The 60,948-nt window shown below is 40.7% G+C and overlaps 2 protein-coding genes across 2 annotated transcripts; one reads left to right on the forward strand and one right to left on the reverse strand.

Moving 5' to 3' along the window:
* Positions 1-7,644: 7,644 nt before the first annotated feature.
* LIN52 (lin-52 DREAM MuvB core complex component) lies at positions 7,645-47,948 on the reverse strand. Its single transcript, XM_064713732.1, has 6 exons — positions 47,823-47,948; positions 47,669-47,743; positions 47,454-47,491; positions 46,924-46,990; positions 45,859-45,942; positions 7,645-10,619 (listed from the first exon to the last, which is right to left on the reverse strand). Exons 1-6 carry the CDS (start codon positions 47,839-47,841, stop codon positions 10,564-10,566), a joined length of 339 nt encoding a protein of 112 aa, XP_064569802.1. The 5' UTR covers positions 47,842-47,948; the 3' UTR covers positions 7,645-10,563.
* A 180-nt stretch (positions 47,949-48,128) lies between these two features.
* On the forward strand, positions 48,129-58,428 carry ALDH6A1 (aldehyde dehydrogenase 6 family member A1). Its single transcript, XM_064713731.1, has 12 exons — positions 48,129-48,224; positions 48,395-48,460; positions 50,549-50,623; positions 51,967-52,128; positions 52,698-52,776; positions 53,325-53,627; positions 54,333-54,454; positions 54,582-54,771; positions 55,381-55,562; positions 55,972-56,151; positions 56,342-56,440; positions 56,904-58,428. The coding sequence occupies exons 1-12, from the start codon at positions 48,165-48,167 to the stop codon at positions 57,006-57,008; spliced, it is 1,623 nt and encodes a 540-aa protein (XP_064569801.1). The 5' UTR covers positions 48,129-48,164; the 3' UTR covers positions 57,009-58,428.
* The last annotated feature ends 2,520 nt before the right edge of the window (positions 58,429-60,948 follow it).

Here is a 60,948-nt window from a genome sequence, read left to right on the forward strand (position 1 = left end):
ATCAGATCCACAGATCATCAGAGCAATAGCAAGATTTTCAACATGGTAAAATTGGGAAATTTACATTTTTCCTGCCTTGATTTGTCAGCAAACATTTGGACTAATCAAGTATAGAATTACATGAAATCTGCAAAGTAGCACTTACACCCTCTGTGCCCGAGTGTAAAAGGCTCAGCAAAGTCAGAGTAAGTGTTCTACATCAGTGAAGATGTTATGATTATTTGTAGGGTCTCTATAATAATGCTCATGGCTTTCTCCTAAATATGCGGATACACCATGCACACTGTGGCAGTTAACAGTGCTGTGAGAAACCTTCATTTCTATTTTTAAATTCTCAAATCTTTAATACTGCATAAAGTCACTCAAAATTAAATTCATAGAATAGTTCTTACAGGTCTTGAAAAAAAACACTAAAATGTCTGGTATTGCACTGTAATTTATTGTTATTTAAATTTCTTATTCCTGTTGGTTGCTTAGGCATTTGCATTTTTTTTTATTTATTTACTTTAAAACTCACATCTATTTAATGAAACAACAAAGCTGATGGGAAGCAGTGGAAGGGCCACTTGACTGTGGCTAAGAAGTTACAGAGTTTAAAATGTGCTGGATAACCTCTAACAAGACTCTTTACATCCTGACATCTCCTTTTCTTTTCCCATCCTTTTACTGTTTCATCTTCTTAGAACCTCTCGAGGACAGAAACATTCACCTAATGATGTGTTTCCATGATGCACAGCACAATAGAGTTTTGATACTTGCTGAGGTCACCATGAATTGAAGGACTTTGGTGGTGCACTTGAGAACTCAAACTGCTGAAGAGATGTCCTCCAAGCACCACCTGGCCAGTGAGGGTTACATGAATGCCATGAGGTCTCGGTGAAGGCCACAAGAAGCCATTGCACCCTTTCCCTCCAGCTGCATATTTTCACCTCTCTTCACAATGTTCTCGAGTACTGCTAATCTGTATGATAGATGTTCTTTATCAGAATGCCATCCTCACGAGGACATAAAACCAACAACTTTTTTATGGTCAGTGGATTCTTATTTGCATTTGGAAGTCAGAAATTTGACATGATATTATCCATACAGCAAGATGGCAGGCCAGTCAGATAGAGATGTTACAAGCAGGGATATGGATATCAATAGTTCCTTGGGCAAAGCAACAGAGATAAATTGGCAAAACCAGCAGTGTGTCTTTTCTCCTGGTGTCTGCCAGTAAAGCCCAATCTCTTGAGGAAGGCCTGACATGGGAAGTGTCACAACCTTTACACAAGGAGGCCACTCAACTCCTGAGCTTCCAGAGCACAAAAATCGAGATGGGTGTGATGGTCTTAATTTTCTGTCAGTGACTTGTGACTCCCCCTTAGACCAAGACTGAAGTGGCCACATGGTGTAACAGGCTGTTGTTTTTCCTTTTCAGAAACTGTTCTGCTGTGACACTGAAAAGCAGGGCAGACGTGGGTTTCACTGAGCATTCAGGAGAGAGCCTCAGCTCAGGTAGAGTGCTTGTGCTCAGACCTTTGCCTCTTCCTATTCATGAGGCAGCATAAAAGCTGCCAGCTCACTGCGGTAAGGCAGGAGCAATAAAGCTTTTCTCCTTTCCTCTCTGTGTTTTAGTAAGAGGATTATACATCTCCTCCTTCTAGAATAAACCTCTTTGCAGAGAAGATACTTCTCAAGCCCTCTTTGGAGATCAGACTTCTAAGATCAAGACTCCTAAGATTCAAGCCATCACAGCAGCCAGCAGGAAATGAACCCCAGTTAAAAGGGAAAGGCTTTTACAGCTCTGCAGGACTACAGGGCTTGGGCACAGGGAACATGCTGCTATGGCAAAAGGATCCTTGTTTGGTCCACAGCTATTGGAGAGAGAATTTTAAAAAAATGAGGCACAAGCACAAGGCAGAGATCAAGCTCTATCCAAGATGACAGGAGACTGTTGCTGGAGACTTGGAAGGACACAAACCCTCCTGCTGCAACAGCTTCACCACCAGGGAAAAATAAACTATGAAACTAAAGAGGGAACCTCTTGCAATTTTAACCCTTGATAAAGGATGTCTGAAAACAGTACCCAAACATGCCTGAGTGCATGCAATTAATACGTTGTTAAAAGAGAGAAAGAAAATCAAAACATTTAAGACATGGTTGTATGTTTTACCACATTTAGCCTAAGGATACAAAGGACCTTTAGAATGATCATAACATCCAAATCAGACTTAATCACTAATATATGCCCATAACTTTGGAAACATCAACCAGCAATTAACTTTGCAAGTTACTCTGTTTACAAAACACCTATGTATTAAAATGAAAGTCTGTGTGATGAGTTAATAAAACTACTTACTTTTGTTGAGCCTCCTCAGCACACTCTATTCTTCCCTTTCCTTCTGAGGCCATCTCAGCTGCTGTGACACTACAGACCTGCTCTGGCTCCTGCTTTGTCCCCTGTCTCTCTCTACTCTCTCTGTAGTAAGTCACTATCTACTGTCACTCTCTTTACTCTCACTGTATTAGTTTCAGGCTAATAACACAAAAGCACACATTTTGGTTTTAGCATTTTCTATGCTCCTTTGGTCATCATCTTCACCTACATTAACTTTTGTGCATCGTTTCGATGTTGCCTAAATGGCTTTTGGAGCAGAACAATCATCCTGATATGTATGTACATCTTGCTTTTCACCTCAGACCAGAAGCATCCCATCTTCAACACGGAGAGGGATAGTCTGATTCACCTCCATGTCACCTCTCATCATTCCAACTTTCCCCTTCCTGGCCATATTGAGAGCTGTGATGATTGTAACAACTCTCAGGAGATTTCTTTCTTGATGGCACCTGGAAGTCCTGGCAATTCCTCAGCTGTCTCCTTGCTACCCACTTTCCAGGGGCAGAAGCTGAAGCATTGTGCTCTATGTGAAGGGTAACTGGGGAGAGGGGACTGCTGGAGCTTCACCTGCTGCTATTGCAGCACCATGTCGTTTCCACCTCTCTGATGGCCATTTTACAGTTCTGCACTTTTGGATGGCTGATGGATGCATCATACATAAGTCCCTTTCTGCTCATACACACAGAGTTTGCCTGGCTTGCCCAGTGAGATGGTTGGTTTTGGAAGCACCAGGTGCAGCTGCTGGGACTGCTGGTTGGAGAAACATTTGCCTCCTGAGCCCGTTAATTAGCACAGTAACGGTAACTGTGCTCCATTAGCCAACCCATGTGGTCAAGTCCCCTCTCCGTCCACCAACCTTGCCCTTAATGAGAGCTGGAAGAGGGACACTCACAAAACACTGCCTCAGAATAATATTCGGCTTTGTGCACGCCGGTAACAAGAGCTGACAGGATCACTACGTCCATTTCTCTTCTAATTAGCACACTTCCAGCTCGGCCTGAGCCAGCAGCCAGAGAAAAGCGATCGGACAACCGTACCGAATCACAAACACAAAGAGGCCCATTCCCCGTAATTAGGTGAGACAATCCCTCAGTCTTTTCTCGGCTGGAGCTTGCCGGTAAGACTCTCGCTGTTTTGGTAAGTCCCAGCAACACAAGTTACACGTCTCCCCAGGACACTAATAAGCCCCTAATTGTCTTCCGCTTCACACGGCTCGTACCATAGGTCTGACTTGGGGGAATTCTTCTAACGAGCGGCAGCCAGCGCTCCCTGCGCTGCAGACGGACAGGGAGCCGCCTCCCGGGCACCGGCAGGAGAAGGGGGACGGCGAGAAACAGCCAGAAAAGCATCCAGGCGCTGGGGCCCAGCTACGTGGCACGGGGCCAGCAGCTGGGCATCAGCCATGGTGCTGGGGACATGGGCCTTCTCCATCCTTCTCCATATCCAATGTCCACCTGCATGGCGGAAACCTGAATTGAACTCTCTAGACTGTCCTATCCTCTGTCATCTCCAGGGGTACACAGGTACCATTGCACTTCCATGCAGAAATGCACCATCAAACCCAAACGTCTGACTGCAAAGATTTGCCTCAAGTCTGCACTGAGGCTTGCTGCGAGCTGCCCTTAGAGAAATGCTGCAGCTGGCGTGGGCTCTTCTCCAGTGAGGGAGGCCAATGCCATGGGTCTGCCCCAGAGCTCATGCTGGGAAGGAGCATGTGAGTAAACAAGATCCTCTCAGCTCTCATGTAAAGGAACATGTGCTGGGTCTCACAGGACAGGTTTCTAAAGATTCTAACAAAATTATTAAAAGCATGAGTTGGGAGGTGGGTAGGAGACCCCAGCTCAAGCGCTCTTATTAAAACAAGGCAAAGAAAGACATATAGTCCCTCTAATTTTCAACCTGACACTTTCTTCAGAAACTGTCATCATCCAAATATTTTTCAGCAAAAACATTTTCCCTAATTTTTGATTACAAGCTCATATTGAGCAAAATATCACAGCTGATCCTGTAAAGATACTCACAGCCTGCAGATCCACTTGCCTCCTGTGCAGCTGATTACAAACTGATCCCTTCTGCAAATCAGGGCTCACCCCGATTCCTCCTACAACGAGCCTCAGCAGATGCAATTTGTTCTATTTTCACATGTGCTATTTGGCTTCAGTGCGCAAAGCTGAGGGAAAACCTAAGACAGGGTGACAAGCTGATCCATGCAGAGTACAAGAGAATGACAGGTGCCATTGCTTTCTCTGAAAGGCAATTTGGAATAATCAATATACATATATATGTGTATATATATATATATATAAATAAATTAACTACAACTAAAAAGTTACTGTACTATAGAGAGAGGAAACAAACTGAAGGCCACAAAACCAGGCAGCCTGAGCACCTGTGCCCATTTGGGTTGCTCTGCTAGTCTCATCCCTCATTCTCATGTAGCTGCTGAGCTCTATTCCTGCCTTTTCATACATAGCCTCCTGCATTTTGGGCTATTGTGGTAAGAGGAAGATGGCAAATTTCTGCTGCTTCAAATTTAGCTTAAAATTCTGTGATCATGAAGAAAACAGAGCCTGTTATTTTTGAGAGGGAAATCCTCCCTGACATATAAGTGTCTGCAAGTGCAAAATTTAATTACCCTATATTATTACGCCTACTCATCAGCTATGGGCCACAGAGCCAGCCTTTCAAGTGATACAGAACCAAGTCAAGTACTTTGTCCTCACAGAGATCTGGTCAATAAATAAGGTGCAAGGTCATTCTTATTACCCATTTTTTCTACTAGCAATTAAGTAAAGGCTTTCAAGCTCAGCCCTCTTCCTCTTTTCTGTTCCTTACTGAGGTGTCTATAACAGAGACAGGCAGGGAGCATTCCGGCTTCACTGGTCACTGATCTGTATTATAGGAATCAGCAGGCAGGGCAGAGGTCAACCACACAAACCCAACAAGAAAACGCCTATTCTGTACACTCATCAGCTGCCTGGAGTCAGTCATCCTCCTCAAAGAGACACGTCGGAAAAGGTCAAGTCTAAAAACCAGCACTTTCAGTGGATGATGAAGTCAAGATGCAAAGGGATGCTGCCATGCTGAAAATCTAGCAAAATCTAAATAAAACTGGCATTGTTGCACATATTCTATGCAGAATATGGACTACATTCTATAACTGGATCAGTCTGGATCTCTGGCCACTTAACCTTTTAACTATCTTTATGTGGACTTTGTGACTGGCCACAATGATTTGAGTTCAGAATATTGCATTTCACATCCTCCTGAGAGAAACTCAAAGCACTGGTGTAAAGATTGGCTTGCAGAAATAACGTGTTTCTAGAATAGGTTTGATTCCAAGAAGTAAAGCATTATGTAAAAAAGGATCCAGTCTTTTTCATTTCCTTATCTTTGATTTTCTTTGTCTCTCTTTTTAGACTTTTTTTTTCTCTTTTCTTGCCTTCTAAAAATACCAAGGTGCATCTCTTATCAGGGCAATGTATATTTGGCATCATACATGCAATACCTTTTGAATGTATCTGACACCCTGGCTGATGTATGTGTTGTGATGTACATGTAGGAGTGGGTGTAGGTTTTGGTATTTCTGTAGTGGGAAGGTTTTGCCATAACAGAAATGTGTTTACAACATTTGCATTTGTTCTTCGAATAATTTTTATCCAGCTCAGAGTTGCTGTTCCATGAGAAGTTTCTGTCCAACTACAATTTTCCTGGGTTGAAGATACAGAGACAACCTGCTAGAAAATTGTCTTTCAATGAATTATCACCTTCTACTAAAGATCATTTAATGACTTTTTCAAAAGTGTCAGTACAGACTGGTATACGAAGATGGGGATACAACACTAAGAAGTGAAGATTATTTTCATGCTCTGTGAAGTTTGTAGGCCATGTTCAGATAGCTCACTCAAAGAAATGACACATTTTCCCACTACAAGTACCCTTGTTGCCTGAGGTTCTTATTTAGGAGAAACTCAAACGTGAAGATGCTTGAAGTGCTACACCTGAGATTGTATCTGGTGGTTTTGAATGATGCTGGTTCTAGGGGAGCATATGCAGTGCTGTGGACTTTCTGCAACAGTAATTTGCAAGCTGTCTTTTTCTTTGGATTATATATATCTAAGTATTTATATTAGTTTAGAAGTACTATAGAAATGTTTATGAGAAGTTACTGAACTTTTGGGAGGGCAGGATTTCAGGCCATGTGACAATGATGAAATGTACCTTTTTCACATGCTGCATAGGCTGATGATGGAATTGCCAGGTGTCAATTCATCAGCACGGAATGGCGGGCATCACTGTCACCGTGATTTGGAAAAATCATTGTTTGCCCAGCACTAGTTACTGCAGGTGACATGGATGAGATCAGCTGCAAATCTGGCTGATGATCCTGTTCTTAGAGATACCCAAAACAAGATTTAGGCCCAGATGCTGTGAAAGAAAACAGCAGAGTAACAAAGTATGAGCTGCAATTAGGCCACACACACTTCACGGTATGCTTGCACTACGACTACTCTGCAATTTTGATTATGCCAGCTCAGGCTGTAGTAGAAGACAAACCACTGAACATTGTGAACACAAGGAAAGTGAACACAACCACAGAAAAAAAACCATAGTAGAACCTGAAAAATCACGAGTAGTGCACAGACAGAGAGGAAGAAAAAATCCAAACAACTATTGCCAACAATAAAATAAGTGAAAGTTTCAAAACGGAATTATCAGCAGATTTAGAACAACTTCCCTCCCCCCAGCTTTTTTTGTTTGGCTTTTTTTTTTTTTAATTCTTAACCTTTCTTTGTATAACTGAATTATGGAACTCATTATCCTGTGGCATTTTTCAGGTCAGAAGTACAGAAAAATTAGGACTAAGACAAATTTATGGAGGGTGGGGTCTACTGTGGACCAGATTCAACTAAAACAGATTGCTGGAGACTGTGTAAGTTACCCTAATACAAAATCACTGTGTAAGCCTTTTGTTTATATCCTTCCCTATCCTTCTACAACTGCTTATAAGCAAAGAGAAGATTACAGATAAGACTGGCTTGTGATTTGACTTGTAACAGCACCTTGCATTTTTACGTAACATAAAAATCAGTAAAACTAGAATAAGGTTCAAATGTTATCTCCAAGCAATTTTCACTAATCTGTCATTCCTAGGTATCTTTTTGAGGGAAATATTAATCAAAGTTGAGAACTGTGAGTTACAGGACTGTTACAAGATTGTTGATTTTGCAATGGCAAAACACAGAGTTTAATGGAATATCACGTTATTCAATTGCCAGTGCACACAGACTTTTATTTTCATAATGATTAACATAACAAACAAGAATTTCTTCTCAGATGGATTAGATAGCAAAGCATTTGATAATCCAAGAGCAAAGTGAACAGCCTTTATAACTGAATGTGTGTAACACTGGCATTTAAAAGGAACCAAATAAGTATTGAGCTGACTTCCAAGAAACTCAGAGTAACATCTAATACACCAATACATGAAAACATTTTATAAAACAATGCATCAGCTTGATTAATATTACCAAATCTTGATTTTCTTACACTCTTCATTCCCATCAGTAACAAAAAGTCACTCAGATTTTCTTGTACAGATAGATAACTGCATGGATGTCAGGAAGGATAGCACTGAAGGAAAAAATTGGGTTCAAAAGGGTACAAAACCCCTTAGTAGCATTTGTATATTGACAAATATTTATTTACTGATGGGAATGGAACATCCACAGGCCAAACCCTGAGGTGGTGTCATGCAGATAAGAAGAGCCTGAGGAGTAGTATTGCCTAAGTGGCCAAGGAAAAGCTTTTGCATCTCAGAGGGCTATTTTGGAAACCCAAAAAAGCCTCGAAGATTTGCATATTATTAAACCAAAAAGCAATAACAGACAGAAAAAACTTCTCTGGCTAACACACAAAAATACATATCAATATTGTCAATAAAAAATAAAGGTGAATCATTGATTCACCTTTACAGATGATAAGTACAAAATCAAAAAATATCACAATTCTAAAGCATATGTTAATGGCAGCCCTATAGAAGTTGATTACTGGGTATAACAAAATGAGATTTTTTCATCTTGTTGTTTATTTTTTTTTAAAACATATGTATGTTACTAAAAACCACCTAGAGTTTGAAATTTCTTACTGCACATATCAGAAAATACACATATACTTCCAGGACAGGCTTTCATATATTTTCCTTTATCCTCCTTTCAGATCTCAATTCCTTAATGTGTTGGACCAAGAAACCTCTACAAAATACTGGTGATACAGATGAAGTATCCCATTATGTCATATATGTGTACATATATTACATATATAGTATACAAACCTAAATTTGCATTCCAAATCTATAATTCAATGCTTAAAGCTACATCAACATCAGTTTGCACCATAGGGTTTTCTTCTGTTCCTGAACTACCACTTTCAGCTTCTCTTTTCATTCATCTGTCTTAATTCTCATGTTCTCAAGGGATGGAGTTCCTGTTAAGCTCAGCCCTGCATAAACTGTGAAGGACAGAAATAACTCTGTAAGTCTTAAATCAGGCTCCTGATATTTCTAAATTTGTGCAGTGTCTTTCCAGGATGTAGAATTTAACTACTTAAACTTAGTTAACCAGAGCTGTTCAAAATAAGCCTAGTTCTGATGGACATTAACCAAAAACCACAGACTGCAAACCAAAGGGTCACCAGCAATTCAGTAAAACTCAGAAGTCTATTTTATCAAAAAAATCTCCCCCTCTTTATTGCACACCCAAAAAGAGTCTCCTCTCTCTGCAAAGCCAGAAAAATGCAGCGCTGTAAGGACAGCCTGTTACATGTAATATTTCCAAACAATTTCTCCTCTCATATGTGACTACAGCCTGAGAAATGACACATTTTGAAAAGCCTGCATGGTAAAAATAACATTATGTTATGTTACGTTTCAACATTATGTTGTATCCTAAAAGGGAACATATTTACTAATGCTTAAAATGTTTTTTTCTAGGAAAAGGGAAGAGGATGAAATGAAAACAAAATTTCTCTTAAATAAAACAAAAAGTCTGAACATGCTCTATACCTCTTCCAAGGGCTGAATATGTAGAAGTGCATGAACAGAAGAAAAAGGCATTAAACTGTAATCACAGTGTTCTGAAAGGGAGCAGCTCACAGAAGTCTCTATCTTAAAAATTCTGGGTTTGTAAGAGAAGAAAATTTTGAGTTGCTGGTTATTAAGCAATTAAAAATACCACAAAACATTATTTTCAGAAACGTTGAGATTTTGTATAGACCGACCATCTTCACAATGTGGCTAACAGTCCTGATGCCACTTCTTGGAGTGATAACTTAAAACATTACCATCTTTCAACTTTAGAACTCTTTTCAGTTTCTAGCCCTGCAAGAAGCAAAGAATTGCAGAGGACTGACAAAGCTGTTTCTTTGTGCACTGGTCAAAGCTTCAGCGAGGATACCTTCCTGGAGACACAGTAACATTTCTCACTCCCCGTGGTCTGTTAGTTTCAATTTCACTCAGAGAACCACTCAGAGGTGAAATGAAGCTCCAGGCACACCAGAGGTCTGGAGCTCTTCCTCGGGGTACCAGAGGTGCTTCTCTGAAGGCAGTGGGCAACTGGAATCTAATGCAGAGAATGCACTTGGCTTCTACACTAAAAGCATGTGCTCCTGCTGAGCCAGTGCTCCTGGTGAATCCACACCCCAAACTACGCTCAAATCCTTCGGCACAGGCGTCACACACAGGAAATCAATCTCAGACCAAAGACACGCCAAAGGGTCAAGGCCTCATGGTGGACACTGGCCAGGGTCAGATCTGCTGTGTACCTCGAACAGGCTGCCCCTGAGAGCAGCTGAGGAAGGACACTGGCTGTTCACTTTGAACTGCTGACTGAAACAGGTAACTGTGTCACAGCACGTCAGGGCCAAGTCCTCCTGCTGGACATCCAGATGAAGTCTGGATGGGCACATGAAGTCTGAATTCCAATGCAACCAACTGCAGTCCCTGTGACCTGTGCATATTGTACATTTCCCCCATAAAGAGATGAGCTGTGGAAGCAAAAAGAGATGCTTGCTTCTGAAGGTGTAGGGCAAGAGCTTTGTTCTTCTTAGACTTTCTGAGCTTCATCTGGATCTGCAGTACATGAAATGACTTAGTTGGGGTATTTTCATCCAAATGTTAGATGTAGCTACTTTTTGGGTTTCTCCAGGATGTTCAGGAATTTCCCTCGAGTCATTTCTCTGGCTGAAATCACAAGGGAGGAAAAAGAAATCAGTATTTTTTCAAAAGCCAAGAAACTCAAACAATTGTATAATCTGTATAATTGTATAACATAATCTAACCATAGGACAAGAAATTAATTTAGATTTGTGCTTGTACCAAAACAAAGAATTATTTTATTTATCTATTAAAGAGGAAAATAAATAAAACCGCATTTCAGCTTGAATTCCTGACATGCTACAAATGCAGGCAGGGTCTGGAATCTCCTAAACTCAGCAATAATTCCCACAGGCTGTCTCATTACATACAATCTATGCTTTCTATTCCTACTGCATAATGCTCTTGCAGCACCTCCTTTTCCCTGTACTATCCATCTCTGAATGGTGAAATCCAAATCTCCATCACTCTATCTCAGCACAATTGTTCCTGTATGTTATAATCTGTCAGAGATTATGGAACTCTCTCTGTTTCAGGATTATTGGTCCCTGGATGATGTGATCTTCAACAGAAATTAGGCAGCATTTTCTCTCTCTCAGCAGTGTCAGCCCCTGGATGCTGTAATATAATGAGGTTTATATTCCTTCAATGTACTTCATATATGGATAGGGTAATAAAGTAAAGTTTATAGAGCTTTGGTCTTCTCTTTCTCTCTGCGTTGTCAGTCCTTCCATGTTTAATACAGCAAGGCAAGGCTTATGTGTCTCTCTCTCTCTCTCAGTACCATCAATCTCTGGTAGCTGTATTACAGCAGGGTTTACACAGCCACTTTTCTGCATGAGACATTTCTGACTTGAGAACCCACAAGCTCAGAAGCTGGCAGAGCAGTCTCATACTGTTCTTGTCTTGCAATAACAATACAATGCATCAAAGACAGCACCATTAGCAACTGAGGCCTGGAGAAAGACAATCTTCCCACTGGTGCCCCTCCATTTCTTTTCAATAGAGGTGTAAGTTTTGTGCTGGACTGGCAGGCATCAAAACATGGAGGGTTTTATTCACAGGAATGCTGAAAGCATGCATGTTTCCCACACCTAGTCTCAAAGACAGTCTAGAAGGAGAAAGGAATTAATTTTCTGTTTTATCCATTCAACTCTTGACTTCTCTACTGAGACAAACATCAGAAATTAAGATTAGCATAAAAACTGGAGGTGGGTTTGTTGATGTTGGGTTTTCTTTTGACATTATTGATGGTCTGTCAGAACAGAACTAAAATGTAATTAAAATGTTCAGCTTACAATACTCAGTGTGCTCTCGGATAAAGACATTTTGTTATTGTTTACATAAAAGTTAGAATTTGTGTCTTAAGTCCTCTTCTTTAAATTACTACATTCTAACTTGTTTACACAGAATTTTATCACAAGGCATTGTCATCAGCAAAATTCCTGTAAAACAATGAATTGTATTTAAGAGTATATAACCTGTTACATACTGATACTTGCAGGCTGCAAAGTCCACTGTGCTGAGTGGAACATGCTTCAGACTGGCTGCAGGTTCAAGCAGATCACTGCACTGTTTTCTTGCCTCATGCCTCCAGCTGTGAGTTACATCACCTGGGATCCTGCTTCCGATGCACAGCACGAGCTACCACAAAAGTACTCATTTGTACCTCTAGCTCCCCAACCCCAAGATAACCTGTATGTCTTAAGTGCTGCTGAAGTGACCCAGAGGTAGAAGGTGCTGCAGAAGAACAGAGAGGATTGGTATTTTGTCAGGAACTAAGTTGTTATGCCCAAAGAACATGATTAAATAAAATGGAAAGATTTTTAAAATTTCAGTTTGGAATAGATTCTTAGTTCTTTGACACCTCCCTGCCTTGCTCCAACAATAGTGCAGGGTTTTAAAACACTCTTAACGAGAAAAGTACGTAAGCTGAACTGCAGTTGATAAAGTGGAAAGTTTTCCAGAGTGCAAGTCCCATAGAGGAGATATACGAATGCATGACAATTCTGTTCCCCCAAAGAGGGCTGCACCCTATAAATCAGGCAGAGAGCACAGACTCCTTCTGTGCGCTGAGTGAAATTACTGTGGGTTGGAGGTTGCTCCAGAGCACGTGCCTGCCTGTTCACTTGTCATCGGAGATGTTAACATTTCTGATTAATTCACAGACCTCTCATTTTATTCTTCATTCCTTTATCCTTGCTATCCTGTTCTGCTGCAGCTTAAAGATTCTTACCGACCTGCTACAATAATCACCGCCCGCTTCTCCCCCCAACCTGGTGAAATTGTTTAGTGATGCCAACCGCGCTTTTAATTTGCAAGACATCAGACACAGAGGTAATTTATACCAACATCTGTTCATTTCTGACTTCTGAAACAAACTCGCACATGCTGCTACAAAATCCCATTAGGAGCAGGAGACAGCCTTCTGCTATTCTGTATTCCTCATCTCCTCACAGACTCAGCATTGCAGCAGGGCTTTATTTTTAAAGATATGATGCCAAACTGAGAAAGAAAAAGGACCTTTTATCTTTGTATATGTATGAAAATGGCCAGGAAGTAACATTCTCATTTGACAGAAAAACCACAGCCAAACTAAGGGCAAGTTTCCACAAGCATTAACAATCTCGTCTTCCCTGCTTCAGCTGCTTCTCTTATTTGCCCAAGAACCACAGTTCCATGTATTCCTGGTAGACACAGGCCAAATTTCTACTACATGGTATTGCCTTCAAACATCTTGGCTATTCCTTCACCTTTGTTTCCTTTTAATCTGTGCTGGAATATGATTTGATGGATTTTGCACAGTAAAAGGCTCTAATATTAAACTGACTTCTCTGCTCAGTATTGCTTCTGAGAAATGAATTCTTAATAATAGGAATATCATTTCCATTGGAGTCTTATGGAGCTTGCTGGAGTGAGGGAAGAGCTTGTGAATGAAGAAACCATCACCCACATTCCAAATACGATTGCAGGCTAAGAGAGATGGTAAAATCAGCTTTAAGCAACTACCCAAGGGACCAGCAGAAGCCATTTGAATAGTAGATAGAGGTGGATTTTTTAATTAAAAGGTTGGACAAAACTATAGTGAAAACCTCAGGGATTTTTTCCTTGACAATGGTAGTTTAAAGCACGGACTTCAAGGGAAGAGAGGTTTGAGCACAGGTTTCATTGTAGCAGCAGACACACACACTACAGAGGCTGCGCAGCACAAAACAGAAACATGAATCTGCATGACAAGTCACGATTTACAACCTTGCCTATGCTGTGCATCTATGACAATAGAAAAATCAACAATGGATACCATCGCAATAGCTTGGATACAAATTAACCCCACCTACTAGGGAGAAGGAAGACACTGAACTCCACAGAAAAAAAACAGTTTAGGTTGATAACAGCACTGGTTCTCTGGAAGTGGTGCTTGAATAAACTCCATCAGAGAAATGTATTGAAAAATGTATCAGGCTATTATAATTAACAGAGAATGCTGTACTGCAGGAATTAAGTTTGCTGCCTGGCAAAGATCTGCCAAGTAGATCTCAAGAACAGGTACTGGATAGGAAAGGCTGGGGCTGAAAAGAAGAAGAGATATTTCCACTTGATAGGGGAGCAGAATAAGGTTTAATATAATCTCCTCTTTAGAACTTCAATCCCTCAATCCCACATTTAGCCTTGTTGCCTCAGGCTCTGTTTTTACTACAATTGTCCCCAAGCTGCCTCTCCGCAGTAAATTTTATAGTTGCTGGTTGAAAAGATTCAGTGGTACAGATTGATTTCCTACAAGTGAGGAGATGAGGGATTACCAAAAGCAGTCCTGGTTAACAAGATTGGGTGCAGAATCTCCTGCTAGAGCAGCCCACTCTGCCAGTGCTTTGCATCCTTTCACTATGACATATGGGTTTCATTACACAAAGATTTTCCTGATTTTAACTTGGAGGCGATTACATTGGAAACTCAGAGCTATCTTTACATCTGTAGCAATTTAAAGGTTAAGTAACTTTTAATCAAATGACAAAGACTCATAATGTTTTTTCCTCGATTGAAAATGAAAACTGCTGTTCCGGATATTCCTTCCACTGACAATTTAATTAGAAAAAAAACCACTGCACTGGAGATTGGGGTCCAGCCTGATTGCTCCCCATAAAAAGCCTTCTCACACATACAACAGCACAGGACATACTGTGTCATAAGGTCTGGATAGCCAGGAAATAATGGAAGGATTTACTGCTTTAAAATCAGCAAGGAAAACAGTGACTTACATAAGCAACTTTCACCCAGGAGAATCCTAAGTAACACACATACTTCCACACTTCCTAAACATAATATACACTTAAATATATCCACAACATGCTTGGGAATAAAGTCTATGTAAAAGATATATGTGACAAACTGTATTTATCACACATTCACCATGAACATCATACTTTCATTGCTTACCACTTCTGGGCTTATCTAAAAATCTCAAAACAAAGCCTGCGAGTACCTTCAAATAATAGATATTTTAATACAAAGTCACTTGCTAAAGAAGCACTCCTTAGCTTCTCTCCCAGATGTACAACTTATGGGACAAATTTGACTGTGATCCCTCTCTGACCTGAAAATGTATTCTTGCTGAAATCTAAAGGTCTTGCTACTAATAAAACCCAGAAATACAATTAATGTTTTTAGCACTGAAATGACTTGCAGTGCCACATTTTGAATGCTACATTCTTGCCTAAAAAAAGGCTATTTTAGGCACTGTTATACTTTGTTAGCTTATCAGTTATTCCTCTCATGCAGTTGTACTTATGGTAGCTAAAGAACTTGTTTTTCAGCATGGAAGGATTCCTTTAAAGTACTAATCATGCACCCTCAAATACTGCTGTGTCCTTGGACTACATAGAAAACAAAACTAGAAAGGTTTATTTCTGAAGCACTGTCAATGCAAATTACCATTTTATGGCAAAGAATATGAATTGCAGAAAGACAGCAGAACAGTTCTCTGGTTTTTAACCTTCTATCACAAGAATCTGTTGCATCAGAAATGATTTCTTATGTGCTGAGATACAATGTTAGGATAAGAAGACACAGTGATTCTTTTTCTTAGTTGGCAGGACATAAAAAAGGCTAGAGGAACCTGTCTGTGAAGGACTCTGGGAGTTTTGCTGGACTGAACTTGTGAAAGCCAGCTGCAGAGTCACACCTTGCAGCTGGACCCAATTAATATTGCATGTGGAAGGAAAATAATAAGTCAGGGGATGAGGGCTGAAGGCAAAAAAGTAATTTAAAATCAGTAAAAATATTTAAGATTGACATTATTACTGAACAGCCCTCAAAGAAAAAAGAGGCATATGACGGACAAAACCAAGGGAATATTTTTACCCAGACAATATAATCTGAACTTCTGTCAGAGAGACAGAAGCTGGTTCTTGCAGATTTATCTCAAACCAGACCCCCAAAATTCTATCACCACCTGGCACCAGCTCACACCTCTTTCTTCATGGGAAGAGCTTCAATTACTCTGCTATCTGCTATTTCCTAACCTAAGTGTCAAATGAGCTGCTAGTTGAAGACTGATGGCCTTTGACAAATACTTACCAGTGAATGCTACCCCAAGCCCAATTTCAGAGAGAGTTGAACTGCCATCTCAGGAGAGCAGTGGCTAGTGAAAACAAGGTCAGTCACCTTCACTGGAGGCACAACGGGCACACGCAGACACTCTAAGCTGTGCTTCAGGAACTGTTACACTGAACTGAAGATCACTGCAATCACCTAACACTCCTGAAACACATTTCTCAGGTAAGACAATACAATCAGTGTAAGCCTCCAGGTGGAATAAGCTTGCACTGCCATGGGCATCTCTCAGTAGTCAGTATCAAAGCACTTGCAAAGTTTGTCAAGCCTCACAATATTCTTGAAACATGCAGTGATTTAATTCCCATCTTAGAGATGGGATCACAGCCTCAGTACAGATTGTTGTGCTTTCACCTCAGCCAGAAACCAAGCCCTATTCAGCCATTTGCTCACTCCTCACCAGAATCAGGGAGAGGATCAGAAGGGTAAAAGTTGAGAAATTTGTGGGTCAGGATTAAGACAGTTTAATAGAGAAAGCGAAGCAAAACAAGGAATTGATTCACTGCTTCCCATGGCAGGCAGGTGTTCAGCATCTCCAGGAGAACATGGCTCCATCACACATAATGGTGACTTGGGAAGACAAACATCACCACTCTGAACATCCCTCCCCTCCTCCTTTCCCCCCCCCACTTTATCCACTGATGATAATGTCATGTGGTCCAGAATATCCCTTTGGTCAGTTTGGATCATCCATCCCAGCTCTCTCCTCACAACCTTCCATGCACCTTGAGCCTCTTTGCCAGCGTGGCAGTACAGGAAGCAGAAAAGGCCTTGGCTCTGCTCACCAATACCAAAACCATCTCTATTATCAACCTGTGTGCAGCACAAATCCAGAACACAGGCCCATACCAGCCACTGTGGAGAAAATTAACTCTACCCCAGCCAAAACCAGCACAAGATGTATGCAAAAGGATTCAGCAAGTGTGCTAGAATTCAGGCTCTGAAAGATGAGCTGTCAAGTCTTGCTGCAGCATTTTCAAATAATAACACCCCCTTGGTACAAAACATCAGTGTCCTTCCCTTGGTGAATGAGCCAGCAGAATATGCCCTTACCTCAGCTGTACTTCACAGTCTGGCATGGCTTGTTTTGAAATGCCAAAGAAGGTGAAAGCTTGCACAAAGGCAGGCTGTGAATCGCAGCAGGTGACACATGGACTGCTCCTCCCAGTATGCCATGAGAACAGTCCTCTCTGACAGAGAAGTGGTAATAGCTGAGACTGATGAAAGTTTTAAACCACTGAAACAGTTTTGTGAGTGTTAGCTAGAGCCTCAAGAATTGTAATCAAATACCTAATGCCCTCCTGAATTGTGAATCCTCATGTGACCTCTTTCCACCTTGTTTTTCTCCGCATATAGTACTCATGTTTTATCTTATACCTGATAAGAGATCTCAGAGATCATTCAGGATTATCCAGTAACAACATATCTGCTGCAGATTAATAAATCCTCAAAAATGTTATTGTAGCTATCAATAAATACTAACATTATATCTGCTGTAAGAAAAATTAGAATCCTTCCCTCAGAATAATTTACCTTGTTCCCCTAACCAGATTTCCCTACCTTGCAGGAAGTTACCATTCTGTTTGCATTCAGTTGCAAACTGTGATGCTCGCAGAGCTTCGAATGCTGAAAATACAAACAATATTCACCCACATACAGACAGGCAGAGTCAGTCAATGAAATGCAAGGGGCAAAGACAACCCTGCCAATGACCAGGGAGCTACTAAACTTATGTTCCAGGCCACAGATACCAGGATGTGCAGGTATTTTTGTCCCGAGTGATCCTGATATCCCAGTAAACTCAGAGTACCTCCCAATTCTAGGAGTGGCCTGCAGCCAATATTTTGTAGGGCCAAAGATCTGATCCCTTTGACCCCCAAAGCAGGGAAAGAGTTACATCTTCTCTCTGCAAAGCCAATAAAAACCTCTTGATTATAATTTAGATAAGAGCCACTGGATTGAATAATAATGTCTGAAACTCCCCTGGCTGTTTCACCTTGAGACGTCCATCACTGGGTTAAACATGATGCTAATTGCATTTGGATTGATTAATTTCTCTCACTCCTGTCTATTCGAATAATGCTTAACAAAATAATCACAGCACCCAGAGCCAAATCTTCTCCGTCAAAGGAATGAAGCCATCAGAAGCAGCAGAGATGAAAGAAATGAAGATGACCCGTAATTACTGCTACGGTGATATCATTACCATATTACAGAAAATGAGTGCACGTGGGGGGAGCGGGGGCTGCCATTATTATTTATTTTTTAATGGAACCTCACATCCTAAGAATACAGATCCAACACACTGAGTGGAGGATACGCAAATACAGAACTAAAAAATTATTGTGCATTAAACTGCAAAATACAGTGAACACTAGGACTCCTGATACATCATGCATCCTGTACTGTGAGCTGCTGTTTATTCACTTCACTATTTTTTCATTGCAATAATATTTTGTGTATGACTAGCATAGAGATTTAAGATGCCTCTCTTCCCAAAAAGATCCTCGAGGGCCTGCAGCAGAAGTCACCCATAACCTTGATGCAAAAGCCATTCTTTTTTAATATTATTACAAGTCATCTTATTTTCAATGCTGGCATTCAGATTTTTAAACCACAAGACCTAATCTGATGCTCAAAGAAAAGCTATTATGCAAGAAATTTTTATTCTTGAAAGCTGATTCCTCTCTGAAGGCAGTTATAAACTGCATTCCCAGCCACAGTAGATCACTTTCAACCATTCAATATGTTGGTTCTGTAAAGATATCAAATGTATCAAGTCTGGAAGAATTTAAAGCAGGATTTGAAAAAAAACAAAAACAAAAAACCCCAAACCACCAAACCCACAAGCCTACCATGCAAATTGAAGGCCTTCTGCTCCCTTTATTCTCCAAAATACACTCCCAAAGCCCCTATCATTTGAGAAACAAATAGCTTGGCAATTGTGTAAGATCTACAGACACCTGTGCACTGCAATTCTAATTGTGGTTTATACACTTCACTTCCCTCAGTGCTCCTTATGTCTGCCCCCTAGACTCAGACCAAAGACAAAAAAAAAAAAAAACTACACACAACTAGCAGCTTAAAATATTTATTCTGGAATAAAGCCAAGGTCAAATACACAAGAAAATTTTGCATGCCAAAAATGTCAAGACCTAAGACCAGGCACTGACTCATGAAGCTAATTAAACACAGAAAAATTATTTTCAACTATTTTGTAAGGCTGAAATAAAAAAAAAACGAGTTACACTTCTAATATTAAAAGCAGTAAGAAAAGCAATTTTGCATCAAAGCTGAGGATATTTTCAAATATAGCTGAAAGGTACTTTACTAGCATAAGCTATTATTGGAAGATATACAATTTGGGAGAGCTGTGATCACCAAATCCCACAGATATCACAAATAAACAGCAGAATATCACAAATAAACAGCCATGCTTTTACAAGAAGGACTCTAAAGGTCCTTTTTCTATTTGCTTGTACCAAAAGGAAAATAACCTCTTCCTGGCTTCCAACACCTGCAGTGGATCAAGAGTTCTTGATAATTTAGATTTTCTCACCACAGTGTCTAAAGGAAGAATCTTCCTTCTCAAACAACGCGCAGAAATGAGATCAAAACTGTTTGCACTAGAATTCTCAGGCATAAAACACACAAAGAAGCTCAGCAAAGAGGTCTGTGCTGAACACACACAGAGAGCCAGGTATGAAAGGTTTCTGGAGGTGAATGGGCCTTTCTCACGAGGAGCAGAGGCAGAAGTGCTGTGCATGCTCCCACAGCACAGTGCCCCTGCCTGCACTGGGGAACACGTATTTGCTGCTGGGAGCAAAGCAGGTGAACCCTGAGAGTAACAATTTTTTCAAGTTTTATCAGTGGCCAGGGCATGGAGGCCACGGCCAAATCTGAGCTCAGGAGCCAATAGAAACAAGGGGATTAAGAGTTATTAGGAGCAGAGAGAATTACATATTTACAGTACAGTTACTGAAAAATAATCGTGTAACGATTATGTAAGTCCCTATATTCCTTTTGGCTAATAACGCTGGGATACAAGCTGTATGGTTATGCAAGCCAGGGCACACAAATCCAATCAGAAGACATCAAGGCTTGTTTACAGGGAGGCTTGCAGCACTGGATCAAGAATGGTACAGCTTCCTTGACCTCCAAAAGGTAGAAACCAGCCCTTGTCAATAGGTTAGCTAATGGTCTGAACTGTGAGGAAGAACTGAATTTTAAAATTTAACTTCCGTCAACAAACTTAATGGAAAGAGATATCTAGATCAAAGGAGCTCATAATATGGTAGTCTGTATTTATTTGTCCAGAAGTATGTCTTTACTTTAAAGAGCAGACTAAATCTTTAAAATGTTTTATAAACCCAGGATTCCTTATTGAAACATTTTTCTGTTTAGATGACTGCAGCCCTTGACAGAACAATGCATTATCAGTATTGAAGGTCTGAAAAGATTTATGGGTTTTGACTGAAAAATACTATTTGATTTGCACATTAATTAAACCAAGATTCCTTTTGCAATGAGTATGATAACATTAAGACACATAACATTAAGACTTCCAAACTTTCCAGAAATCTAAGGAAGAAGTCTGTATAGCTAAATATATGCAAATGACTGAAATCTCAGCGTTCCAAGGTCAAAGCCTCAGGCTTTGTTAAGGCAGAATTATGGAAGAACAGCAATATGCAGTTTGTGGGCTGCAGAAGAAAACCTTCACAACTGCCTCCATCATTTTATTCTTTCCTTTGTGTGAATCAAAGGTACTTCATGTAACTATTACCCTTACCCCTATCCTCATCCTTCCCAGTATATTCACTGTCTGCTTTATTCCAGCATTTTAAGGTATAGTTGTATAATTTAAGTTATTTTAACTTGAAAAGTTTCATGTGTTCTGCCCACTACAATACTCTTCTGGCAGCAATACCCTGAGCTGAGGAGTATCTGAGAGACCAGAAGAGGATTCAGGAAATTCAAAACCATCTTTACTAACTCCAAGCTGGTCACAAGACACCTGAGGAGATGCACTGATTTAGAAATGTTACAGATTTTACAGCATCCAAATGCTAGGAGAGTCAAGCTTGAATGAATAGCAAAAATCTGTTATTACTCAGAGAATCTATGACTAGTGCTAATCTGATCTACTTGATAACAAAGCTGTAGTTAGTTGTAATAAATAAGGCTATTTGGAATGGGTATTAAAATCTAAACAATGTAGGTTCTGCTACAAGTATTACAATTTAGCTGCTAACAAGCTTAAAGGCAACTAGGCAAGGCTTAACTGCAAAAGCAGATGTAAAAGGTATACCCAAAAATACCCTCCCAGATCCAAAAGGAAATGTGAGAACATTTTTCATAAACATTCTCATGCTTTTAGTATCTATGAGTTTTGAAGAAAATATTAAGAATCCAAGAAATACAGAGGGTATTGGAGTCTGAAGATATCTCCTAAGAGTAGAGGCCAGAAGAAACTCCTGTTTTCTGAAACCCAGAAATAAAGCCAAATAAAACATCATTACAAAAGAAAAAATCATTCTTTTTTTCTCCAGAGGGTCTACTGAGAGTAGCCCAGTAAGCTTTGGTACTCATCTGCTTCCAAAAATCCCTTCACGTTTATTTACAGTCCGTGCATACCACGGGTCTGAGGCCACATCTACCATTAGGTACTTCTCTTATGAAAGCTGAATGCAGTGACAGTGCTGTCTTTTAATGAGCACAGAACTGGTTTTCATCCACTACCAGAGGAAAGAACAGCGGCACTGCAGCTCAGCAGACAGCAAACCTTCTACAGGACAGCTCAGAAAGGAAAGCAGAAGGCACTGGCTTTGCTTTGTCATGAAGAGTGTCCACAGATTTGGCGACTGGAAGCACTGCTCTGAGGGCTGAGGGGCACTGAAGAAACTTTGGAAGTCAGGAGAACTCTGAAGAGTCCACGATCCAGTGACAATGGAATTATCAGACGTATTTAGAGTTAGGAAGGTACAGCAGAGCAGAAGAGGTACAATAAAATGAGGATACAAGGAAAAAGTGCTTAGTGATGAAAATTTAATCTACCAGAAGAGAACATATCAAACAGGGTATACAGTACAATATCATATGAGGAAAATTGTACAGAAAATTATACAGATTTGATAGAACCTTGGCAGGTCTCCAGTTCATGTTCTGTTCAGAACAGACACACTGCTCAGGGCTTTATCCAGCCAAGCCATAAAAACATCCACAGATGGAGACTGCACAACCTCTCTTGACAATCCTTCCAATACTTGACTGGTCCATGCTGGAAAAGTTTTCTCTTGATTCCAGTCAGACACATTCTTGTATCAATTTACAATTATTGTCTCTTGCCTTCCCACAGCCTGACTCCCTCTTCTCAAGTAACCTCCCTGCATATTCCAGCAGCAGCTGTCAGGTCCCTGGGAGCTCACCTCTCCTCCATGCTGAATGAGCCCCATTCCCCTGGCCTCTGCTCACAGGCAGGTGCTCCAGCCCCTGATCATCCTGGTGGCCCTCCACTGAACTCACTCCACATTGCCAATGTCTTCCTCATGCTCAGGCACGGAGGACACCACTGGATGTGGCATTGCAGATGCAGATGAATCACTTCATGGATCTTCTGCCCATGTTTCAATCAACAGATGTATATACAATCCCACATTCCTTTTCCATATACTACTTATTTGCTGTATTCATTTTCAACACTGTTTCCTTGCCTTTAACCTTCTACCTACCCACTGCTTTGCTCAATGTTCCAGGAAACCCAGGCACCATAGATGAGATAAGAGTGAGGGCATTTTATGCCCTGAGACAGGGAAGGAACTCTTTGCTCCTTTCAGTTTTATATGCATACATTAATAAAAAAAAATTTTAAGCTTTGTTTTGGTTTTTTGTTTTTTGTTTTTTTTAATTGATGTGCTCTTTATTTTCAAGCAAGCCAGATACTTGACATGAAAACCTTGGGGCAACCCAGAAAACTGTCTGCTGAAAACCCAGAGAGCTTGGTCTGCTACCCAGAAATATCCATCACCCAGCCCTTTTCTGCTGGGATTTGTGTTGAATGACGTCCTCTGCAAGTTAACAATTAGTTTTTAGCATAAGAGTCCTGTGTCACCGTCATCATCTCCCCAGGAGACCAAAACAGGCTGAGTGATTTTTAGATTATATGGTCTGATAAGACACAGGCTCCTGACTCTGTGTGCTTGTGCCATGCAGGCCACCTGCTCTATGGAGCTGCCACCAGGGACACCTTCAAAAAGGTTTAATAATGATGTTTTCTCTAGAGATGTAACTCAGAGCATGCTCAGAATTTGCATTCTATACCACTGACTAAAATCTTGTATACAAAATCCTATATATAAATAGGATCTATGACTAGTTGCTAAAAGAGATTGTAGAAATGTTATTTCCTATTAAACAAGAATCTCTGTGCTCTGTAGTCACAAAAACTGTAAATGAGCACAGGAACTGATAGAGCAAGGCAGATCAGTAATGTACCCAGTCAGATATCCTGTCTGACTGCAGCCAAGACCAGAAGCATCACAGGAAAAGATAAATTAGGAAGCCACATCATGAAGACATATGGAATAATTATTACTGAAAGATTCCTCCTCTTCTTAAGTGCTTGTTTTATATCCTGAAACAGCTGATATTTCCTACTTCATTTTAGATTTTTTCTGCTCTAACTAAAAATGTTCTCATTGTCCATTTAATTGCCTGATTCCTTTCCAATTGCTGCTAAGTACTTGGTCAAAAAAAAAAAAAATCCCAGTGTGGCAGAAAGTCCCATATCAAATAATTCATCACATAAAAAGCATTTATTTTTGCTAATTTTAATCTGACTAGCTTCCATCACTTGTTTTCTGATTTTCTCTCCTCTCATTCTTTCAAGGGTTGGGAGTCAATAGGAATTTTCAATTTATCTTCTCAATTGAAGAGATGTAAAGTAACAACTGCACTACCTTTCAAAATCAAAGAAATCAAAGAAGTTCTCTTCCCCCCCCCACATTCTCATGAAGAAAACATTTGATTTATAAGCAGCTCTCTAGAAGTGAACAGTGTATACCACACTATCTCAAAATTATTCCTACCAAAATACTGCCTGAAGTGTCAGAGTATCCAAAGTTACAAAATAGAGAATGAGACTTATTTCATTCCTAGGAAAAGACTGTTAGACCTTATACAGAAGTACAGGGTGTTAAGTATAAACAATTATTAAATTCAAACAGAAGAGGTGGGACATAGCATAATAATTTGCTGTGACTTGGAGATTCACTCAAGCCTGAAGATATACAGGAATAGAACAATTTGCTCAGCTTCACCATGCTGAGGACCTGCCTATTCTGGACCTGGCTGTTTTGGATGATCCCAGGAGCTCAGGAGGTTTAAGGGACACATGCAAAACATTATTAAATCCTGCCACATCCATCAACCGTGCACAAACCCAAACTCAATTACTTTGAGTAACTGAGTAAATTCTTAAGCAAGTTCAGACAGATTTGTCAAGACAATTCTGCCAAAGACCACGTTTTTCATCCAAAACCCCAAAAGTCATGTAAAAGCCCACAATATACAGAACATCAGAACAACAAAGAAAAAAACATGACGAGGAAAAGAAATGGAGAAATGGTCTGATACAATAGTGAAGTATGTGTAGGAATGTATGGAGATCTTGATCACAGTCAAAATACGGAGCTCATCTATGTGAGTGGAACAAGATTTGATAAGATCAGAGTAAAAGACACTGAGAAAGGTATAATATTATAAAAACTTGGATAAGCACTGTGTGGATATATAGGAAAGGTTTTATTCCATAAGTGTTATATCAAAAAATGGAAGAAGATTTAGATTATGGCTTGGGTGCTTGGACTTACGGCACTAATCTCATCTCATTCTAGAAGAGCTAGTACTTCTTTCTGAGAAGAGCAATGAAAACATCAGAACACAAGAAGATTTTTTCCTCTTGCCTGAAGAGTATTTTTCCCATTGGAAAGACCAACAATGGAAAGCATTCACTCAGCAAAATGAGTAGAAACAGACTTGTATTTCACAATAAAATGGAACAGCCAACTGCTCTAAAGAGACGGGTAAATTCTATTCCCAGTGTAGTCCAACATCAGATGTCCTAGGATTTGGGAACTAGTATTTAATAATTCAGAGTGAATTAAAGTATTGGCTTGATCTTGAACAATTTTCTGGCTTTTGTGAATTATGACATATTATGGTCAATCAAATTGCAAAGCACTAAATGTGTCTCAAATGTTCACAGAAATCACTGACGATATGCTATCTGCAATTTCTCATAAAGGACATCTGAACACATTCCCCTTGTGATAGTGAGAGTGTAACCAAAGGACTTCTGAAGACTTTGGCAGAATGACCCTCTTGCTCTATTATGCCATTTAGTCAGCCTACTGGATCACCTAAATTGAGTAAAAAAAGAGGGGCTGGCATGAAATGAGGCCTGGCATGAGGTTGATATAACTCATGTAAGAGATGCAGGAACAGATTGCACTCCTAGGTCCTCAAATACAAAAATCGTACTTGCTGACGTGAAAAAACAACAATTGTTAATAAACAGATATTCTCCTCTTCAACACTCCATATGGCAGTCTGATGGATTAAACACCAGCAGAGTGTTGATCACTCTAAAAGCTCATATTGAGATGATCTGGAAAATCTGTCTATCTACAATTTACGAATTCTGGTTAATTTAATTAAAATGTTGCATCACTAAGTGCCTTAATATGGAAAGCCATAAGCTTGTGAGGTTCCTGGCACATGCTTGCCTTCAGAAGAAGCTACAGAACAAATTAGCAAGAGTCTCCTTTAAAATTTGGGATATATAAAGGAAGGAAGACTCCTGAGCTAGAAAATTAGTCTAAGTGCACAAGCAGGAAGAAGAGGGCAGAAAAATCTCCAAAACAGGCAGAGGCATAGGTGATACAATAAGGCTAAGGAATGTCCATAGCATAAGAAAAAAAAAGGACAGACTGTCAAAGTACAGGTGACTTCTTTGAAAGGGGCCAGCTAAGGTTAAAGGAAAGTAGATGTGTTATAAATAGCAGACTGAGAACTGGAGAGAGAGGGGGGGGGTTCAGGAAAGGAAGTGTCCCCTTGCAAGGAGAACAAAAGCCAGGAAGTCCCAAAAAAAAAAGAAGCCCATGGTCGACATACTTGAACAAAGGTAAACCCAGTGGTGTCATCTCCCCTTACCAAGGGAGGGCTTGAGATCTGGCTCCTTCAACTGAGACAGGCTCCAGCACATACACAATCAATTACTGCAATTTACCTAAGGGGTGGTACCTGTTCATTTTCAATTTGGTGTCAACACTATGAAAGAATTTTTGAGGCTAAGCCAGCTTACAAAGTCTTTTTTCTTCCTGGAAGCATGGCTGGATGAAAGAATACAGACATTCCCAATGCAAAACACCATCACAAGACAAGACACTGCACAAAAGTGTGTGACACTGTCCCAGGGCAAGACACTGTCACAAAAGACAAGTGAGGAAACTGCTAGGATGTGGATGCAGATCATAGTTTGGAAAACAAATAGAAAATCATGTCTGAATCCAGCTCTAAGTTAATGGAAGACAAAGCATTCCCAATATGCTCACTACCATCTCTGGAATGGCACGTGTGTGTTAATACTTTTTTGTACTTAATAATATCTACTGTACTTTTTAAACAAAAAAATGAACATGCTGAGTTCACTTCTTAGCAGTTAAAGCTGAAGATGCAGCATCAAGGATTTTCTGGGCACAACTGCTAATATTTGAGAGAAGTCAGAAAAGAGGAAAGTGGTATTATCAGTGAGATGCTGTGCAAGAACAGATAGAAGTCCCCATGCTACTACTGTCTCAGTCCACTGTAATTCAGTGTTTTGGGATTTCCTCCTAATTTGTCTTAAACTGAGACATTCAGTAAAGCACAAAACCTTTTTTTTCTCTTTCCATTTTCAAAACTATCTAGACTAAAGAAAAAAAATTCTAGATGGAAGGAACAGCAGTTATCTCCAGGGAAACACTGGTTTAGGCTCATTTCTTATTCCAAATAATTAAACAGAAACAATTTTGGATTTTATTCTGTAGAATGATCATCTTACTTGGAAAAAGTAAGAGGAGTAGTCTCTTCAGTATAGCAATAGGCCTTCTACTTGTACAGGCAGATGAGGTTCTGCCTGCAAAACCCAAAAAAATCTGTTGACTTTCTGCAACAGACAATAGCGTATGTGAGATTGTGAAGAAGGCCTGGTTGTGTTCTATGTCTAGCACAGTATTAAAAAAAACCACTGTCACCCCTTGAACACCACTTCAGCTGTGTTTCTACAATTCACTGTGTGACAAAAAAGAATATTGACCTTTTACAATGCACACCCCTATACTAATCTTTCCCATAAGAGTAGAATTCAGAAAAATTGATCTGGAGTAAATAAAAAACAAAGCCATGTGCTTAGAAAATAAAAAATATTTCTAAAAAGTTTGATCAGATTTACATCTCCACACTTCCCCTAGACTATTTCCAACTTCTTATCAGAACATGCAACTGAGTGTGTCAGAGCCAAAGTTAATTATTTTCATATTCAAATACAAGAGTACAGATTTTCTACACTATTATAAGCATAAGAGCCAATAAAAAGTGCCAAAGAAAGCAAGGTGGGAAAATAACCTTCCTTCCCCTAAGTCTTCTCTGCTTCAGAGAGACCAAGCAGGCTGGTTTCAAAACAAGAGCAAGTGATATAACCAAACAAAAGCAGATCTGAAAGGTGAGCAAACCCCACAAGCCACAGAGTCATTATTACTGTGTCGACAGCACACTTGTTAAAAATGTATATTTTAATTTTCTGTATTGCTTAAAGGTCCCAATTTGCCCAGGGATCTAGCTAAGCTGCCATTTTCTACCACGACACAGTCTAATCTTTATTTAATGGATTTAGCATCTATCTTCACTAGAGTGGTCTCTAAGGGGAAGGGGAGGGGAGTATGAAGGGGCATGAAGAGATGATCAGGGCCCCCCTCTCCTTCATCCATCCGGCGCTCATGTTTGTGTTCAAAATTCAATTACCTCCTTATTGATACTTCACAGAGATATTTAAGCTGCAAACATGAAGCCCTGATTTCCCAGGGGGCCGTGCCCCTCTCTATTTCACTGCTCTGCTTCCCCCAGGGTGAATTCCTGAGGCGTCCATATTAATAGGTAATCAGTCACAATTCATTTATTAAACAGCTAGCAAGGTTTATCAGCCTGCCCTGATTAGCCGGAAGAAGCCACTGAATTTCTAATTTATTTATGGAAATATAAGTGTCTTCTTGAATTCCATTCATGAAAGACAGGGGTGCCGTGGGTCTGGCACACTGAATTCTAACGGGGAAGCGCCAGGCAACCTGGGCACTGAGGGTCTTGCAACTTCAGCCTGGTAAATGCACTGTGGTGACCCCAGCACGACCAAGAGATTTAGACCAGACCCTCAGACAAGGATTCACAAGCCAGCTCTTCAGAGAGTAGGCATTGCCACCCACTGCAACTAGGGAATTACCATCCCCTGATGGCTCAGTGTGTGGAATAGCTGCAGAAAGTTCACTAAACAGAGCCACCAGTGCAACAAAACTAGGGCAAAATAATAATGAAAAAAAGATGCATTTTCAAAAGTTTGAATAAAACATTCAGACCAGAGCTGAAAACAACTGCCAGGTAACATCAATATATGCATTTACACAGAAAGTTCAGCTTTTTGAAAACTGCATGCTGTTACAACCTTTACATTATTTCTGCTATAATAATTTCAACTAAATTGTTTTTAAAATGGAACATCACTACTGTGCACTCAAACTCAGCCACAAAAAGTCAGTGATGCTGTTGATTACCAAAAAGTGAAAATGGCTAAAAACAATTTAACAAATAATTTCTCTATTTTTTTAAAAATGAGATATGGAGTAATCAGTAAAAAGCAGACCTTGAAGTGAAAAGACTTGTACATGCACTGGATATACCTTAAGGCAGTTAGAATACAGCTTCATGTAACACAAAGCTTATATACATGGGCCTCTGAAAGTTAAAGCCTCCCACTGGTGAAAAACTTTTTTATCCCTGTCAGCTGTGTAGTGATCTCCAAAACTCATATGCACCTGAATTTTACCCACCATAGCTACTTAATCAGAAAACAACTAGGAATGGAAGACTATAGAAAATCTTTATTTCCTTTTCTTTCTCGATACAAATTTGTACTAAGTAAATTTCAATGTGTCCCCCTCTGCCTTTGGTCACTTTCCTGAATAGCTCTACAGGGAAGTAAACATAGATAAACACAGTAAATACAGGGATTCTATTCTCAAATGCTCCAAATGAGGGGGATGTCCCTCACACAGATGCAGTAGCCAAAAGAGTATTTTTGACTTATTCTTTCCTAAAATATTTTGATCTCAAAACTGATACGATTTAACAATAGGCAGTGCTACATGAAACAGAGATGGAGGCATGTTTAAACATATTGAGAGCATTTCTGTTAATACTAATTCTGAGACACTGTTATGAGACATTTTGTTTAGCAACTCTAGTATTCTGATCACACTATTAGCTGACTACAAAAGTACTCAAAACTAAAAAGTCAAAGCATAGAGAGGATGCAGATGCCACTCCACAATACTGTATCTCACAAAAAAAAATTCAGTTCAATCACAATTACTGGAAAATATATTCCAAAAAACACTGCAAAATCTTATGTAGTTTAAAACTGGCTATGCCTATATCCTCTGAATTTACAAGCAAAATCTCAATAGTTACACAAAAGGTTTCAATATAAGATTCCATTACACAAAAATTGCAGTAGTGCATTAATATATATAAAATTCCCACTTCCACTGAAGTAGTACAACCCATAACCTTAAATAAAAAATATATTATTACCTCTCAAATTACAGTGGTTAGACATGAAAAGATGAAGTACATGCAATAAATACATCCAAAATGCTAGGAGGACTGAGTGTTTGAATTCATCTACAACCAGAACTTGTAAGTTGCAGGTGTTTGAAGTCAAGGATAGCATGGGGAAATGAATCCTGAAAGAAGCATCTTTTTACTGCCTGAAAAAGTAATCAATAGCTTAATTGTTATGAGTTTGTGTTTTCCTCAAATAAGAGTGATTCCGTGTATTTTTCCTACTACGTAATGCAGTTCCTAGAAGAAGGAAAAAGACACAGAATTTACAGGAAAGATTTCTCAACCCCTTTCCTCCACTGTATAAGGAGGATTTTCACCTGGCACAAGAGGCAGACACCACAGGATTTTACAATAGACCCAAACATCTAATCAAGTTGTGGCTCTCAAAAGCCAGTTTCTGCTGCCTGCATTGCTTGGGGAACTGCAAATGCTACCAGTGAAAATATAACAACCTCTTCCTTTCCTGAGTCTACCCATACTTCACCTTTTCCCCCTTCAGCAGTAAATTCACAAGGGTGATTTCAAATGAGGGCTTTGCAGAATACCCAAGACAGAACTTACCACCGAGTAAAAATAGGACACACTTGCATGTTTTCAACTGGGAAGCTCACTGAGCATCAAACTCAATGTCATTTTCACTCCCTCAGTATGTAAGCTCCTTATCATGCAGCACACTGCAGCACTGTCCATAACATCCAACCCATGATGCCCAAAGGTGCTGCAAAATGTAATCTGCAATCATGTTGCAGTTATTTCCAGTGTAGACAGACGTTATTTCTAGTCTTGTAGTTTCCACAGATGCTACTCCTAGTTATTTCTAGTTTTCATTGCTTTCCAAAGACAACTAAACGAAAGCAATGTAGCACTGGCACATATACAGAAAAAAACCCTACAAAACTGTAAGAAAATAGAATTTACTATTACAACAGAGAAAACAACATTACAATCTTTAACTGCTTGACTGATTTTCAAACTAACCAGTCTGAAGCCCATTTTAATGCAACCAAGTCTGATGCAGATACCCAGTCAAACCCAGCCCACCACTGCCCACCCACCAAGCAGAACTGGAATTCATGTCCCTGTATAACATCCAAAGGGTATTAAAATAAAAGCAGAAGTACTACCAGAAGGTAGTCCCTCCTTTCTAATGCCTTCATAGAACTTGAGGACAAGCAGCTATTACTCTGCTGAAAATGACTCTGTATATTTTCATCCTGTCCCATCTTGTCCTCCATCTTATACATTTATTTCCAATTCTCCTGAAACAATGCCTGCATACTTTTAGGGCTACTACAGTAACAAACTGCATGGTTACCATAAAGCCTGAGATGATTATCTTCTCTCTTTCTTGCACAGTCAGTGCCACCAACATCATACTCTTACTGACTTAACAAGGAACGTCACAAACTTCACACACAAAAATTACTTCCTACACTACTTAAATGCTGTAACTTAAGTGACAGACATTTACAGGCAGAGTACAACACAGTTCAGAATAAAAATGAGACCCTTTAATTGACACTGGAGAAAATTAGATTCTAATTGCATATGCTATATTTTGCTGATGACAATGAGGGTAGCATTTGCAAAAAAAGTGTTATGAGTTCCTTAACAACCAACAGGTTATTAAGACCTTTGTCATAAAAGTCATTAGAAAAGTGACATTTCCAACAGCAGAGAGCCCTCTAGAGCTACCACAGGATAACAGTTCAGCAACCCTCCAGGAGAAGGGCACCAATGCTGCTAATGCAACACCTGGGCTCCTCATGGAATCCCCTCCAGCTACTGACCAAACCCGACTTTACCTGTTCAGTAGAACAGACATCAAACCCCAAAATGAGAAAACAGAAGTCACATTTTAATTTGAAGAATATGGGAGCTAACATTTATTGTATTGCCAGTAAACTTGGAAAGCTTTAAAATGTAATAATACGTTTGGGGGAAGTTGTTCAAGGACGTAGAGATACTTATTTATAATACGTATGTTTGTAAAAAATCACCAAATACCTGACAAGCAAAATTTTACATGACTGTGCATAGTGATACCAAAATAACTGTCACTTTGTGAATTAAACAATATGTGGATATATTCCTCATAGCACAAAAAGCTGTCCATATGAAAGTGCCCTATCAATTTAAAATAATTTCTACATGGGAAATATATTCTGCTGAACATATTATAATAAAGCTTACAAGCCCTTCACTAAAACAGTGCTCAAAACAACACATACATGAAATCTACTTAATCAGTTATTATATGTCTTTCAATTATCTCTACTCTTGTGCTTGTGCTGTAGCAACCAATCAGTATAAATAAATTACAAAGTGAAACTCTCTTCTTACACAGCATGGAGTTTCCTATTCCCACCTCCTCAATTACAGTAAAGTTGTAAGATAAACTGCAAGAAAATAACTAAATTATATCCTTTAGCTTTACTGTCAAGACTTAAAACTGTGAAAAGCAGTAAGCACAACTTTATTATCTCCTCATTGCGACCAAAAGTAGCAAGAATAAATTCACCTATTTTCTCAGAACCAAAACCCATTGAAGCATACAATTTTGGGACTGACAACCAAATTACAGCACACCAACCATAGGTTTGGGTTCACATTTTAAGAGCCTAAGTTAAGCACTTGAAGTTATGAGCTTAACTTTATGCACATTAATTCATCAGACTTAATTATGATACAAGTTTGCAGTGTGCTTAGGGAACAACAATCTCTTGGACCCTTTAAAGAATCCACAAACAGCCTTCAAACATGCTTTCATGGGCAAGTATAAAGTAATGTTTTATTACCAAAATAAATTTCTAAGAGCCAACATTTCACTAGAGGGGGGAGGTGAAGAACAAACTTGCAATGAATATGATGAGAAGAGGTAGTATGTCTACCCTGCTGGCAACAGCATCAAGCTTCCTTTTTTGATCTCCAGCTAAAGCTCAAAAAGCCACAGTAAAACCTTCCTGTAGAGAGAGAGGCAAATCAAAATATCTCAGTGCCCTGACAAGTTCAGGTTGGGATCCTGGAAGTCAGGAGTACAGTACCCCATTGGGGATATTTTCATCTCAAGCCCACTGCTATATTCAACAATGAGCACTTCTAAATGAGAACATTTTCAGAACAAAAACCACTCTATTTTACATAAATTGGTTACTCCTCTGCCCTAGACTTCCAAAATCTCATGGCCATAAACTCCAGTCATATTGGGACACATGGATATGCTATGCTTTTACAAGATTTATCTCACATTCAGTTTTCAATGCCTAAGAAAATGCAAATAGCTTTCACTGCTTCCATGCTATTAACAGCAGCAATCCTTTAATATTCTTAAATAAAGTTATTGTCTTCTTTAAGAATCAAGTACAATCTTTGTGCATCAAGAAGACAAGGCCTAGACACAAAAGGTCCATTCAGGTGTAATCTGTTGTACATGCCTGTGCAGACACCAAGCAGATCCACACCAAGACTAAGGGGAGCAAGGACACCACTGAAACACAGCAGGACAGAAACTACCTGTGTACACCGAGGGTCACGGCAGAGTCCTCAGCTCCTTTTCCTTATCCTTAAAATGTGCATTTCTGCAGGATATGTATGGGAACTAGTGATGAAAGTCAAGCAATTAAAAAGCATTTCTGAGGTATTCATGGGACTGTACCAGCCACAAGTGCCTGACAGCTCTGCATGTGTGCAAGTCCCTGGAGAGCCATCACACTTCAATTACTATCACTAACATTAGTCATTATCAGGCTGGCTTCAGTCCCTGGGGAAGGCAGCCTGTGATGACAATATCCAGCCTCTCCTTGTAAAACAATTCATTAGGCAAAGCAGAACAGCTGGGGCAGCCACGTGGATGTCTGCAGAGTGGCCCTCCCACTGGGACCTGCAGCCCCCTCTCCTTTTGGACAGGAGCAGCCACCGCCCCCGCGGCAGCTGTAAAAGCCTCTGGGGACGCTTCAGGTTTAATCAGTGCTCCTTATTCTCAGGGGAAGCATTTGATTGCAAACTTAAACTAATGGCACTCAGAAGGTTACAACAATCATCAGATAAGAGGCTTTAGGGCATTTTTATCTTGTTCTAATGCTCACAAGTTAATGAGGCAATAAGAGACAGATACTATCAGACTTGGTCCAGCAACATTGTACACAGAGGATGCTCGAAGCTGCATTTACTGCAGATGCAAGAGGTAAGGTGGCAAGTTCACTATTGATCTTACAGAAGACTTCATGCTCTGAACGACTGAAACCACTCAATAAAGTGACAAAATACTTGGCAAATTTTCACATAGCTTTGTATGCATTATCACGGGATCAAAAATGGAGGAAACTGAAGAGGAATATAGCAAACCAAACAGGTAAATAATCTTTGGCATTAGAACAGATACAGATAATGATTTCTAACCTTTATACTGCTTGCAAATAGAAATCCTTTTATATATAAAATGTCTACAAATGGCTGAGAATAGCCTTGCTTTTCTTACCTACCCTGCTTGGGTCCCAGGCTGAAAAGCACTTGATATTGAGATCTGTTTTATTATAATATTTTCATTTTACTACTGATGACTGACAGAATATTCTAATGATATCTTCCCGTGGCATATAATAGCAGCAAGCAGGGGGAAACAACAAACAGCAGTACACAGCAAAGGATACTTCACAATAAATGCTTTATATGCTATTTTTAAAAAATTAATTATTTTTTCAACACCTTGCAAAACCAAATTAACATCAACTCCACCTTACAGCTGGGGAGATAGGAAGAGGTACAAAAGAAGGCAGGGTAGTTACAGAAACTCAGCCAAGTCTCTAAAGTCACACTCTAGTAAGATTTTTCACTAGGATCAGCTGCTGCTCTGCAAATAGGTCCAGCAACCCATACTGTGGAAGAAAATTCTCTCTTCATTCCTGCCAGAAGCCAAAATTTATAGGAAAACATTTCAGACAGAGATGGCATACAGATAATCCTTCCAATATCTGTACAGAGTAAATGTTCTAGCAACACAGAAGTGGAAAGTTTTAATTGAATAAAAGCATATACAAAGCAAAAGATGTTTAAATAATAAATACAGACCAGTTCTAAAGAATCAAGAGTCCCTGCTAGACTGACTCCTGAGATTTGTTAGGCATTTTTGTGATTTTAAATGATAATAGAAAAATGCACATAACCTTATGCTTGATCAAACTTTTCCCCATCCTCAATTCCTCCACTGACAGCAGTCTACAAGTTATCCTGTCAGAATAAGAGTAGCAAAAAAGGCTTCTGACAGTATAATGTAAGAACATTTTGTTTGTAGTCATGTTTCTTTCTGTGCCAAGCATGTGGCAGGTAGAAATGCTTTAATGTGACAGCCCATTCCTTTACTTTTGTGGCAAAAAGCTCTTCAGTCAAGCTCCACTGACCCTCTACTTGTCTAGACAGATGAGGGTGGTTTCACTGTTCATTTCAGCCAAGACACAACAATCTCTGTGTATGCTGAGGACCATTCTTCTACTCTGCTTAAAGAATTGTACTGAATGGACTATACCTTCCTGTGCACAAATATGGGCTCTGCAGCCCACACTGCACAGACTTGTAATCAGCTCTGTCAATGCAAGTATTTGGAAGTCCATTCACCATCCTCCCAAAGCCCAAAAGCCATCACTGTGACACAGGAATTCTTAGGTTTCCTGTTCCTAATCAGCTGCTCCCATAGAGGCAGATCAGAGAGCTGCACCTGCCCGAAGCTCATAAGCTGAACTGTTTGTGCTGTGGGGAATGCAGGCCTCAAATGCACTTCTAGAAGGAGAACACAGATCAGAGAAACATGGAGCCACTGCATGACTGGGGTTACAAGGGCCCAGGAGGTCTCCTGCTCAAAGTGGGGTCGATTATGAGGGCAGATCATGGTGCTTAAAGCTTGCAGGTCTGGAAAACCTCCAAGAACAGAGAATGCAGAACTGCTGACTGCACAATGTGTTCCACTGCTTGACTGACCAGTGCTAATATTCCAGATGTCTTTGCAAAGCACAAATTGGTGCTTGAGTAGCATACCAAAAATCCTGCAGAAGTTAATAGTGATGAATCAGATGCCTGATTCCACAGTCTTCAGAGCAGTTTGGTCAGTTTTCAGATTAATCAGATTTCTTTCTCTTCCCCACTAACACTTCCCTTTTCTTAACCACAGGAAGTATCTAGATCAACCTTCACTCTATCAACATGAACTCAAAAAGTCTTTTCCAGAAACTATCAAACCATTACAGAATTTTTTCCTTCTACTCAATAAACTATAGGAAGCAAGAGGGACTTGGAGAAGAGACATTCTTAAACATGAATACCAGGGTATAAGAAGTGTTTTGTGGGGTTTTTTAAATTGGTTTGGTGGTTTCATTTTCTAGTTCTTGTTTGTTAGCATTTGTTGTCCTGGTTTTCTTTCTGGTGGAGGCAAAGGTGTTGTTTTTGTCTTGTTTTAATAGAGCAAGTAATACATTCTGGCTGAAGTACTTTTCAGAGGTAGCCTTTGTTTTAACAAAATCAGATTCACAAACTAGGTATGGGCACATAGAAATGGTGAGGAGGATGAGAAAAGGGAAAAAAAACCACATTTCAAAAAAGATCAGGTAAAAAGTATCTCATCAACTCAGCTTTTTAGAATTTAGCTGTTGCATTGAGCATCACTCACTTCAACAGCAATTATCTGCCAGCTTTTGGGCCACTCAGCATGTGATCCTTATATATATAGCTTTGGAAACTCAGGTACCAGTGATGGGACTCTGTCTACCACTGGAAAAACTCCCCATTGTACTCCCAGCTTCAGGTTCCAGAATTAACCATGCAATGGCATGTGTCATTTTAGCATTTCTTTTATACCTAACCACATTTTAAAGCTATCTACGTAATCACAGAGTTTACATTGTTTATGATAATCTCCCTTTGGTAAGAGGTGTCCATCAGAATTAGAAAAATGCAATCAGCTGCATTTAGAAGTCTCAATGAATACCTGACAAAATGGAAATTTGGCGTTTTACAGCCACTTTGGATATTTTAAAATAATTCTGTGGTAAAATAATTACCTTATTATGAAAAAAAATTATTAAGTCACAGACAAAAAAATCCAACCTAAACTGTAGAACTTAACAAAGAAGATTCCACAGAGACGATTATCTACAACAGGCATCAAACAGAAAATAAAAGCACAGAGACACTACAGAAGTTTGAACTTCTAACACATACAGGAGAGTTTTAGAGATTTTTTTTCCTTTTCTCAAACTTCACAAGTTTACACCTCCTTCTGCAGCAATCAGAATCAGCAATGCCTGGAGACTATGATGATGCCTTAGTACTCACCATCCATGTTCACCATAGCATCTTTCCCTAAGGGTAAGGGAAGGGCAAGAAGGCAAAGATGCAGAAATTTCTTGGAACTTACTGAAATATTCATTCTACTTAACCAACAGACAGAGAACACCCTAAGGATCCATGCAGTATTTCTTTCCATATATGACAGTTACCTAGACACAGCATTTGTTTTATGGTAAGAATGCACTATCTATGCATATGGGTAGAATCACATCTGATAGCATCAGTATACTGTCTCTTCCTGATTTTATATTTAAGAATAACCTGAATCTGCCTTTTTTTTTTTTTTTTTTTTTTTTGCACACAGAGGGCAACTCAAATACACACCCACTTATTTAAAAAAACCCAAACAATAGCAGCCATGGTCCAAACTCGATTTCCATCCTCACCATTGCAACCTAACCTCCTGGCACGTTAATGCAAATCAAAGCAAACACTTCTCTGACACTGGTAGCAAAGCGTGTTCCTCTCCCAAGAGAGACCTGTAAAACAGGACAGCCACTGACAGCAGTACAATTACTGACACAGATACAGACTTTATGGACATGTTTATCTCTGCTGTAAATCCACACTCTCTCTCCACTCCGATTCATGAGTCATAAAGAAATTGCAGATAATGAAAAAGTTGGAGAAATTTACAGCGTGTCGGAAACCTCAGACAGCCAGAAGAAATTAAAGAGCTGACTGAGGATAAATCACACAGGTACAATTAAAACTTCCTATGCCTCCTTCACTTCCAAACTGGGGCACAAGCCAATGGAGATGATGAAAAGTTGAGGTCATGACTCCTCTGACTGTAATCATTTCTTAACTACCTACATGTCAGAATTAGCCAATTCACAGATCATGTATGAATTGCAATTTCAGGCTGGCATTCTGATGTCTCTCTCTTCCAACAGGAGATGCCCCTGAAAAATCCTGCCTGTAAATAAACCACCCAGCAAACAGTATAAGGAAAGGTGATTTCCTTGTCCCTCTGCAGATGCAGAGTATCTCTTACCACAGCAATGTGCATTAAAATGAAGCAGTAGATCTACAGTGTGGGAGGAGAGTGTAAAAAGAATCAGGAGAAAGGCCAAGGTTTCACATGGAAATCACAGCACCTCGGATATTGCGGTGACACGCCATATAAACATCTTAACAGACAATTTAGATGTTCTTTTCACCTTTCTGAAACAATCAAATAAGGCCCAAGAATTACTAGGAATGTAAACTGAAAATAGCCTCTATATTTTTCCTACTGTGAAAAACTAAAGCAACCATTTCAGCTGACTGTGAGCTCCTGAAATTCTCTGTGATCATCTCCTAACCCAAAAATGAACCACCCAAAATGTGACCCATTCCATGGGAGAAGTCTACTAACTCTAAGTAACACCTCAAGCTAACTGTGTACCCACGTCCAAAGAGCATAATTTTGTTGTGCAGATGTAAAACTCTGCCTTCGAGCTTTGAAGCACATGAAGTATACTATTTCACATAAAGTCCTTGCCAAATACAGTACTAAATAACAAAATAAGTGAGAAATATGCTTTCAAGCAAAGTGAAACATGATGAAGATTCACTCAGCAAGGCAGGGAATGCAGAAAACTAGCCAAGAAAAAGAGCAGTTGCTACAAAGAAAATTCTAAGCAGAGCAGAAATAACTGAAGCACTCACACCTCAAACCGCTTCTTCTTATGCAGGACAGTTCACCTTGCATGTAAACTAAATTTTGTTTAAGAATATAACAAGCACTAGACTTGGCAGACATTGCTCTTCTCCAAGCCCAGCATATTTAGAACAATGTAGGCAATCCAAAACATATTTTCTTCTATGATGTTTCAGATTAATACAAGTATACAAGTGCTAGAAGCACAGTAGTTCTGGAGATGCCAGTTTTTAACAAAGAAAAAGTGAGCATCTTCCTCACTCTTTTGTCAGCAGTCAAGCTGGTAATAACACTGCTATATCTTCATCATAACTGGCACTGAGACTGCTGGGGGATGTAGATCCAAATCACACGCTACTCTTTCACTTTCTTTCCTTCTTGCCTCTCCAAAGGCAGTTCTCTTTCTCCAGCTCCACCACGACACTTTAGATAGTCTTATTTCCCAAGGAAATAGGGAAAGAGTTCATGTTATAGAAAGAGTCAGCTCTTCTAAACAGTTTCAAAACCTCATTTTGACTAGTAAGAAACCACAAGAGTCCAATTCACTTTGCCATGCAACTCTCCAGACTACAGAGTGGACATACAGCTTTTACTAAAATGGACCAACAACAGATTTCAGAAGATGTCATAAGACATTTTAAAGCACCCTTTACTTGCACATCTGTTCATATGTTGGTTTCCTACCCTGAAACATGTTGCTGCAAACAACTGTACATACACACCAGAAAGAGCACCAGGCAACTGTAATGCAGAAGTAAGGCCATGTTCACAAATGCAAAGTAACACTTCTGAGCTTAAAAAGCCTCTGTGCTGCCAGAACTAAAGAAAAAGTGGTTATGATCAGAAAATATTTTTATCTGATCAATTACATAATTGACAGGAGCCTGTTTGGGTACAAAGGCCAGGTGTTTTGCATGGAACCTAAAAAGCATGTTCATGCTACATGGAGACACACCCAGGCAATCCATTACACAAAAGGAAAAAGATATTTCAGTAAAAGGGTACATTATCTTCCCTAATTTCCTCATTTTGATTCTAATTCAGCAACTTTGTATATACAAAGTTCAAGTGTAGCAAATGTCATGCCCTGTTTCCTAGTTTGATAAGTTCAGTCCCACCAAGGATGGAGCCCAATTTAAACATATCCTACCTATGATCAGCATCAAAAAGAAGTAAAAAAAATAAACAACATCCAAAACTCAATGACAGTAGCCTGCAAGGATCACTGACAGAACTAAGGGTGTATGCTCAAAAAATGCTGCAGTTAAATCCTGATTAACTGCTCTGCCCCTCTAAACCTACAAAAAAGCTGAACTTGCAGGCAAGAGATCACAACAGGAAGCATTTATCTGAAATGAAAAATGAAAAACCCAAGACTACCAATCTGAGGAAAAGTGGTGATCTGTACATAGCTTGGAATTCAGAAGGACTCCTTTATGATTTTCCAGAAATTTCAGAGGCTGCTGAGGTTGCAGAGGACTACAATTCAAACCCAACGGCAGCTTAACTTGAGAGCAAGGTATTTGTTCCTCATTCATGTGCCCATCCATCTCTTGCTGTCTCTGGAAGAGTCCCTCCATTACAGGGAACCCTCAGAGACTTCTGGTAGTGGCTGCTTAACTACCAGGCAGTTTAGCCTATTACTAAAATAAATAAATGAAAATATCCATTGTCAAACAAAAGGTCCTTCCAACCCACCACCCTAACTGACATGCCGACGGCAAACATCTGTAGAAGAGTGAAAGTTCAGGGAGGCACCCAGCTGTACCTGCACAGTAATCTCTCTCTGCTTCCTGCATCTCCAACATGTCCAAGGCACTGGGGACTCCTCAGCAGTCAGACATCCTGGAAGGATTTATCTTCCAATCATTTTTGTCATTACTGAGTGAGAAACTCCATGACCACAAGCTCCAGTGGTGATGTGTTCTGATTTCAATGCACAACACAAGCACCTCCTCGTGTCTGTCCCCACACACTCTTTCATTCTCTCTGGCTCCCATACTATGAGAAACCATGAAGAGTCATTCCCTAGTCACACTTGCTCTGCATTAATGTTTTACAGACCTTTTTCACACACTACATCAGCTGTTTCTCTCCAGGCCAAAAAACCCTAGCCATTTACCTATTCCTTATATTAAAGAAAATGATCACTGGCTGAGTAAGCTAGACTGGTTTTCCTCTATAAGTCTGGTACTACAAGATGACCAACCTTTTGGTGCTCACCTGCAATTTCCCAGGTCATCCAGGTCTAACCTGTGGGCCCTTAGTTAAAGAGCTCTTCAGCTGCAACCTTTTTTTTATTTGCTTGAACATATATGGAAAATAAATCAGCCTTACAAAGAAAATAGGAGCAAAGTTGCTAGAACCTAGTGAAAGCCAGGGTGCACAAAACCATGGGAAATGATAAATAAAGAGACTTGAGTATACTTGGGAACTGTCCCATTCCTCTTGAAAGAGTATGAGGATTTGACATTGGATAATACAGTCATTCCTAATTTTACAGCAAGAACATCACAAATTACCTTCAACTCCAAGTAAAAATTTAACCTAACACAAGAGATTAGACCAGCAAAAATCACTGACAAGGAAATTATAAATGACATTCATATCTGTTTGGTCAGTTATCCCACATTTTCTAATATTTAAGGCACACACAGCACCCAGGCACCATTACCCTCACAAAGATATTGGGGCTTAAGAGGAACAGGCTTTGCAGAAGTCTCACACTGACAGAACCACTGGAGCAGTACCGTGATACCACAGTGGCTGAACAACCATTCTGGCAGCAGTGAGATTTTATAAACATGGCTGTGATACCAGCTATCTATATTTACATTTCAGGACTTCTGAATCAATATAGCAGGTGTTATCTGAAAAATATCAGAGATTCACAGGGAAACAACAGCAGGGCCTTCAATAGTCCCTGGACAGCCACATTCCTTCAGTGACACAGTGCCTTTCCCATGCTCCCATCCTACATATATTTTATACACAAGTTTTTTTCTGAAGTTTAGGAAAAAAACAAATTTAAGGTTTTTTTTTTTTATTAAAAAAGCATTCTCCTCTGTGTTTGTAGCTCTCAGATATTTCTCTCTGTATACCTACATCCCAAAGGATGAGAGGACATATCTTTAAATGCATGGACTTCTCAGAGTTGCCAGTTCATAAAACCAAGACTTCAAAATTCCAAAGTTAACTTTGACTCAAACACTCCAAAAGGTGCAATGGGTCATACAGTAGAAAAACAGAGCTTCCAACCTAAATTTGCAGTTATTTACATTAAGTGTTTTGAAACTGGCTGCTTTATGTCTGTGACTGTGTTCCCAAAAAAAGAACTATTTCCCTCTTGCTTGCCACATTAGCTGGGGTCTGCTCATTGTGCAATGCTCACTACTCCACTCCAAGCAAAGCCTGCAAGTGGAAAAATTAAGGGACACAAAGAAGAGGAAAAAAGTTCATAACAAGATGTTTATATCTTTTTTCTTCCCTAAACTCAGAAATGAGACTCACTGAGTGGCTGCAGCCCACTTCAGAAGAGCTTCTATGCTTACCAAAGTCACCCTAACTGTATGAACAACTACAGGTCAGTGTATTCATTGAGCCCAATTCCTTCTCCCTTAAAATACCCACATTAACAGGAACAGTAAAATTGACACAAAGCAGGACTTTAAATACTAAAAATGGTTTTGATTATTCTAACCAATAAAATAATTAATTAACCAAAGGAAAATAGAAGCTCTAATGTGAGAAGGTTGGACTTCATAATCTTGGAGGTCTTTTCCAGCCCAAATGTTTCTATGACTCTGAGAACCAAAGCAAAAAGAGAAAAGAAGCTACAAGCACAATGATGAGGTAGAATTTTACAGAGCTTAAAAAGCTGACAAGGAAACACAAGCTGAAACCTCAGAAGTGCTGAAAAATAATTTATTTTTAAAAGACTTTCTTGATACAAGGACCTGAGCCTGGAAGCTTTCAGAGAACTCCAGAATCACCTTTAAACAAAGAATAAATACACAAGAGAGACCCTAACCCTAACCCAAGCCTGTCTTTAAAGAGGAAAGTAAAAATCTTCTTTTAAATGGTTCATGCTACAAAATTTCTGCTTCATTCAAGGAAAGCTATTGACATGAATCCTGTGCTAAGGAATGGAAAAATATTCTGTAAGGGTCATTTTGAGCAAGAATCCACCTACTAGCATGACAGGAAGAAAGTGGTAGAACAAGCTGGAAAGAAAAGCCAAATAAGATGTTGATAAATTAAATTGATTCACAGAAGCCATGGGGCAGTCAACAAACTAGAGAGGGTTTCAGAAAGTAAAGGTAATCCCCTATGGGAAAAAGAAGGGAGGAAGTTACTTGTATAGAAAGGAAATCTGTGAAAAGCACAGAACCAAAGAGGAACTGAGAAAATCACGGCCAAAAAGTTGGGACAGCTGGGATTGTAGATACCAAAAATGTGGGATTCAGATAGCAGTATTCAACTGTTCCTAGGTGAAAGCCATCCAGATGTCTCATCAAGATGGACAAAACGTTCAATACATCTGTTCCAAACTTGTCAAGCAAGTCCCCTTATACAGACAAAATAGTAAGAGAGTTCACATGAATTCAACAAATAAGACATGTAAGTCAGTAATTATTAATTTATCCAACTACATCATGCCAAGTCAATTATGCAGATTTCAATGCTAATGTTGCAATAGTACCTCAGTAAATAAACTTTTAAAAAGGTACCCTGTCCCTTTGAGCACTTTGCCTAATGAATTCTAACGCAAAATTGATGTAAAGTATGTTGTGAACTGGGCATAACAATAACAGATCTCACAACATGATTGCAATGTCACTCAACAGATACATTTTTCATGGAGTGCTGCAGGAATCACCCTGGTCCTGCACAGTACACAATTAATAACTTGGATGAAAATAAAAGTCTTTGAAAATACGAAGGATTTGAGGTGGGATCTAGAAGAGAAGAGTTGGAAGAAAAAGTAAGTTAATACAATGAAGCAGCATTGTCTCTCAACCTCCCTGCTGATTAAACACTCAAAAATACCATGAAAAAAGACAGTGCACATTTTGAATGGAAAACATGTCACAAAAAACAATCTTGGGAAGAACAGCTTTAAACCATAACTGAAATGTCAGAGTTTATTTCCACGGGAGGCCTCATGCTGCCATCTAGAGGAGACAGGTCAGCAGCAGGTTTGGTCCTGCTTTTGACAGCCAGTTTCAATGAACCAGCCAAGTCAAGAGGGAGTAAATTTCAGTACAGAGATATAAGCAAATCATTAACGTCCAAGACCAAACTACAAGTCCCTTAACTGTAATAAACAGATATTTTGGATTTTTTTCTTGTTCTCTTACTTATCTAAGTTCATAAGAGAAAATAACCTACAGACATTAGGTTACAGACCTAAAGTATTAGGAAAAACCGTCCTGAGCACCTTCTGCTCAAATTCCACAACTAATTTTTGGTAAAAAATTTCCAAAGATAAATTTATACTACAACACACAAAGTATTCAATGGATTACAGTAAAGGAAAACTGCCTTCAGTGACAAGCAGTTACAAGCATGGAAACTTTTCATAAAGGTTGAAAATTCAAGATTTAAGTTATAACTGTTGAGCCTCATATTTCAGTTTTCACTCACTTTGCCTTCTTTACATATGCACTTGTTCTCAGTAAAAATAAATGGAACCACATGCAACAAATATTGCACATGCAATAAGGAAACAAACACCTCCCTAGCTTTACTGCAACTCAGGCTCTGCTAAAATCCATCTAGCAGAACAACACTGTCTGACATCAGAGCCTGCAACTTAACTGAGAAAGCCAACCAACAGCCAGCCTTTGCATTTGACTCAGTTTTACACTGTTATTCTTTAACTGCTACTCCACCAAATGCTTTACACAGTCTTAACAGATGTTAGCACTGAAAGCAAAATAAACTTGAAGTATGTTAAAACAAGCTTAATGATTTGTTATTAAGAATGCATTAGGCTATCCTGTGTTTTCAGTCAGAAAGACTCTAAAGGTTTATTACTAAGTCGTGTTACCCACTGAAAGGAAGGTGAAAGACTTGAAACTTTTGGTGCTTTGTGTAGCCCAAGAGTAATTAACACCAGGGACTATGTTAGAGCATAACTAAACAGAAAAAAAATTAATGTGGCAGTATGTATGGGTAGCATTAAAAATGATACAATACTCTTGAAATCCTCAAAGCTGGATCAACCTGTTAACAAGAGCTCTAAAAATGAGACAATGAAAGAAACTCTTTCTTCCAAAAACCACAGTAAGAGTTGGCTGTTTGCAATTGGGATGAAAGTCATCTTTATTCCTCAATGACATCACTGCCTGCCACAACTGAGTGCAGAAAAAAGTAACAGCAACAGAAGCAGAAAACACTATGAAAAGCAAAGTGACAGGAGAATCCTACACACAAGTGCAAGTTTCCCTGTGGAGGCAGTGCATGGAATTAGAGAGAAGTACTGCCACAAGGATTCTGAGAAATACCTTTAGTATCTGAGTGGGAAATTAAGCAAAGTGACCTGATTTATGTAAGACAATGCTAACTCAGGAAGAGAAGTCTCTGTGCCACTGGGTAACACCAGACTGACATACAGGTTTTCCCCCATGCATGCAGGCTGTAGGTTGGGGATGTAAGCTCATTCTCTCGTCCTGTTGCAGGATGTCACTGTCAAACACTTGCCAAATGTGCCAACACACTTTTCCAGCTACCAAGGTACAAGCACATGCTTTAGTGGGAAGATTTGGAATGCAGTCAGTCATATCTGTGTACAGCACTTACATTCATCCAGTCCCAGCTGATAAGCCAGGTTCTGCAGGCCACGAACTTTTTCCATCAGATTAGCTGTAGTAAGGCTCCCCAGCTCTGAAGAAGAGAGAAGAAGGTGAATTTTAACACTGTCTATAGTCCTCTAGTAGCAGCTCACCTGTTTAGTACTTCACAGAGCACTTTCAAGCCATACTTCTGTCAGGATCTGTTTCAGTGAACAGCGTATGGTCAAAATTCAAGCTGGCTCCACTGCTAATTTTAACATAAGGAAAAAGACACCCATGAATCTAGTTCATGCTTTAATCTGCCACCATTGCAAAGAGTAATTTCATCCAGACTTTGGAAGTTCCTGTAAGTCACATTGCAACATGAATAAGCTATATAAAAGTATGTATGGGAACGGACTTATTTTGCCTTAATAACACGAGTTCAAGCACATTTCTTGGAGCAAGTCAGAATTAAATCATCTCACTTTCACTCTGCAGCTGTGACATATCACTGTGACAGGATCACCATCCAGAATTCATGACAGGCAGAGCACACTGAAGGATGCTTACTGCAAACTAACAGCTGCAACATGCAGCAAGTGTACATGCCAGCTAGTCCTGCTGTAACCTGCCCTTGCAGCCTCACCACTGCACTGGAGCTCCTGGATCCATGACAGAACACACACACACATGTACAGCACCTCTGAACAAGTCAATTAACAAGTCCAAGCTACTCACCACCTGATCAGCTGAGCCTCTCCAAAAAATCCATGCTACTTCTCAAAATGCAGGAGATACTCATTGTACTTATACAGTGATAAAAAAGGCTAAGGCAGGTGACTTAAACATGTTACACTGCCTGTTTTGAAAAATCAGCCTGCCACTGACATCTGGATAGGCTCTTGGAAATAACTGGTTTAATGAACATGGCTGTCATTAACAAGATGAAGAGACCTCTGAGTTGGAGATTCTGCAAACATGATGGCTAGAGACCTCAGGCCATAGGGTCACCACCAGAACATTTAAAGAACAAGTGCTTTAAGCTTCTGCTTTGGCAACCTCAATTCCTGCCCACAATATTCATACTCACCCTTCAGCATATCAATATCATCATTTTCTAATTCAGCCATCCACTTGGGAGGAGAACTTGTAATTGGCTGTTTTGAAAAAATAGAAGTTCATATTCAGAAAAGTCCATTTTTAGAATTATACAATGAAGTACCATCTGTATTGAAAACTAGTTATGCCAACAGCAAAAATATGAGCGTGCACTCCATAGAAATAGTTTTATGTTTAATCTTGTTTCTTCCTGGACATTTTAGAGTTTAAAACGGCATACCACTATCCACAAGCCAAAAATCAGTATGAAAAATACGATTTTCTGAAGTTTAAAACCCTTTATTACTTCCAAAGTATAATTCCCATACACAGTGAACTGCATAAAGTATAAAAAAGAAGCACATATATAAAAGATACATTAAAACCAAAAGGTATATTGTAGCATACACTGGAGTTATTACTGAGATACGGTCCATAGAAGATGTAAAGCCCGCAAGGGAACCGGCAGATCTACCATTACACGGAAGGAGGAAACGCGAAAACAAGGCAGCGCTCACTCACGCTTTTGAAGGAGGCGGCGAACTCGGCAACGCCGGGCACTGGGGAGAGAAAGCGGAGGTTGGCGGGGGTGAGCGTCCCTGCGGGCAGCACCGCCACCCAGCCCGGCACAGCCCGGCCCGGCCCGTGCAGCTGCCCCAGAGCGGCCCGGCCCGGTCAGGCTCTCCCCACCCCACCCGGAGCTGTCACGTTCGGGGCCCCAGGCCCGCCGGACTTACGCTGCTCAGGCCAAAGGTCCGGGGAAGCGCGGTCCAGCTTCTCGAAGCTCAGCAGCGAGGCCTCCAGGTCGGCGCCTGCAACAGAGAGGGGGTGAGGGGAGGCGGGGCGGGAGCAGCGGGGCAGCGGCGGTGCCACCGGGCCCTCCCGCCTCACCGTCCGCCGGAGCCGCCATGGCGCGCGCCTCACGTGACCGCCCTCACGCCCGCGGACGAGCGGGAGCGGAAAACAAACCCCGCCCCCGAGCCGCACGTGCCGCTCTCGCGGCCGCCGCGGGGCGGCGCTGGGCCGGGCGGGGCCGGGCCTCGACGCTCGGAGGGCGGCTCGGCCCCCTCCGCCAATCGGCGGCCCGGCACGGGGGGCGGGGGCCGCGGGAGGCGGGGCCGGAGCGGCTGCTGGCGGCGATTGGCCGCGGACCGCGCGGGGGCGGGGCCCGAGGCGAGGCGGGGCGGGGCGGGGGGCGCCGCCGGGGGCTCGGAGCGGGGACCCTCGGCCGGGATGGCGGCGGCAGCGGCGGCGCGCGGAGTGTGGGGCGGACCGCGCCGCGTGGCGCTCAGGGTGAGGCGGCCGGCCCCGGCCCGCTCGGGGGGCGCAGGGGGGTCGTGGCTCACCTGGCCCCGGGACCCCGCGGGGGGTCGGTCCCGGGCGGGGAGCGGCCGGAGGGGGGTCGGGGGGAGGCGCTGCCTGACCCGCCCTGAGGTGCTCTGTGCTTCTCCCCCCCTGTCCAGCTGCCGCGGAGAGCCGGTGCCCCCTGGATCGCCTCAGTCACCGCGTCCTTCTCCTCCTCCTCGGTGGTGAGTGCCCGTCCCGCGGAGCGGAGCGGAGCCGGTGGGCGGGGGAGGGAGGCGCGCAGAGCCCCGGGCGCCGCCGCCCGCCGGACGCTGCCCTCAGGGCGGCTCCGCTGAGGCCGCTCCCGCCCGCTCGGCTGGAGCCCCGGTGGGTCCGGTGGAACAAACATCGGCACTGCCCCCGTGCTCGACGGGAGAAACGGAAAAAAGTTCCATGTCCGATTTGCGAGAGCTGGGAGCTGAGCGGGGGCCGCCCGTCACATCGCGTTCCTGCCGGTGGCACTGGACTGGCCTCATGCATGTGTTTGCGACAGAGAGAGGATCTGGTTTCCTTCGGACAGTATCAAACAGCTTTAGTTGTTGTACTCCCTTTTTCCCTCCCCTGTCCATGGCTGCACTGTCTCCGAACTCCAAACCAGGATTCCATAAGTAGTCTGCTTTGCTGCCGTCCATGTTTCCACAGCAGGTGCATTCCCTACATACAAAAAGGGTGGCGATCTTATGGAAAAAGTGCAATTCATTTTAATTCACTATTTCCTGGCTTGCTTAAAGTATTTTTTGTTGCATGTGCGATATTTGAGATACACTTTCTAAGCAATTTGAAAAAAACATTAACTTTATTGCACTGAAGTCTGTGTGGGTCATAAAGCCCTGGAGTTTGCAGCTCCATTTCATTGGCCTCAGTGAAGCGAATGGAGTGATTGACAGCCATAGGAGTTTGTCATTCTTTAGACCAGCACTAGACCAGCAGCTTTTCTGACAGTCAGGAAATTCGGTCAAGGGACTCAGATTTCCTGTGCTTCCTTCCAGGTTCTAGAGGAGATTGTGTTTTCATAGGCAGAGATTTCTGCCTTTCTTCCCCAAGTGTGATTCCAGCTACATAATCATCTGCAACTTTTTAAATTTTTTAAATTTTTTTTTAATTCTCTTCTAGTGTTGCTTTCCAGATCATAGTTTTGCTTGTCCATTAACAAACTTATTTTATACTTCTGATCCTAGTTTTCTCATCTCAAAGCTTTCTCAATTTGTTCCAACTAACATTGCTGCTTATTTTTTTCATTTTCATCCACTTTTCACTATCATTACTTGTCCACCCAATACCATTTATGTTCCTGATTCTTCCTCTGATCTCTTTCTCTTCATTACAATTTGGATAGCATCCAAGTCCTCATCTCCCTTTCATAATTCCACATCATAATTTCTTCACTTTTCTGATATATTTGGGCTTATATCCCAGTTCTGTTGACCTGTCTCATTTCTGTTATTCGTGCAGAAGATCCATTTCCCCTTTCTCTTACCTCTTCTCCCCAAGTCATGGACTTGTGTCATGATTAACTGGTTCTTGCTTTCTCCTAGTTCTCTCCTTACCTACCAATGTCAACTCATCTTTTCTAGTTCCTTAATTTATACGGTCACAATTTGTTTTCCTGCATGGTACAGTTTTGTTGCCTATCTAATGCTAATCACAGCTTTTACCTCTGCTTTCTGTTCTGTTCAATGTTTGCCTGAACTTCTTATTCCAAACTTTCCTTGTCCCTCCTCTTCATCTGAGTGGGAAGGTTCTGGTTTCTGTGCTGCCAGCCAGGACAATCCACAGATACAGGTTTCTTGCTCTTAGTTGCAAGACCCAGCAGGGGGTGGGGAAAGTCCAGTTTTCTGCTTGAAGCTATAAACTGGAAAGATGAACCTGCTTAGTGCCTGATGGGAAGGAGGCACGTGGGACAGTGGTACAGTCTGCACTGGGTTCATGGAATTCCCATGAAGTGAATTATTAACTGTTTCTTCTGAACATTTATGAGTTGCAGTTTTTCAGGTTTTGATTAAATAGATTGAAACAATTCTGAACATAAGCAGAGCAATGTATTTTTTTTTTCTTCTAAAACTGCTTTTAGAAAGAATTTTGGCCATTTTGGTGTAAAGTGAGAGCAAAATGGGGCAGAGAGCAGTTAGCTGGGTCTTGCTGTGAAGATTGGATCCAGACTCTAGTGGTTCACATAGCAGTAAATGATGAAGGCTTGCATGTAAAATGGCACACTGGTCTTTAGGCACATCGAGACAAAAATAACTCACTGTCCAATGTTTTGCCCTCCACAGCCAACAACCAAACTCTTCATTGATGGGAAGTTCATTGAGTCCAAAACTACTGAATGGATTGATATCCACAACCCAGTAAGTGAATGGTCTCAGCTTATGTAAACGTGATCACTGTGAAACAAAGGTCTGTGCCTCTCTCCAGGGATGTGGCAGAAGAAAAACATACACATATTTCTAGGAAAGGTTTAGACTTGGAGCTTAAGGCAGACTACAGCTTCTCAGTTTCCTTCTCACATGAAATCTGTCTCAGAATAAGTTACTATCACCTTTACCTCTCTCACATAGTAAGCCCCTGATCTCCAGAAAGGAAGCTTAAATTTTGGTTAATTTTTTTTTTTCATAGAAAGGCTGTGTGTTGAGTATGTCAAATTTCTGACGGGTGTCTTTCACCCTGTATATGAAATCAACTGGGTGTGATTTGATGCCAGCTGAAAGTGAAGTCCTGATAGAGGCTGATATTACTCTCAGAGTAAAAAGGTGAAAAATCCTGACAGCTGAAGCTCCTCTCCTTTCAGAGAGCTTCTATCTCTGACCCACAATAATCACAGAGCTGGATGCTATGCAGTGCAAAATAGGTAAGTAGCACTTGTATTGTCTATGTATTCCACTAAAGACAAATGGAAATGAGGTTGCACTCAGAATTCTGATCCTCCTGGCCTCCCTAGTAAGCATTTAAACAGCAGTTTCTAAATCTTCTCTGTAAAGCTCTATTTTCATTTGCTTTGTGGAAATGATCAGAGCAGCAAGTCATGTTCAGGAAACTCATTTGGTCTCTACATAGCAAGCTATGTTCTTCTTTAATTTTCTTCCTCTTGTTTTGAGTAGTTTCTTAGTGAGATATCTGGAATTTTTGTCATGTCAAAGCAGGTTTAATTTTTAAGAGAACATCAGAAGGAGGTTAAACTGGCAAAAAGCTTGAAGTTAAAATACTGTAGAGTTAAGGTTGTATGTAAATATAGTACTTTGGCCTAGGGGTATGGGTAAGCTAACATCAATGGCAATTACACAGTCATGTACTGATTTTCACTAAGGAATTTTACCTCATTTAGTGTGCAAGAGGGACAGCCAGATGAAGCAAGACAATGGAGAGGGAAAAGACCATGGCCCACAGAAACTTTTGCCTTATACTCTCTAGGAGTTTCAAGATAGACAAGTCACTTCAACTCCAGCTTGGAAATCAGCACTGCATTTGTAGTTTTCTGAGTGCCTAACTTGATATATTTGGAGTGCAGGTTTTCAGAACTACTCCAGTTGTAGCCCAGGCCTTTTGTGTGCTATTAGGGAAAGCACTTCCTTTGTGCTCTGCCCTCAGAAGTACAGCTCCTTGTAGAACAAGAATATTAGGTGTGTGCTGTGAAATGGTTGGTGGGAGCAGATGGGAAAAGCTGAGTTTTGATGCAATTTGTTTTCTGTTTCAGGCCACAAATGAGGTGGTTGGCCGTGTACCAAAAGCCACAGCCAGTGAGATGGAGGCAGCTGTGGCTTCTTGCAAAAAGGCTTTTTGGAACTGGTCAGAAACATCTGTTTTGAGTCGCCAGCAAATCTTTCTGCGCTACCGACAACTCATCAAAGAGAATCTGGTGAGACACCGTGGCTGTGTGCGATGGCTGTGGCTGAATGCGTTGCAGCTGATTTTAGGAACTAAATTGAGAGACTCAGGGTTTGCAGAGTCCTTGATGAGGTGTTGCCATGATCAAGGAACCAACTGAGACACTGTTGAGAGCTGCAGCAAAACACCTCCCATCCAATGGTAACAGAGAGGCTGCACTTCTTAGGGAATATTGTTCCGAATTTGTCCCTTTACCAAGAGACCATGGAAGGAACTTTGAGCCTTGATGGAACATGTGTCAGTTGATGAAGACAAGTATGTTATGATGTTTTTGGGTTTCCTTAATGGATTTTTTGGTGTGTATGTGGTGTCATACCACATACAAGCCATCCTAGGATGATTTTTTCTAAAATGTCACCTATGTGGGTTATTGGCTTCCTGTTTATAAGGAGCAAATCGGTCAGCATAGGTTTTTCTGGATTCTGTTCAGTCTATTCATTGTGATGTTCAACTTTCTGTTAATTTTGTCTTATCCTTGCAATCTATTTCATGGGTGGGCACTTTTCTAACATTCATAAATATTGTGCTTTCCATTTTCAGAAAGAACTTTCCAAACTCATCACCTATGAGCAAGGGAAGACCCTGGCTGATGCTGAGGGAGATGTTTTCCGAGGCCTGCGTAAGCTGCTGGCTCCTCCTGTTAAAAAATGGGGTTTGGGAACCCACAGGAAGGGATGAGGTCTCCTGAGCAACTGATTGTTCTGTATATGTTGATCCCTTTATAGTCCCCTAGTCAAAGAAAAGTGTCAATTGTAGCTCTAATCTGAAGAGTTTTCTACATAGAGTATCTTTAAATCACTTCCAAGTCGTTAGAGCTTTTTCTAGGGATGACTGCATACTACTAAAAAGGGATAAGAACTTCTCACCTGTTTTCAGATATCTAAGGTTGAGTCCCAGGTGGTACAATAGTGCTGTACCTGGGCATTTTGTAGTGGGACTGTTGTGTCTGTGCTTCTATCATAATGATGTGTAGTGTAGTCAAGAGAGAATATCCATTCATAATTTGTTCACAATGCTTGGCAGAGAGATTTTCTGGAGCACAGTGAGTTTTAAGTTGTGGGAGAAGAGGCTGGAAGAAAGAGGTGGGTCAAGGCAGTAGTGAAAAGGAGGTTTGGGGACTAATTGTTAACAGATCATCCAGCAGCATATTTGCCCTTTCTGCTGCAGAGGTGGTTGAACACGCTTGCAGTGTGACATCCCTCATCCTTGGGGAGACCATGCCCTCCATCACTAAAGACATGGACACTCACACCTACCGCCTGCCTCTGGGTGTGTGTGCTGGCATTGCACCATTCAACTTCCCAGCCATGATTCCTCTTTGGATGTTCCCCATGGCCATGGTTTGTGGAAACACCTTCCTGATGAAACCGTCTGAGCGTGTACCAGGAGCACTAATGTTCCTTGCCAAGCTGTTTCAGGATGCTGGTGCCCCTGATGGGACCCTGAATATTATCCATGGACAGCATGAAGGTAATAACAACCCCTCCTGGGAGATGACAAATGTGTGTGTTGTGGTGTGTGCTCAGTGGGAGGTACCAGCTGGAGAGTCTGAGACTGCTGCTGTTAGATGGGTTTGGAGAGATGCTTAGCTCTATTGATGAAGCTGAAAGGTGAGTGGGAGATTTTCTGTCACCTTGCACCAGATCTTTTAGGAGATACGGTGGACAAAATTTTGGGCATTGGGGTCAGAGTTCCCAAGGCATTTAAGTGCTCAAATTCTATTTAGCAACCTAAACTGCAACTAAAATAAGTAGATAAATCATCTTGGTTTCGCAAGGAAGCCTAAACAAGAACTAAATGCCTCACTGACTGTGCAGTGGATGCCAGTATCCTGGCTCATAACATGCTATTTTTTACAGTACACAAGTAGCTTCAGGACATGATAATACCAATAGAGAACAGTAACTTCACTTTGACATTGCTCAGACACCCTGAGAGGTGCCCAAAGCATGAAGAGATGTAAGAGGGCCAGGAGAATGAAGACAGGGCAGAAGTATGTGTCCTAAGAAGTGAGTGAAAAGTTACACAGACAGGCTTTCAGGGAACTCAGATGTAGGAAACACAGAGGCAATAATTTCAATGAGAAGAAAGATACATAGATTTAGTGCTGTGGGGGTGGGAACGGAGGGAAGCATTTGTGCACCACAGTTACAATGTATTATTTCCTATTTGAAGCTGTGAATTTCATTTGTGACCACCCGGATATCAAAGCAATCAGCTTTGTGGGATCCAATCAGGCTGGCGAGTACATCTATGAGAGAGGATCCCGGAATGGCAAGAGAGTCCAGGCAAACATGGTAATGTCTCTGAACGGAGCACACTTTGAGCACACAGACCGCCACTATAAGAAATCATTGCCAGAGGGCTGGAGAAGAACCGGTCTGGGGTGGTTTATAATGGGAGACTGTGTGTGTTGTGTTTCAGGGAGCCAAGAATCATGGTGTGGTGATGCCTGATGCCAATAAAGAGAACACCTTGAACCAGCTGGTTGGAGCTGCTTTTGGAGCAGCTGGCCAACGCTGCATGGCCCTGTCTACAGCAATTCTAGTAGGAGAAGCTCAGAGATGGCTGCCAGAGCTTGTAGACAGAGCCAAAAATCTACGAGTAAATGCAGGTACAGACTGAGATAATGTTTACAAGGGACTTCACTTCTGTACAACCATGGCTTTATAGGTCAGCTTATCTGCCATACCGTGTTGTGACCCTTGGAGCTATTGGCACCACCATTGATGTGTAGGGGTAGGAGCTAGCAGATTGTCTGGATTGGGAAACCCAGCCCTAGACTTGGAGGTAGGAATATGTTTTCAGTTGCTGGTGGGACTGTGATGCAATGTTTACAGGATCAGTCTTGTTTTAACTGGAGATTTGAGGTTAAATCCTATGTTTAACTCATGTCTGCCATTTATATAGCAGTCTCGCTTTTTCAAAGCGAGACTGTTATTAATTCATGGGGAATTATTTTTTGTTTATATTCAATAAAGTGCTGCAAAGGGGAAAAGTTTCCTTCCTGAGATTAATCTGTTGTTGAATTTTGGCTTTCTGGTGATTCTGTATTGATATGAGAGCTGCAGGCTATTGTTCCTGTTCATCAATGTCTCAAATCTGTGTTCTGTGTCTCAAACATCAGGATTTTCAGATTTTTCCTGCCAGTGGAGTTATCTCCCAGATGCCTATGGAAAGGAAGTTATCAGAGTTAAAACTTGGTGTCTCTGCCTCTTCACAGGAGACCAGCCTGGAGCAGATCTTGGGCCTCTAATCAGTCCCCAGGCTAAGGAACGGGTCTGCGGTCTGATTGAGAAAGGAGTAAAAGAAGGTGCCAGCCTTCTCCTGGATGGACGTAATGTCAAAGTGAAGGGTTATGAAAAGGGCAATTTTGTTGGACCAACAATCCTTGCCAAAGTCAAGGTAAGATGACCAAAGTCAGTGCCTGCAAAGGTGTATTGCAGGGTCAGCTGAAAAATGGGTTGGCCAAATCAGTCAGGAATCAATGATCAGCAGGTAGAAAGGCCATAAATGGCTCAGCCTTCCCTTGCACAGTGTCAATGAAGTACTCCTTGTAATGCAGGCAGTAAAAGCTGAAAGCACTCTGGAGATGAAAAGTGCCGCCTTCTTTAGTGTACTAGATAGAGGACAGGGCATGGGAAATGTGAAGAGGTAAGGAGGATGAAGGATGGCCTGTGGCAATGCAGTATGATCAGTAATCCTGGGAATATCATGAGTACCAACAGCACGTGTGTTTCTTGTATGCTATTTACTATGATACTTTTATTATATCCTTTATACAAGCTGCTTTTTCTACTGTTTGTACTGGCAGCCAAACATGACTTGCTATAAGGAGGAAATCTTTGGGCCTGTCCTAGTGGTGCTGGAAGCAGACACTTTGGATGAGGCCATTGAGATGGTGAACAATAACCCCTATGGGAATGGAACTGCAATCTTCACCACCAATGGAGCCACAGCTCGGAAGTATTCTCACTTAGTAGACGTGGGGCAGGTACGTTCCAGCTAGGATTGTTGCTTTTAGCCCTCACCATTTACAGTGGGTAACCATTCAGCTGTAATCACTGCCTGCTCAGCCAGCAGTACCAGCCTCAGACATAGGAAAACAAAATGCAGAAGCATTTGGAGAGTGCTCTGCAATCTGCTATTTCTTGTGACTAATATGGCAGCTTTCCTTTGTGTAGGTGGGTGTCAACGTTCCAATCCCAGTACCTCTGCCCATGTTCTCTTTCACTGGCTCTCGTGCTTCTTTCAGAGGGGACGCCAATTTCTATGGCAAACAGGTAACTTTCTGATTCAGGGTACTCCATCAGGCTGAATTGTGATAAATCTGAATTGTGATAATCGTTGATATAAGTGTTATAAAAGGCAATGGACAGATGGTCATCAGACCTCTTTAGTGAGGAGACTTGGAAGATATTTCAACCAGGAGACTGAAAACCAGCCAGTGATCACAGCACCATAATGCATGTCACAATCGTAGATAGCCCATTCCTCTTTATTTTTCCTCTAAGTAAAAAAATGCAAGTCTTTTTAGGATATTTGAGAAGGGAGCAATAACTAGCAAGCTTTCTCACAGAATCAGAATCTTTGTGACACTGGTAAAAAGAACAGGCTGACAAGAATTGTTTCCACAGAAGAAAACTCACTCCTGTTTAGATAAAGCAAAGACTGTTTGATATACCAGTAGTGTAGACCTGATGAATTCATAAGGCCAAATATCTGATATGTGGATCTCTCCTCCAGGGAGTGCAGTTCTACACACAGCTGAAAACTATCATTTCTCAATGGAAGGAGGAAGATGCCACCATTTCCAAGCCTGCTGTGGTTATGCCAACTATGGGAAACTAAACCAACCTTTGCAGATGCTGTTCCTGGTGCCCTTCTATGCTGCACTTTCCAGCTTTGTCCTGACTATCACCCTTTACTTGGGAATGAATAGAAAGCTCCTTTGTCTCAAGGATCTGTTACTGTGCAGGCTCATGTGACTCATGGTCTGGATTTTCTGTTGCTGTCAGTGTTTTTTGGTTAGCTGAACTAATTTTTTCCATACAGCCTATCAAAGACTAAATAACCTTATCTAACTGAAAGGGCAACCACTGAGATAGGTCTTAGTTTGTGTTTCTTTCCAGACCCCATGAACTTGAACTTAACTCTGGTTTTCACTTCAGTGTCTTTAGCCTTAGTGACTCACTCCTGACTACATCTTGTAGCAGGTTTATTTACCTCTTTATCTTGCATATTAAGATTCTGAGTTCACCTTACTCTAAGATGGGTACTCATTTTGAGTGACATAACTGGGACATCTTGAGTGTCTCACAGAAGTGACTTTACATATGATGAAAACAGCAAGTTGTCAGTCTTTCACCTGTCAAGCAGTTTCCAAAACACTGGGAAATAGCTTTGTATGGATTTTTCAGGAAAGCATATTTGATTGCTTGTCTGAGGATGAAAGAAATTTCTGTATGGTACAGTGACCTTCACTGTACCTTTGACAGCTTGTAAACTTCTGTTCCTGTTCTGTCTGGAGCTTGTATGCTCAAGCTTGCCAGCAATTCCATTATAGCTGAAAGTTGTTTGGTGCCTTTTCGCTGTGCTAGGGGATACAAGCCTACATGTCCTGTACCATAGTGAAACTGTGGAAGCAGAAACAAAACCATGTATGTGTGTCTTTGTGTCACAGCATCATGTGCGTCCAGATAAAATGGAGCCTAAGTAGACAGGTCAGTAGGAAGAAAAAACGCATTTTTTAATAACAAAGCAGCCAGGCCTTGTCTGTTTGTTTCCTGATTGCAGCTGTCCTGATTGTAGCTGTATTTGTTGTGTTGGTTGATTGACTCCTTGTCACATTTGCTCAAACACAGTCATGTACTCTTGGGACTGCAAGTTCCTATTGAAACAGAGGAGTAAGACTTGGTATATACAATGTGGTTTTAAGAATCTGCATTTGGAGTTGGAGAACCTATATTTTTATTTCTGGTTCCTGAAAGATGATGCAGCCATGAAGGATCTGCAAGGATCTCACTCAAACATCCATGGAAAACAATATTCTTCTAATGATTGTAACCATTAAGTGTTCTAATGAAACAACCTGAATGTGAACACTTTGTATCCTGCCTTCTGGTAAAGATGCCTTGTAACTGACAGCTCTATATTAGTGCAATTGCTGTGCATTCACTAATGTTTGTATCTTGTTTTTTTTCCTCTGCTATACACTAGAGGGAAATTCTCACCTTGCAATTTGATTACGAATTAAAAACATGCTAATATATTTCTGCAGAGCATGACTGTTCCTTGGTAAGACCTCACATAGGTGTGATGTTGATTTTATTCCCCTCTTCACAGGAGATGGTCTGCAGCTCCTGTAAGCTGTGTATACATTTTCCATTTACAATATTTCAGGGACCTCTGTACCAGTTTTCTTGCACAGTATTTCAAGGAATGCCTTGCTTCTGTTTCCATGTACATATAATTTGATCACAGACATCTCCACCAAATTATACCAGCACTTTATACACAGGTTCTAACCACTAGTCCAAATGGTAGTGCTTTGTACAGGGTCTTGCATGCTCCTGGTTTGGGAAAAAATGAGGTCTTTAAGAAGGAGAAAAAGAAGTATATTTCAGATGGATTTCAGACACAGAGTCAAAGCAGCAGTGCAGCAAACAGGGGATTCACAGCCTTACTCAGAAGCTAACTTTCAAAATGAAAAGTGTAGACGAGTTGCTAAGTGCTGGCTGCTGTTTAAGGAAAGTATATAGCTGCCTTACTTGGTCTGTGCTGTTAACATCTGAACATGTGGAAGGATCACTTCAGAAGAGGATGAATCTGATAATGTGGCCTGCTGTGTAATAAATATTAGGTTGGGATAATTATTTTCTGTGTTGCAAAGGTAAAATATTCTAGGTAAATCACTATTAAGACATTGGCATTCACTCAAGTACCTTGGAAAGAAATACTAATTAATAGCCTCTAATACTGTCTACAGTCATTTACTTTCACAATGCCTTCATTTTCTCCCTAATCAGCATTGCTATTCTGACTTTGCTGTTGTCCTATTAAAATCCATTGTACCCTTCTTTTAGAAATTCTGAAATCCATCTTCTCCTGTAACAAAAGCAGTCCATTATCAAGGTCACCTGCTCCCTGAGGTACTGCAGCACTATTCCTGCACTTTCTCCAGATATCTTCTACACACCTGTATGATCTTTTCATTTCTGTGCAAACATCTTTTCTAATTATCTACATTTCCAACAGCATATTTACACAGATAGTTTTAAATAATTGAACTAGAAATACAAATCTTGTGAGTTCCTTTTCTAGTAATGAACTGTCTTTTTTAGATCAAGCTGCAGATGCTATTTGATTGTAATTTACCTGCCTCATCTCACTGCTGTTTCTGCTTTCCACTCATCCTTTTTATTTAATATTTCACATAAAGATAAACTAAATAATGTATCTCCTATGTTATACAAAAGTATAGTCTAAAGTATCTCATAATAAATTTCTTTAGACTATTAAAATACAATTTTATAGTCAACACTTTGAAGAGTATTAAAAAGTTTCTTGCTCAGAAAGCACTGAAATCTATATTCTGAAAGCTATCTAATATGCTCCAGTCCAAAAATTGTTTTTAAATGGCCTGACCACCTCTGAAAATTTGGCCCTGTGACTTCCACTCTGAGGAGTTTTTTTTTTTCCTCTTGATGTCAAGAAAAAGGCTCCAATCCACTTCCATGTCTGTTTTGGAAAGTGGCAGCCTGCCTTTCCAAAGGAAGTGTCTCACATCTTTCTATATCTTTATGTATAAATGCCTCCAGGGCTCCTGCTGATGAACTTTATCTGGTAATTTGATGTCTGAGTATTGCTTTTGGCTCGTGTGCTTGGCTGCCTCACATCTGCCAAGCTGAGCATGCCAGAACCCTGCCCTGCCTATTCCTCCAGGGTAAGCTGACACTGCTCTCCTTGGAGGGTTATAATTAGCAATAAAATTGTATCTGAGTTGGTATCTGAAAATCAGGCACATGAATCTTCATCATGGGCCACCCTCTGTGATCCTATACTGAATGCAACATCAGCTGCAGAGATTTTGCCTTTTTAATCAAAACTCACTGTGCTAGGTGAAAATGTACCTCCTTGTATGATCATGGACTTTCACAAGAGCATCCTCTAGAAAACATAAATCTGCTTTTCAAAAAGAGAGGGCTTTAGGAGGTAATAAGATTTTTTTTTTCCATGAGAACTGTGTCTAAATGCTGAAAGATCAACACAAATCTTAAAATCAATTTAAAAATTCCTCATTTTTGTCACACAAACATTCATGTGCATATAGATACCTCACTATAATCTTATGTCCCAATTCACAGCTTATAATATACTTAATGCTGCTTGGACTTTGAATTTCCAGTGTAAGCCATATTTTAGGTATCTCTAAAGTTCTGCTCACTCCCACACATCTTATGCAGATAGCAATGAACCATAGAGTAAGTAAACTTTTCATAATCTGACTGCAGATATTTTTACTTTTTAATACTGGGAAGTTTGCTTTACAATACTCTTATAAGGAAATATACCTGGGGAGTGCTACTGTCACAATAGACATTATATACTTGTTTGGTAAAGATGGATAGGGCTTCATTAATGACTGAACAAAATAAATCCCACTGCACTGAGCAAAGTTAATTCTGACTTCTTGACCTAGCAGTATCAAAATTTATTTCCACTTGTTCTTCTTTTGATACAATACACAAAGATCTAATAGTATAGTCTAGTTCATGTACAAAGTCAGTAT

Source organism: Zonotrichia leucophrys, chromosome 5 (genome assembly GCF_028769735.1).
Source record: "Zonotrichia leucophrys gambelii isolate GWCS_2022_RI chromosome 5, RI_Zleu_2.0, whole genome shotgun sequence".
Taxonomy (NCBI): Eukaryota; Metazoa; Chordata; class Aves; order Passeriformes; family Passerellidae; genus Zonotrichia; species Zonotrichia leucophrys.

What these genes read in the sequence shown, in the direction of transcription:
- LIN52 (XM_064713732.1), bottom strand. An exon ending in TCGCCGCCTCCTTCAAAAGC is followed by an intron (nt 46,991 to 47,453) that starts GTGAGTGAGCGC and finishes TTTTCAAAACAG; the next exon opens with CCAATTACAAGTTCTCCTCC. An exon ending in TGATATTGATATGCTGAAGG is followed by an intron (nt 45,943 to 46,923) that starts GTGAGTATGAAT and finishes TCTCTTCTTCAG; the next exon opens with AGCTGGGGAGCCTTACTACA.
- ALDH6A1 (XM_064713731.1), top strand. Translation starts at nt 48,165, where the DNA reads ATGGCGGCGGCAGCGGCGGCGCGCGGAGTGTGGGGCGGACCGCGCCGC. An exon ending in GGATTGATATCCACAACCCA is followed by an intron (nt 50,624 to 51,966) that starts GTAAGTGAATGG and finishes TTTCTGTTTCAG; the next exon opens with GCCACAAATGAGGTGGTTGG. An exon ending in AGAGAGTCCAGGCAAACATG is followed by an intron (nt 54,455 to 54,581) that starts GTAATGTCTCTG and finishes GTTGTGTTTCAG; the next exon opens with GGAGCCAAGAATCATGGTGT.